General features: G+C 43.7%; 1 protein-coding gene across 1 annotated transcript; it reads right to left on the minus strand.

Annotated features, from left to right (window-relative positions):
* Positions 1-15,552: 15,552 nt before the first annotated feature.
* On the minus strand, positions 15,553-56,934 carry TRIM25 (tripartite motif containing 25). Its single transcript, XM_056552232.1, has 9 exons — positions 55,258-56,934; positions 53,041-53,136; positions 52,737-52,970; positions 50,727-50,865; positions 50,580-50,645; positions 42,882-42,941; positions 26,223-26,288; positions 24,323-24,382; positions 15,553-17,788 (listed from the first exon to the last, which is right to left on the minus strand). The coding sequence occupies exons 1-9, from the start codon at positions 55,858-55,860 to the stop codon at positions 17,250-17,252; spliced, it is 1,863 nt and encodes a 620-aa protein (XP_056408207.1). The 5' UTR covers positions 55,861-56,934; the 3' UTR covers positions 15,553-17,249.
* Positions 56,935-69,051: the final 12,117 nt, after the last annotated feature.

Genomic DNA, 69,051 nt, shown 5'->3' on the forward strand with positions numbered 1-69,051 from the left:
ATTGTGTGAGCGGCCATCTTTACACTATTATGTCATCCTATTGTGTCAGCGGCCATCTTTACACTATTATCTCATCCTATTGTGTGAGCGGCCATCTTTACACTATTATCTCATCCTATTGTGTGGCGGCCATCTTTACACTATTATCTCATCTTATTGTGTGAGCGGCCATCTTTACACTATTATCTCATCCTATTGTGTGGCGGCCATCTTTACACTATTATCTTATCCTATTGTGTGAGCGGCCATCTTTACACTATTATCTTATCCTATTGTGTGAGCAGCCATCTATACACTATTATCTCATCCTATTGTGTCAGCGGCCATCTTTACACTATCTCATCCTATTGTGTGAGCAGCCATCTTTACACTATTATCTCATCCTATTGTGTGAGCGGCCATCTTTACACTTATCTCATGCTATTGTGTGAGCAGCCATCTTTACACTCTTATCTCATCCTATTGTGTGAGCGCCCATCTTTACACTATTATCTCATCCTATTGTGTGAGCGGCCATCTTTACGCTATTATCTCATCCTATTGTGTGAGCGCCCATCTTTACACTATTATCTCATCCTATTGTGTGAGCGGCCATCTTTACACTATTATCTCATCCTATTGTGTGAGCGGCCATCTTTACACTATCTCATCTTATTGTGTCAGCGGCCATCTTTACACTATTATCTCATCCTATTGTGTGAGCAGCCATCTTTACACTATTATCTCATCCTATTGTGTAAGCGGCCATCTTTACACTATTATCTCATCCTATTGTGTGAGCGGCCATCTTTACACTATTATCTCATCCTATTGTGTGAGCGGCCATCTTTACACTATTATCTCATCTTATTGTGTGAGCAGCCATCTTTACACTATTATCTCATCTTATTGTGTGAGCGGCCATCTTTACACTATTATCTCATTGTGTGAGCGGCCATCTTTACACTATTATCTCATCCTATTGTGTGAGCGGCCATCTTTACACTATTATCTCATCCTATTGTGTGAGCGGCCATCTTTACACTATTATCTCATCTTATTGTGTGAGCAGCCATCTTTACACTATTATCTCATTGTGTGAGCGGCCATCTTTACACTATCTCATCCTATTGTGTGAGCGGCCATCTTTACACTATTATCTCAACCTATTGTGTGGCGGCCATCTTTACACTATTATCGCATCTTATTGTGTGAGCGGCCATCTTTACACTATTATCTCATCCTATTGTGTGAGCGGCCATATCTCATCCTATTGTGTGAGCGGCCATCTTTACACTATTATCTCATCCTATTGTGTGAGCGGCCATCTTTACACTATTATCTCATCCTATTGTGTGAGCGGCCATCTTTACACTATTATCTCATCCTATTGTGTGAGCGGCCATCTTTACACTATTATCTCATCCTATTGTGTGAGCGGCCATCTTTACACTATTATCTCATCCTATTGTGTGAGCGGCCATCTTTACACTATTATCTCATCCTATTGTGTGAGCGGCCATCTATACACTATTATCTCATCCTATTGTGTGAGCGCCCATCTTTACACTATTATCTCATCCTATTGTGTGAGCGGCCATCTTTACACTTATCTCATGCTATTGTGTGAGCAGCCATCTTTACACTCTTATCTCATCCTATTGTGTGAGCGCCCATCTTTACACTATTATCTCATCCTATTGTGTGAGCGGCCATCTTTACACTATTATCTCATCCTATTGTGTGAGCGGCCATCTTTACACTATCTCATCTTATTGTGTCAGCGGCCATCTTTACACTATTATCTCATCCTATTGTGTGAGCAGCCATCTTTACACTATTATCTCATCCTATTGTGTAAGCGGCCATCTTTACACTATTATCTCATCCTATTGTGTGAGCGGCCATCTTTACACTATTATCTCATCCTATTGTGTGAGCGGCCATCTTTACACTATTATCTCATCTTATTGTGTGAGCAGCCATCTTTACACTATTATCTCATCTTATTGTGTGAGCGGCCATCTTTACACTATTATCTCATTGTGTGAGCGGCCATCTTTACACTATTATCTCATCCTATTGTGTGAGCGGCCATCTTTACACTATTATCTCATCCTATTGTGTGAGCGGCCATCTTTACACTATTATCTCATCTTATTGTGTGAGCAGCCATCTTTACACTATTATCTCATTGTGTGAGCGGCCATCTTTACACTATCTCATCCTATTGTGTGAGCGGCCATCTTTACACTATTATCTCAACCTATTGTGTGGCGGCCATCTTTACACTATTATCGCATCTTATTGTGTGAGCGGCCATCTTTACACTATTATCTCATCCTATTGTGTGAGCGGCCATATCTCATCCTATTGTGTGAGCGGCCATCTTTACACTATTATCTCATCCTATTGTGTGAGCGGCCATCTTTACACTATTATCTCATCCTATTGTGTGAGCGGCCATCTTTACACTATTATCTCATCCTATTGTGTGAGCGGCCATCTTTACACTATTATCTCATCCTATTGTGTGAGCGGCCATCTTTACACTATTATCTCATCCTATTGTGTGAGCGGCCATCTTTACACTATTATCTCATCCTATTGTGTGAGCGGCCATCTATACACTATTATCTCATCCTATTGTGTGAGCGCCCATCTTTACACTCTTATCTCATCCTATTGTGTGAGCGCCCATCTTTACACTCTTATCTCATCCTATTGTGTGAGCGGCCATCTTTACACTATTATCTCATTGTGTGAGCGGCCATCTTTACACTATTATCTCATCCTATTGTGTGAGCGGCCATCTTTACACTATTATCTCATTGTGTGAGCGGCCATCTTTACACTATTATCTCATCCTATTGTGTGAGCGGCCATCTATACACTATTATCTCAACCTATTGTGTGAGCGGCCATCTTTACACTATTATCTCATCCTATTGTGTGAGCGCCCATCTTTACACTATTATCTCATCCTATTGTGTGAGCGGCCATCTTTACACTATTATCTCATCCTATTGTGTGGCGGCCATCTTTACACTATTATCTCATCTTATTGTGTGTGCAGCCATCTTTACACTATTATCTCATCTTATTGTGTGAGCGGCCATCTTTACACTATTATCTCATCCTATTGTGTGAGCGGCCATCTTTACACTATTATCTCATCCTATTGTGTGAGTGGCCATCTTTACACTATTATCTCATCCTATTGTGTGGCGGCCATCTTTACACTATTATCTCATTGTGTGAGCGGCCATCTTTACACTATTATCTCATCTTATTGTGTGAGCGGCCATCTTTACACTATTATCTCATCCTATTGTGTGAGTGGCCATCTTTACACTATTATCTCATTGTGTGAGCGGCCATCTTTACACTATTATCTCATCCTATTGTGTGAGCGGCCATCTTTACACTATTATCTCATCCTATTGTGTGGCGGCCATCTTTACACTATTATCTCATCTTATTGTGTGAGCGGCCATCTTTACACTATTATCTCATCCTATTGTGTGGCGGCCATCTTTACACTATTATCTTATCCTATTGTGTGAGCGGCCATCTTTACACTATTATCTTATCCTATTGTGTGAGCAGCCATCTTTACTCTATCTCATCCTATTGTGTGAGCAGCCATCTTTACACTATTATCTCATCCTATTGTGTGAGCGGCCATCTTTACACTTATCTCATGCTATTGTGTGAGCAGCCATCTTTACACTCTTATCTCATCCTATTGTGTGAGCGCCCATCTTTACACTATTATCTCATCCTATTGTGTGAGCGGCCATCTTTACGCTATTATCTCATCCTATTGTGTGAGCGCCCATCTTTACACTATTATCTCATCCTATTGTGTGAGCGGCCATCTTTACACTATTATCTCATCCTATTGTGTGAGCGGCCATCTTTACACTATCTCATCTTATTGTGTCAGCGGCCATCTTTACACTATTATCTCATCCTATTGTGTGAGCAGCCATCTTTACACTATTATCTCATCCTATTGTGTAAGCGGCCATCTTTACACTATTATCTCATCCTATTGTGTGAGCGGCCATCTTTACACTATTATCTCATCCTATTGTGTGAGCGGCCATCTTTACACTATTATCTCATCTTATTGTGTGAGCAGCCATCTTTACACTATTATCTCATCTTATTGTGTGAGCGGCCATCTTTACACTATTATCTCATTGTGTGAGCGGCCATCTTTACACTATTATCTCATCCTATTGTGTGAGCGGCCATCTTTACACTATTATCTCATCCTATTGTGTGAGCGGCCATCTTTACACTATTATCTCATCTTATTGTGTGAGCAGCCATCTTTACACTATTATCTCATTGTGTGAGCGGCCATCTTTACACTATCTCATCCTATTGTGTGAGCGGCCATCTTTACACTATTATCTCAACCTATTGTGTGGCGGCCATCTTTACACTATTATCTCATCCTATTGTGTGAGCGGCCATATCTCATCCTATTGTGTGAGCGGCCATCTTTACACTATTATCTCATCCTATTGTGTGAGCGGCCATCTTTACACTATTATCTCATCCTATTGTGTGAGCGGCCATCTTTACACTATTATCTCATCCTATTGTGTGAGCGGCCATCTTTACACTATTATCTCATCCTATTGTGTGAGCGGCCATCTTTACACTATTATCTCATCCTATTGTGTGAGCGGCCATCTTTACACTATTATCTCATCCTATTGTGTGAGCGGCCATCTATACACTATTATCTCATCCTATTGTGTGAGCGCCCATCTTTACACTCTTATCTCATCCTATTGTGTGAGCGCCCATCTTTACACTCTTATCTCATCCTATTGTGTGAGCGGCCATCTTTACACTATTATCTCATTGTGTGAGCGGCCATCTTTACACTATTATCTCATCCTATTGTGTGAGCGGCCATCTTTACACTATTATCTCATTGTGTGAGCGGCCATCTTTACACTATTATCTCATCCTATTGTGTGAGCGGCCATCTATACACTATTATCTCAACCTATTGTGTGAGCGGCCATCTTTACACTATTATCTCATCCTATTGTGTGAGCGCCCATCTTTACACTATTATCTCATCCTATTGTGTGAGCGGCCATCTTTACACTATTATCTCATCCTATTGTGTGGTGGCCATCTTTACACTATTATCTCATCTTATTGTGTGTGCAGCCATCTTTACACTATTATCTCATCTTATTGTGTGAGCGGCCATCTTTACACTATTATCTCATCCTATTGTGTGAGCGGCCATCTTTACACTATTATCTCATCCTATTGTGTGAGCGGCCATCTTTACACTATTATCTCATCCTATTGTGTGGCGGCCATCTTTACACTATTATCTCATTGTGTGAGCGGCCATCTTTACACTATTATCTCATCCTATTGTGTGAGTGGCCATCTTTACACTATTATCTCATTGTGTGAGCGGCCATCTTTACACTATTATCTCATCTTATTGTGTGAGCGGCCATCTTTACACTATTATCTCATCCTATTGTGTGAGCGGCCATCTTTACACTATTATCTCATCCTATTGTGTGAGCGGCCATCTTTACACTATTATCTCATCCTATTGTGTGGCGGCCATCTTTACACTATTATCTCATCCTATTGTGTGAGCGGCCATCTTTACACTATTATCTCATCCTATTGTGTGGCCGCCATCTTTACACTATTATCTCATCCTATTGTGTGAGCGGCCATCTTTACACTATTATCTTATCCTATTGTGTGAGCGGCCATCTTTACACTATCTCATCCTATTGTGTGAGCAGCCATCTTTACACTATTATCTCATGCTATTGTGTGAGCAGCCATCTTTACACTCTTATCTCATCCTATTGTGTGAGCGCCCATCTTTACACTATTATCTCATCCTATTGTGTGAGCGGCCATCTTTACGCTATTATCTCATCCTATTGTGTGAGCGGCCATCTTTACACTATTATCTCATCCTATTGTGTGAGCGGCCATCTTTACACTATCTCATCTTATTGTGTCAGTGGCCATCTTTACACTATTATCTCATCTTATTGTGTGAGCTGCCATCTTTACACTATTATCTCATCCTATTGTGTGGCGGCCATCTTTACACTATTATCTCATTGTGTGAGCGGCCATCTTTACACTATTATCTCATCCTATTGTGTGAGCGGCCATCTTTACACTATTATCTCATGCTATTGTGTGAGCGGCCATCTTTACACTATTATCTCATCCTATTGTGTGAGCAGCCATCTTTAAACTATTATCTCATCCTATTGTGTGAGCGGCCATCTTTACACTATTATCTCATCCTATTGTGTGAGCGGCCATCTTTACACTATTATCTCATCCTATTGTGTGAGCGGCCATCTTTACACTATTATCTCATCCTATTGTGTGAGCGGCCATCTTTACACTATTATCTCATCCTATTGTGTGAGCAGCCATCTTTACAATATTATCTCATCCTATTGTGTGAGCGGCCATCTTTACACTATTATCTCATCCTATTGTGTGAGCGGCCATCTTTACACTATTATCTCATTGTGTGAGCGGCCATCTTTACACTATTATCTCATCCTATTGTGTGAGCGGCCATCTTTACACTATTATCTCATCTTATTGTGTGAGCAGCCATCTTTACACTATTATCTCATCTTATTGTGTGAGCGGCCATCTTTACACTATTATCTCATTGTGTGAGCGGCCATCTTTACACTATTATCTCATCCTATTGTGTGAGCGGCCATCTTTACACTATTATCTCATCCTATTGTGTGAGCGGCCATCTTTACACTATTATCTCATCTTATTGTGTGAGCAGCCATCTTTACACTATTATCTCATTGTGTGAGCGGCCATCTTTACACTATCTCATCCTATTGTGTGAGCGGCCATCTTTACACTATTATCTCATCCTATTGTGTGAGCAGCCATCTTTACACTCTTATCTTATCCTATTGTGTGAGCGGCCATCTTTACACTATTATCTCAACCTATTGTGTGAGCAGCCATCTTTACACTATCTCATCCTATTGTGTGAGCGGCCATCTTTACACTATTATCTCAACCTATTGTGTGGCAGCCATCTTTACACTATTATCGCATCTTATTGTGTGAGCGGCCATCTTTACACTATTATCTCATCTTATTGTGTGAGCGGCCATCTTTACGCTATTATCTCATCCTATTGTGTGAGCGGCCATCTTTACACTATTATCTCATCTTATTGTGTGAGCGGCCATCTTTACGCTATTATCTCATCCTATTGTGTGAGCGGCCATCTTTACACTATTATCTCATCCTATTGTGTGAGCGGCCATCTTTACACTATTATCTCATCCTATTGTGTGAGCGGCCATATCTCATCCTATTGTGTGAGCGGCCATCTTTACACTATTATCTCATCCTATTGTGTGAGCGGCCATCTTTACACTATTATCTCATCCTATTGTGTGAGCGGCCATCTATACACTTATCTCATCCTATTGTGTGAGCGCCCATCTTTACACTCTTATCTCATCCTATTGTGTGAGCTGCCATCTTTACACTATTATCTCATCCTATTGTGTGAGCGGCCATCTTTACACTCTTATCTCATCCTATTGTGTGAGCGGCCATCTTTACACTATTATCTCATCCTATTGTGTGAGTGGCCATCTTTACACTATCTCATCCTATTGTGTGAGCGGCCATCTTTACACTATTATCTCATTGTGTGAGCGGCCATCTTTACACTATTATCTCATCCTATTGTGTGAGCAGCCATCTTTACACTATTATCTCATCCTATTGTGTGAGCGCCCATCTTTACACTCTTATCTCATCCTATTGTGTGAGCGGCCATCTTTACACTCTTATCTCATCCTATTGTGTGAGCGGCCATCTTTACACTCTTATCTCATCCTATTGTGTGAGCGGCCATCTTTACACTATTATCTCATCCTATTGTGTGAGCGGCCATTTTTACACTATTATCTCATCCTATTGTGTGAGCGGCCATCTTTACACTATTATCTCATCCTATTGTGTGAGCGGCCATCTTTACACTCTTATCTCATCCTATTGTGTGAGCGGCCATCTTTACACTATTATCTCATCCTATTGTGTGAGTGGCCATCTTTACACTATCTCATCCTATTGTGTGAGCGGCCATCTTTACACTATTATCTCATCTTATTGTGTGAGCGGCCATCTTCACACTATTATCTCAACCTATTGTATGAGCGGCCATCTTTTTTTTTTTTTCAAACTTTGTTTATTGAAAAGATTTTCAAAATTTTACAATTAAGGTAAGCAACAATCAGGATAATAAGGCAGGTATGCAATCAGAGAGAGGGTCACTCCGGACCCAACAGACATAAAAGCAAATATGATATATAAGTCCTCGTTCGAGGGCAAACAGATCGCCGGACAACAGGCAATCACAATCCAAAATACAGTGAAACAAATCAGTACGATTGTCAGCATGGTGCAAAACACTCACTCCCACACACAGGGGCCTCCTCCACATACCACACATGACATCCTTCCGAACACACATACCCACACACGCAGAGGTAAAAAAAAAAAAAAAAAGAATTGTGGGGGGGGGGGGGGGGGGGGGAGAAGAAGACCTGGAGAAGCGTGGAAGAGGTAATTGTGGGAGAAGAGTATAGAAGCACGAGAGAATCATCCCCTGTCATCAGAAAGGCGGAGTGGGCCCAAAGTGTTGCTGAGAGAAGCCAAAGAGTACCATTCCGTATGACGGAACGGCAGTACAATTTCGTCTATTTGTGGTTTAGTGAAGTGGGCAGCCAAGAAAGTCCGCCATTTAGCAAAGAATTTCCTAGCGTCCCTCTCACAATGCCTCTCTGTGTCCAGTCTATCGACCTCCAAAAAGTCCTTGAGATCTTCCACCACTGCCGCCAAAGACGGCATCGCGGGTTTGATCCATTCGCGTAAAATTATACGTTTAGCCACCAGGAGTATGACATGAATGAACCTGGGTAGTGACCGCAGGCCTATCCCTTCCGTAATGGATGTATCAACAGACTGGAACAGGAGAGCACACTGTGTCAATGGTAAGCTGACCTTCCAAAACTTGGAAATGTATTCCACTACCTCCCCTCCAAAATAGCTGAATTTTCTCACAGGACCAGATACCATGCAGAAAGTCAGTAGCAGGAGCGTTACATTTCGGGCATGACGTGATCCTGTCAGGAAATGCTGCCAAGGCCGGGATGTTAAAGCCCAGATAACCAAAGTGCATCATTTTAAAGTAAGATTCCCGCCACCTTTCATTTATGACATTCTGCCTAACCTTCGTCCATCCTCCCAGTATGTGTTCTCTAGTCTCGGGGTCCTGCAAGATTGCTTCCCACTTGTCAAAAAGAGTGTGTTTAGAGACTCTCAAAAAACGGTCATTGAAACATCTATATAAGGTAGAGATGGACAACTTTTTGGGCTGCGTCCCTATCAAATCCTCCAGGGGTGAGGGCCGTAATTCCGAAATCGGATCCCGGAGCCTAGAGGTACAGAAGGACATCAGTTGCGACACCTGGAGAAAGTGAGAGGCAGGCATGTCGAATTGCTGTAAGAGCTCGCTTGGGGTAAACCAGCGACCTACCTCAGGATGCATTAGTTGCCTAGCTGTGCTCAACCCTTTGCGCTTCCACTGAGTAAACAGTGCATTCTCCCTACCCAGGGGAAATTCCGGATGACCCCACAAATGTAGCCTCCCAGACAATAGAAAGGGTAGATTGTAGGCCTTGCGTAATGACCGCCATGTCACCACCGTGTCCCTAATTAAGACAGAGCGTTTTATATGTGCGGGCAGGCACGATAATTTAGAATGTAAGCAGGACACCAAATTCCAGGGGGATGCGTAATCCGCCTCCACCTCAAAATTGGAGTGAAAGCTGAATGTGTATATCCAGTGCAGAACATGTCTAAAGAGGCACGATAAATTGTAGCCTCGGAGATTGGGGAAACCCACTCCCCCATCCACTCGGTGAAGCATCAATTTTTGGAGGGAAATGGGAGGACGCCTGCCCGACCAGATAAAATGAGTAAAGGCTGAATTAAGAGTTTTGATGTCCTTGTGTTTCAAGAGAATAGGTAAAGTTTGCAGATGATATAGGAGTCTAGGAAAACTAATCATCTTTACCAGGTGACATTTGCCCAGGAAAGAGATTGGCAGGTGGCTCCATTTTTGTAGTTCGTTACAGATCTGTTGGAAAAGTGGGGGGTAATTCAAGGTATACAGGGAGGACGGGGAAGATTTAAGGAGCCCCTCTGGGATATTGAGTGCAGCCCAGTAGGAGGCGGATCCCGGGGTTCCCAAAGACAAAAGTTCACTTTTAGATTGGTTAATTTTATATCCTGAGAAAGTCTCAAAGTGAGTCAACGTTGACATCAGGGTTGAGTAGTGAGCCCTGGGATCTGCCATAAAGATAAGTATGTCATCTGCAAAGAGGGTCAATTTGACCTCCGTGCGTTGAATAGGGATACCACGATAAATCGAGGAATCTTCGAGATATCTGGCCAGAGGTTCAAGTGCTACATTAAATAATAGCGGAGAGAGTGGACATCCCTGTCTCGTCCCCTTAAAAAGGGGGAAGGAGGGGGAGAGGATACCGGACGTGAACACCCTAGCTTGTGGCGAGGAATACATACTGTTCAGAAAGGTCCGGAAGCTCCCGGTGATGCCCATCTTGTCCAGCACCATCCCGAGCCAGTCCCATTTGACGTTATCAAATGCCTTTTCAGCGTCCAGTGCCAGCAGCACTGGATGTTCACCCGGTCTGGGGTGGTGCTGCACCCTATCCGGGACCGCGAGGACCTTTAGAATGTTAGTCACAGCTGAGCAATTACGTACAAAGCCCACTTGTGAGGGACCAATCAATGAAGGGAGGGAGACACTGAGGCGATCTGCCATTATTTTAGACATTAATTTGAGGTCTTGATTGATTAGCGAGATGGGACGATAAGATTGGGGGAGTAGGGGGTCCTTACCCGGTTTCAGCAACAGTTTGATCCTGGCCGTGTTGGAATGAAGGGAGAGAGAGCCAGTGTGCAATACATGGTTGAAGTAGGATGTCAGAGGAGTCGCCACCTGTTCCACCAAGATCTTATAAAATTCACCCGTGAAACCATCCGGGCCAGGTGCCTTGGAGTTGTGAAGGTGTTTGATCGCATTGCGCACCTCCTCCTCTGTAAAGTCAGCGTTCAAAAGATCACGCTGATCAGTGGTCATGGTCGGGAGGGTGACCGACTCCAGAAATGCCCCGCCAGCAACCATGTCAGCAGGCGAAGAAGCGGTATAATATGAGCAGAAAAGGGAGTTTATAGTTTTGGGGTCAGAATGCGTCGTGCCCGATTCGTCCCTTAGGGAGGAAAAGTGTTGGGGAGAATGTCGTCCCTTGGCAAGGCGCGCCAAGAGGCGGCCCGATTTATTGCCAAATCGAAACAATTCCGCTCTAAAACGGGAGTAAGTCGCCAAACATTTTCACTCTGACCACAGATCAAAGGTTGTCTTTGCTGCCTTCCAAGCCTGGCACAACGCCGCCTTCTGTAGCGCCGTGCTAGCCTCTTGAAAGTGAAGAAGAGATTTCTTCTTCACCGTCGACATGTAGGCAATTAGGCGACCCCGTAAAATAGATTTAGCAGACTCCCAGAAAAGTGGTGCATTATTGGTATGAGTACCATTATCCCAAGTAAACTCTTGCCACCAGCTTCTCAACGAGTCGGCGAAATTGTCATCTTTATTCATGTAAGCAGGGAAGTGCCACTGGAAGTCGGACCCTTTCGGGAAAGAGTCCGCTAGGAGCAATGAGATGGGAGAGTGATCTGAAATCACCATGGTATGTATGTCCGTGTCCGCTACCCGGGGCACTAAATCGGGGGAAACCAGCAGGTAGTCTATACGGGACCATGATGAGTGACTGTGTGAAAAGTGGGAAAAGTCCCTACTATCTGGGTGCATTAACCGTCACATGGCCTTCAGACCTACCGAACCCAGAAAGGCCCCAAACACCCTGTCGCTCGTACGAGGAACCGTCCTGTCAGCCGTCCCTCCTTTCCTGTCCTCGTCTGTCGTAGCCACGGCATTCATATCTCCCCCTACAATCTTTTTTTGGAAGCGTGTCCGCCAAGAGCCTGTCCTCCAAAGCCTGAAAGTAAGGTCTATTATCCCCGTTAGGCGCATAGCAACAGTATAAACTAAAGTCACGGCCCTTGAATCTTAAGTGAGCCCACGTCCACCGCCCCTCTGAATCCGTTTCATGAGACACAATCGTCCCCCCAAAATTTTTGTGAATAAGCAGTAACGTACCCCCCTTACCTCCTACTGCCGGGGATCCTAGAACAGAACCCACCCATAGTTTGGACATGCGTGCAATATCGTCTGCGGCTAGGTGGGTTTCCTGCAGCATCACTACATCGGGATGAAGACGTTTCAGGTGTCTAAGTATCTGCATCCTTTTGTTAGGGGAACGGAGCCCCTTCACATTCCACGAGATGATCCGCATGTCTCTAAGAGCAAGGAGAGAAGAAAAGAGAGAAGAGAGGAGGAGAAGGGGAGAGAGAAAAAAAAACACACACACACACACACAATCAGGCAGGCCTCTTAAACACCTCACACACCACACACTCCTTCAATGTATACCGGCAACCCCACTACCGTTAGAGACTGCCGTCCGACCAACAATCCAGGGACTGGGCTAGAGGCGACTAAGCTCTAACGCGTCTAGTTAACACAAGAACTGAATTTGCACTATGTGCGTAAAGACCGTCAGTCGACCGTCAGCACCGTGCTCGGGTCTTCGCTTTTTTCTGCCAGAAAGTGTGCGAACCTCCCGACTAAACATGTAGGTGAAAACATAGCCAGGTGAACTTGGAATTTGACTTTCCTATTGAACAGGTCGGAACAAACGCCACTGAAGACCCTGCGCCTCTTAGCAACAGGTGCAGAAAAATCTTCAAAAATAAGAATGCGACAGTCCCGAACAATTAGCGGTGCAGTGCGTCTCCGAAAGGCTCTCAGGATGGATTGACGATCATTATAGTCCAACAGCTTGAAGATGACCTGGTGTGGTCTGCTCTGCTTGCCAGGTTGAGATGAACGAAGGGCGTCAGGTCGATTCCCCAGGTCAGGTCCCAGTCTATGAGCCCTTTCCACCCTACAGTAATGATCCAGGCCCAGAGCCTCGGTCAATTCAATCTCGCACAAGTGCTGGAGGTCTGGGGAGAGTATCTGTTCAGAAAGCCCCACAATACGTAGGTTATTTCGCCTCGAACGATTCTCCAGATCATCAAGCTTAGCCCAGAGGTTGGCGTTTTCCTGCGCTAGGTCAGCAACTTGATTAGATAAATCAGATTGGTGGGTCTGGAGATCAGTAACATCAGAGCGCACTGCAGCCACAGATATATTAGTTTGGGAAATGTCCCTTCTCAGTGAATCAAAGGACGCCTGCAGCGTTGCCTCCAAGGACTTCTGTATGTCTGGGACAATCTGCGCCATTTTCTGTTCAGCCAATGCTTTAAAGTTGACAGTCTGTGGTGTAAAGGCAGGCTGTGGGTGAGCAGGGACAGATGAGCTCCCAGGGCTGCCCAATAGGTTGGTAGGGATGGGCTGCATGGGTGAGGAGGTGGGGGGGGGAACCCACCTGCAACTCTGCTGGATACTGAGAGAGAGGAGGGCTAGAGTTAGAGGGCCTGTTGGACACCATGATGCCACTTGAGCCCCCTGAGGGGACCAGGGAGGGAGATGCAGGTCTCTTATGAGAGTTACAGTCCTGAGCAGGAGACAGAGCCATCAGTAAGGGATCAGCCGGCCCCACCGGGGAAACACTGACCGCTGGGGAAGCAGTACCTCCGATATGAGCGCTCTCCACTTGCAGGGTGCGAGGCTCAATGAGGACGTCCTCCGCTGCCGAGCCCGATGAGGGAGCACTGAGCTGCACTGACGAGGCCGCCACCGGAGAGGAGCAGAGCTGTCCAGCAGGTACCGGGCTCCGGCGGGTGGGAGACTGCCCGTAGGAGAAGCGGAACAGGCGCTTCTGCAGTGTTCGTGTTGCCGACACCGACCCACGTGGAGCTGCCGCCGTGCGCTTAGCTGAAGTCGGGCGGGAGATGCGGGAGGCCGGTGAATCTCGGGGTCGGCGGAGCAGGTAACGCTCCATACAGCAGGGCTGGAAAGTGTAGCGGGGATCCGTGGGTACCGGGGTCCCGGAGGGGTCACAAGGCTGGTAGAGAGACCGGATAAGAGTCGGGAGGTGCGGGAGCTCTGCTAGCCGCGTCCTCTCATGGCAGCGCCGGAACCGGAAGTTCGAGCGGCCATCTTTACACTATTATCTCATCTTATGGTATGAGCGGCCATCTTTACACTATTATCTCAACCTATTGTGTGAGCGGCCATCTTTACACTATTATCTCATCCTATTGTGTGAGCGGCCATCTTTACACTATTATCTCATTGTGTGAGCGGCCATCTTTACACTATTATCTCATCCTATTGTGTGAGCGGCCATCTTTAAACTATTATCTCATCCTATTGTGTGAGCGGCCATCTTTACACTATTATCTCATTGTGTGAGCGGCCATCTTTACACTATTATCTCATCCTATTGTGTGAGCAGCCATCTTTACACTATTATCTCATCCTATTGTGTGAGCGGCCATCTTTACACTATTATCTCATTGTGTGAGCGGCCATCTTTACACTATTATCTCATCCTATTGTGTGAGCGGCCATCTTTACACTATTATCTCATCCTATTGTGTGAGCGGCCATCTTTACACTATTAACTCATCCTATTGTGTGAGCGCCCATCTTTACACTATTATCTCATCCTATTGTGTGAGCGGCCATCTTTACACTATCTCATCTTATTGTGTGAGCGGCCATCTTTACACTATCTCATCCTATTGTGTGAGCGGCCATCTTTACACTATTATCTCATCCTATTGTGTGAGCGGCCATCTTTACACTATTATCTCATCCTATTGTGTGAGCGGCCATCTTTACACTATTATCTTATCCTATTGTGTGAGCGGCCATCTTTACACTATTATCTCATCTTATTGTGTGCGCACAGACCATCTATACACTATTATCTCATACTATTGTGTGAGCGGCCATCTTTACACTATTATCTCAACCTATTGTGTGAGCGGCCATCTTTACACTATTATCTTATCCTATTGTGTGAGCGGCCATCTTTACACTATCATCTCATCTTGTGTGAGCGGCCATCTATACACTATTATCTCATCCTATTGTGTGAGTGCCCATCTTTACACTATTATCTCATCCTATTGTGTGAGCAGCCATCTTTACACTATTATCTCATCTTATTGTGTGAGCGGCCATCTTTACACTATTATCTCATCCTATTGTGTGAGCGGCCATCTTTACACTATTATCTCATCCTATTGTGTGAGCAGCCATCTTTACACTATTATCTCATCCTATTGTGTGAGCAGCCATCTTTACACTATTATCTCATCTTATTGTGTGAGCGGCCATCTTTACACTATTATCTCATTGTGTGAGCGCCCATCTTTACACTATTATCTCATTGTGTGAGCGGCCATCTTTACACTATTATCTCATCCTATTGTGTGAGCGGCCATCTATACACTATTATCTCATCCTATTGTGTGAGCGGCCATCTTTACACTATCTCATCCTATTGTGTGAGCGGCCATCTTTACACGATTATCTCAACCTATTGTGTGGCGGCCATCTTTACACTATTATCTCATCTTATTGTGTGACGGCCATCTTTACACTATTATCTCATCCTATTGTGTGGCGGCCATCTTTACACTATTATCTCATCTTATTGTGTAAGCAGCCATCTTTACACTATTATTTCCTTTTATCAGGTGAGCGGCCATCATAAAAAGGTGTTTAGTAAATCAGTGGACCCTGATACTGCGTCTGAATAGGTCCCTTTCAATAGGGCAGTACCTGCTGTGTCACATGACAATGATATGAGATGGGTGGTCCCTGCTGTCACATGACAATGATATGACGTGGGCGGTCCCTGCTGTGTCACATGACGTGAACAGTCCCTGCTGTCACATGACAATGATATGACAGGGGCAGTCCTTTCTGTGTCACATGACAATATGACATGGGCAGTCCCTGCTGTGTCACATGACAATGAGATGGATGGTCCCTGCTGGGTCAAATGATTATTAAATGGGCGGTCCCTGCTGGTTCACATGACTATTAGATGGGCGGTTCCCACTGTATTAAATGCTACCACTTGCTACAATGATTAATTACTGCAGTCACCTGACCTCACAGCAGAACAGAGGATTGTGAGCAGACACCACAAGTGAGTAGTACCACACTGAACAGCGTGACAGGGCCACACCCCCACCTCAATTAGAGTGGGGCCCCCATCACGGTGATGTCACCAGCCCTCTCCAGGGTTGGGACGTGAGTGCAGCTCTGGAGGATGAGACGGGATGTGAGGGCAGCTCTGGAGGATGAGACGGGATGCGAGGGCAGCTCTGGAGGATGAGACGGGATGCGAGGGCAGCTCTGGAGGATGAGACTGGATGCGAGGGCAGCTCTGGAGGATGAGACGGGATGCGAGGGCAGCTCTGGAGGATGAGACGGGATGCGAGGGCAGCTCTGGAGGATGAGACGGGATGCGAGGGCAGCTCTGGAGGATGAGACGGGATGCGAGGGCAGCTCTGGAGGATGAGACGGGATGCGAGGGCAGCTCTGGAGGATGAGACGGGATGCGAGGGCAGCTCTGGAGGATGAGACGGGATGCGAGGGCAGCTCTGGAGGATGAGACGGGATGCGAGGGCAGCTCTGGAGGATGAGACGGGATGCGAGGGCAGCTCTGGAGGATGAGACGGGATGCGAGGGCAGCTCTGGAGGATGAGACGGGATGCGAGGGCAGCTCTGGAGGATGAGACGGGATGCGAGGGCAGCTCTGGAGGATGAGACGGGATGCGAGGGCAGCTCTGGAGGATGAGACGGGATGCGAGGGCAGCTCTGGAGGATGAGACGGGATGCGACGGCAGCTCTGGAGGATGAGACGGGATGCGAGGGCAGCTCTGGAGGATGAGACGGGATGCGAGGGCAGCTGTGGAGGATGAGACGGGATGCGAGGGCAGCTCTGGAGGATGAGACGGGATGCGAGGGCAGCTCTGGAGGTGACAGGAGGGTCAGCGAATGGTGGAATCATTATGGTTCCCTCAATAAGCTTAGTTCCCCCTCTACCTCCCCCTGCAGTGACCTCTTAGGGCTCCATGTTGAAGGCGTTAAGTGTCAGGGAGGTGTGGCTGGAGAACATCCAAAAGGCGGGGTACAGCGGCTCGGAGAACCGGGCCCGGAACTTATAGATCTCGCTGCACTTTTTACCGATGCAGTAGAAGGAGACGGTGCCCTGGTCGCAGTTGATGAGCACGCCGTACTTGTTGGTGTTGGGGCAGGTGAGATCGGTCTGCTTGTCGTCGTGCCAGGCCTGCAGCTTCCCGTTACACCACTCAATGCACCAGGACACCTTGTTGCGGCCGAGGCGGCTCTCCGGTCCAGTCCGGGCAATGCTCTGGTAAGCCACTCCCAACCCGCTGAAGTGCCCCCCCTCCTTCAGGATCTCCCAGTAATGGAGCCCCTGGGAGAAGCCCTGGGAGCAGAGGAACTGGGAACAGCTGACAAACCTCTTCCGGTCCTCGGGGTAGTTCTGGGGGTGGTCGCTGACCGACAACTTAGTGAGTAAATCCGATACCAGGATCTTCTTGTGCACAGTACGGGGGTCTGCAGAAAGCTTCTCCGCACCTGAGGGGAACAGGACAGAGAATAAATATAGCACCTCTATATACTGCCATATCATCCTTATATTATCTAACCTCTATATTCCGCCATATCCTTATATTATCTAACCTCTATATTCCGCCGTATCATCCTTATATTATCTAACCTCTATATACCGCCATATCATCCTTATATTATCTAACCTCTATATACCGCCATATCATCCTTATATTATCTAACCTCTATATACCGCCATATCATCCTTATATTATCTAACCTCTATATACTGCCATATCATCCTTATATTATCTAACCTCTATATACCGCCATATCATCCTTATATTATCTAACCTCTATATACCGCCATATCATCCTTATATTATCTAACCTCTATATACCGCCATATCACCGTAATTACCCAGCTCAACCCTCTAAAAATTATGTATCAAACATGTATTACATATCTGTCCTATAGAAAAGACCTATTTCCTTTCCCTTCTACACCGTTATTATCCTTCTCCCCTCTGCACCGTTATTATCCTTCTCCCCTCTGCACCGTTATTATCCTTCACCCCTCTGCACCGTTATTATCCTTCTCCCCTCTGCACCGTTATTATCCTTCTCCCCTCTGCACCGTTATTATCCTTCTCCCCTCTACACCGTTATTATCCTTCTCCCCTCTACACCGTTATTATCCTTCTCCCCTCTGCACCGTTATTATCCTTCACCCCTCTGCACCGTTATTATCCTTCTCCCCTCTGCACCGTTATTATCCTTCTCCCCTCTGCACCGTTATTATCCTTCTCCCCTCTACACCGTTATTATCCTTCACCCCTCTACACAGTTATTATCCTTCACCCCTCTACACCGTTATTATCCTTCTCCCCTCTACACAGTTATTATCTTTCTCCCCTCTACACAGTTATTATCCTTCTCCCCTCTGCACCGTTATTATCCTTCTCCCCTCTACACCGTTATTATCCTTCTCCCCTCTACACCGTTATTATCCTTCTCCCCTCTACACTGTTATTATCCTTCTCCCCTCTGCACCGTTATTATCCTTCTCCCCTCTACACAGTTATTATCCTTCTCCCCTCTACACAGTTATTATCCTTCACCCCTCTACACAGTTATTATCCTTTCCCTTCTACACAGTTATTATCCTTCTCCCCTCTACACTGTTATTATCCTTCACCCCTCTGCACCGTTATTATCCTTCTCCCCTCTACACCGTTATTATCCTTCACCCCTCTACACCGTTATTATCCTTCTCCCCTCTACACCGTTATTATCCTTCTCCCCTCTGCACCGTTATTATCCTTCACCCCTCTACACAGTTATTATCCTTCTCCCCTCTACACTGTTATTATCCTTCACCCCTCTGCACCGTTATTATCCTTCTACACCGTTATTATCCTTCTCCCCTCTACACCGTTATTATCCTTCTACACAGTTATTATCCTTCACCCCTCTACACCGTTATTATCCTTCTCCCCTCTGCACCGTTATTATCCTTCACCCCTCTGCACCGTTATTATCCTTCACCCCTCTGCACCGTTATTATCCTTCACCCCTCTGCACCGTTATTATCCTTCTACACCGTTATTATCCTTCACCCCTCTACACCGTTATTATCCTTCTCCCCTCTGCACCGTTATTATCCTTCTCCCCTCTACACCGTTATTATCCTTCTCCCCTCTACACAGTTATTATCCTTCTCCCCTCTACACCGTTATTATCCTTCTCCCCTCTACACCGTTATTATCCTTCACCCCTCTACACCGTTATTATCCTTCTCCCCTCTACACCGTTATTATCCTTCTCCCCTCTACACAGTTATTATCCTTCACCCCTCTACACCGTTATTATCCTTCTCCCCTCTACACCGTTATTATCCTTCACCCCTCTATACCGTTATTATCCTTCTCCCCTCTGCACCGTTATTATCCTTCTCCCCTCTGCACCGTTATTATCCTTCTCCCCTCTACACCGTTATTATCCTTCTCCCCTCTACACCGTTATTATCCTTCTCCCCTCTACACCGTTATTATCCTTCTACACCGTTATTATCCTTCTCCCCTCTACACCGTTATTATCCTTCACCCCTCTACACCGTTATTATCCTTCTCCCCTCTACACCGTTATTATCCTTCACCCCTCTACACCGTTATTATCCTTCTCCCCTCTACACCGTTATTATCCTTCACCCCTCTGCACCGTTATTATCCTTCACCCCTCTGCACCGTTATTATCCTTCACCCCTCTGCACCGTTATTATCCTTCACCCCTCTGCACCGTTATTATCCTTCTCCCCTCTGCACCGTTATTATCCTTCTCCCCTCTACACCGTTATTATCCTTCTACACCGTTATTATCCTTCTCCCCTCTACACCGTTATTATCCTTCTCCCCTCTGCACCGTTATTATCCTTCTACACAGTTATTATCCTTCACCCCTCTACACCGTTATTATCCTTCTCCCCTCTACACCGTTATTATCCTTCTCCCCTCTACACCGTTATTATCCTTCTCCCCTCTACACCGTTATTATCCTTCTCCCCTCTACACCGTTATTATCCTTCACCCCTCTGCACCGTTATTATCCTTCACCCCTCTGCACCGTTATTATCCTTTCCCTTCTACACCGTTATTATCCTTCTCCCCTCTGCACCGTTATTATCCTTCTCCCCTCTGCACCGTTATTATCCTTCTCCCCTCTACACCGTTATTATCCTTCTCCCCTCTGCACCGTTATTATCCTTCTCCCCTCTGCACCGTTATTATCCTTCACCCCTCTACACCGTTATTATCCTTCTCCCCTCTACACCGTTATTATCCTTCTCCCCTCTACACCGTTATTATCCTTCACCCCTCTGCACCGTTATTATCCTTCACCCCTCTGCACCGTTATTATCCTTTCCCTTCTACACCGTTATTATCCTTCTCCCCTCTGCACCGTTATTATCCTTCTCCCCTCTACACCGTTATTATCCTTCTCCCCTCTGCACCGTTATTATCCTTCACCCCTCTGCACCGTTATTATCCTTCACCCCTCTACACAGTTATTATCCTTCTCCCCTCTACACAGTTATTATCCTTCTCCCCTCTACACAGTTATTATCCTTCTCCCCTCTACACCGTTATTATCCTTCTCCCCTCTACACCGTTATTATCCTTCTCCCCTCTACACCGTTATTATCCTTCTACACCGTTATTATCCTTCTCCCCTCTACACCGTTATTATCCTTCACCCCTCTACACCGTTATTATCCTTCTCCCCTCTACACCGTTATTATCCTTCTACACAGTTATTATCCTTCACCCCTCTGCACCGTTATTATCCTTCTCCCCTCTGCACCGTTATTATCCTTCACCCCTCTACACCGTTATTATCCTTCTCCCCTCTGCACCGTTATTATCCTTCTCCCCTCTGCACCGTTATTATCCTTCTCCCCTCTGCACCGTTATTATCCTTCTCCCCTCTACACCGTTATTATCCTTCTCCCCTCTGCACCGTTATTATCCTTCTCCCCTCTGCACCGTTATTATCCTTCTCCCCTCTGCACCGTTATTATCCTTCTCCCCTCTGCACCGTTATTATCCTTCTCCCCTCTGCACCGTTATTATCCTTCTCCCCTCTACACCGTTATTATCCTTCACCCCTCTACACCGTTATTATCCTTCTCCCCTCTACACCGTTATTGTCCTTCTCCCCTCTGCACCGTTATTATCCTTCTCCCCTCTGCACCGTTATTATCCTTCACCCCTCTGCACCGTTATTATCCTTCTCCCCTCTGCACCGTTATTATCCTTCTCCCCTCTGCACCGTTATTATCCTTCTCCCCTCTACACCGTTATTATCCTTCTCCCCTCTACACCGTTATTATCCTTCTCCCCTCTACACCGTTATTATCCTTCACCCCTCTGCACCGTTATTATCCTTCTCCCCTCTGCACCGTTATTATCCTTCTCCCCTCTACACCGTTATTATCCTTCTCCCCTCTACACCGTTATTATCCTTCACCCCTCTGCACCGTTATTATCCTTCTCCCCTCTACACCGTTATTATCCTTCTCCCCTCTGCACCGTTATTATCCTTCTCCCCTCTGCACCGTTATTATCCTTCTCCCCTCTACACCGTTATTATCCTTCTCCCCTCTACACCGTTATTATCCTTCTCCCCTCTACACCGTTATTATCCTTCTCCCCTCTACACAGTTATTATCCTTCTCCCCTCTACACCGTTATTATCCTTCTCCCCTCTGCACCGTTATTATCCTTCTCCCCTCTACACAGTTATTATCCTTCTCCCCTCTACACCATTATTATCCTTCACCCCTCTGCACCGTTATTATCCTTCTCCCCTCTACACCGTTATTATCCTTCTCCCCTCTGCACCGTTATTATCCTTCTCCCCTCTACACCGTTATTATCCTTCTCCCCTCTGCACCGTTATTATCCTTCACCCCTCTGCACCGTTATTATCCTTCTCCCCTCTGCACCGTTATTATCCTTCTCCCCTCTGCACCGTTATTATCCTTCTCCCCTCTGCACCGTTATTATCCTTCTACACCGTTATTATTCGTCTCCCCTCTGCACCGTTATTATCCTTCACCCCTCTACACCGTTATTATCCTTCTCCCCTCTACACCGTTATTATCCTTCTCCCCTCTGCACCGTTATTATCCTTCACCCCTCTGCACCGTTATTATCCTTCTCCCCTCTGCACCGTTATTATCCTTCACCCCTCTGCACAGTTATTATCCTTCACCCCTCTACACAGTTATTATCCTTCACCCCTCTACACCGTTATTATCCTCCCCTCTACACCGTTATTATCCTTCTACACCGTTATTATCCTTCTACACCGTTATTATCCTTCACCCCTCTACACCGTTATTATCCTTCTCCCCTCTACACCGTTATTATCCTTCACCCCTCTACACCGTTATTATCCTTCTCCCCTCTACACCGTTATTATCCTTCTCCCCTCTGCACCGTTATTATCCTTCACCCCTCTGCACCGTTATTATCCTTCTCCCCTCTGCACCGTTATTATCCTTCACCCCTCTACACAGTTATTATCCTTCACCCCTCTACACCGTTATTATCCTTCACCCCTCTGCACAGTTATTATCCTTCTCCCCTCTGCACCGTTATTATCCTTCTCCCCTCTGCACCGTTATTATCCTTCTCCCCTCTGCACAGTTATTATCCTTCTCCCCTCTACACCGTTATTATCCTTCACCCCTCTGCACAGTTATTATCCTTCTCCCCTCTACACCGTTATTATCCTTCACCCCTCTGCACAGTTATTATCCTTCTCCCCTCTGCACCGTTATTATCCTTCACCCCTCTACACAGTTATTATCCTTCTCCCCTCTACACCGTTATTATCCTTCACCCCTCTGCACAGTTATTATCCTTCACCCCTCTGCACCGTTATTATCCTTCACCCCTCTACACCGTTATTATCCTTCTCCCCTCTACACCGTTATTATCCTTCTACACCGTTATTATCCTTCACCCCTCTACACCGTTATTATCCTTCACCCCTCTACACCGTTATTATCCTTCTCCCCTCTGCACCGTTATTATCCTTCTCCCCTCTGCACCGTTATTATCCTTCTCCCCTCTGCACCGTTATTATCCTTCACCCCTCTACACCGTTATTATCCTTCACCCCTCTGCACCGTTATTATCCTTCTCCCCTCTACACCGTTATTATCCTTCTCCCCTCTACACCGTTATTATCCTTCTCCCCTCTACACAGTTATTATCCTTCACCCCTCTGCACCGTTATTATCCTTCTCCCCTCTGCACCGTTATTATCCTTCTCCCCTCTTTACCGTTATTATCCTTCACCCCTCTACACAGTTATTATCCTTCACCCCTCTACACCGTTATTATCCTTCTCCCCTCTGCACCGTTATTATCCTTCTCCTCTCTACACCGTTATTATCCTTCTCCCCTCCACACCGTTATTATCCTTCTCCCCTCTACACCGTTATTATCCTTCTCCCCTCTACACCGTTATTATCCTTCTCCCCTCTTTACCGTTATTATCCTTCACCCCTCTACACAGTTATTATCCTTCTCCCCTCCACACCGTTATTATCCTTCTCCCCTCTACACCGTTATTATCCTTCTCCCCTCTACACCGTTATTATCCTTCTCCCCTCTTTACCGTTATTATCCTTCACCCCTCTACACAGTTATTATCCTTCACCCCTCTACACCGTTATTATCCTTCTCCCCTCTGCACCGTTATTATCCTTCTCTCTACACCGTTATTATCCTTCTCCCCTCCACACCGTTATTATCCTTCTCCCCTCTACACCGTTATTATCCTTCTCTCTACACCGTTATTATCCTTCTCCCCTCTGCACCGTTATTATCCTTCACCCCTCTACACCGTTATTATCCTTCACCCCTCTACACCGTTATTATCCCCTCTACACAGTTATTACTCCTGTCCCCGTAGTGCCCAATCCTCAGAGTGTAAGCTCCTTGGGGCAGAGTCGGGGGAGGTGACTATTACATTCATGCTTTTTCTTACTCATCATGAGCGTCTCCCTGGGGTCCGGGGCACGGGCACCTGAGGTAGATTGTGTCTTTTCTGCGAAATAAAAATATAAAAATAAACTTGACAGCATCTCTACAATAGATACCATATTTTCAAGACCTGCTGTCCTCCATCTATACCACCATCTGTACCACCTACTCCATCTATACCACCATCTGTACCGCTATCTATACCTCCATCTGTACCACCTACTCCATCTATACACCCTACTCCATCTGTACCTCCTATCTCCTCACTACCACCATCTGTACCTCCTATCTCCTCACTACCACCATCTGTACCTCCTATCTCTACACTACCACCATCTATACCTCCTATCTCCTCACTACCACCATCTGTACCTCCTATCTCCTCACTACCACCATCTGTGCCTCCTATCTCCTCACTACCACCATCTATACCTCCTATCTCTACACTACCACCATCTATACCTCCTATCTCCTCACTACCACCATCTGTACCTCCTATCTCCTCACTACCACCATCTGTGCCTCCTATCTCCTCACTACCACCATCTATACCTCCTATCTCCTCACTACCACCATCTATACCTCCTATCTCCTCACTACCACCATCTATACCTCCTATCTCCTCACTTCCTCCATCTGTACCTCCTATCTCCTCACTACCACCATATGTACCTCCTATCTCTACACTACCACCATCTGTACCTCCTATCTCTACACTACCACCATCTGTACCTCCTATCTCCTCACTACCACCATCTGTGCCTCCTATCTCCTCACTACCACCATCTGTGCCTCCTATCTCCTCACTACCACCATCTATACCTCCTATCTCCTCACTACCACCATCTATACCTCCTATCTCCTCACTACCTCCATCTGTACCTCCTATCTCTACACTACCACCATCTGTACCTCCTATCTCCTCACTACCACCATCTATACCTCCTATCTCCTCACTACCACCATCTATATCTCCTCACTACCACCATCTGTACCTCCTATCTCCTCACTACCACCATATGTACCTCCTATCTCTACACTACCACCATCTGTACCTCCTATCTCTACACTACCACCATCTGTACCTCCTATCTCCTCACTACCACCATCTGTGCCTCCTATCTCCTCACTACCACCATCTGTGCCTCCTATCTCCTCACTACCACCATCTATACCTCCTATCTCCTCACTACCACCATCTATACCTCCTATCTCCTCACTACCTCCATCTGTACCTCCTATCTCTACACTACCACCATCTGTACCTCCTATCTCCTCACTACCTCCATCTGTACCTCCTATCTCTACACTACCTCCATCTGTACCTCCTATCTCCTCACTACCACCATCTGTACCTCCTATCTCTACACTACCACCATCTATACCTCCTATCTCCTCACTACCACCATCTATACCTCCTATCTCCTCACTACCACCATCTGTACCTCCTATCTCCTCACTACCACCATCTGTACCTCCTATCTCCTCACTACCACCATCTATACCTCCTATCTCCTCACTACCACCATCTGTACCTCCTATCTCCTCACTACCACCATCTGTACCTCCTATCTCCTCACTACCACCATCTGTACCTCCTATCTCCTCACTACCACCATCTATACCTCCTATCTCCTCACTACCTCCATCTGTACCTCCTATCTCCTCACTACCTCCATCTGTACCTCCTATCTCCTCACTACCACCATCTATACCTCCTATCTCCTCACTACCTCCATCTGTACCTCCCATCTCTACACTACCACCATCTGTACCTCCTATCTCCTCACTACCTCCATCTGTACCTCCTATCTCCTCACTACCACCATCTATATCTCCTCACTACCACCATCTATACCTCCTGCATCTATACCTCCACCTAAACGTCACATCTCCCTACATACGTTGAGGTGTTGTCTCGCTGGCATCAGCTTCTGTTGATTTGGACCCTTTCTTAAACTTAGGTTTATCTGCAGAAAAATATGAACGTTCAGTAAATTATAAGGAGACGTCATGTGATATATTACATTATAAGGAGACGTTATCATATATTACATTATAAGGAGACGTCATGTGATATATTACATTATAAGGAGACGTCATGTGATATATTACATTATAAGGAGATGTCATATATTACATTATAAGGAGACGTGATATATTACATTATAAGGAGACGTCATATATTACATTATAAGGAGACGTGATATATTACATTATAAGGAGACGTTATCATATATTACATTATAAGGAGACGTCATGTGATATATTACATTATAAGGAGACGTCATATATTACATTATAAGGAGACGTCATATATTACATTATAAGGAGACGTTATCATATATTACATTATAAGGAGACGTCATGTGATATATTACATTATAAGGAGACGTCATGTCATATATTACATTATAAGTAGACGTCATATATTACATTATAAGGAGACGTCATATATTACATTATAAGGAGACGTCATGTCATATATTACATTATAAGTAGACGTCATGTGATATATTACATTATAAGGAGACGTCATGTGATATATTACATTATAAGGAGACGTCATGTCATATATTACATTATAAGGAGACGTCATATATTACATTATAAGGAGACGTCATATATTACATTATAAGGAGACGTCATATATTACATTATAAGTAGACGTCATGTCATATATTACATTATAAGGAGACGTCATATATTACATTATAAGGAGACGTCATATATTACATTATAAGGAGACGTCATATATTACATTATAAGGAGACGTTATCATATATTACATTATAAGGAGACGTCATGTGATATATTACATTATAAGGAGACGTCATATATTACATTATAAGGAGACGTGATATATTACATTATAAGGAGACGTCATGTGATATATTACATTATAAGGAGACGTCATGTGATATATTACATTATAAGGAGACGTTATCATATATTACATTATAAGGAGACGTCATGTGATATATTACATTATAAGGAGACTTCATGTGATATATTACATTATAAGGAGACGTCATGTCATATATTACATTATAAGGAGACGTCATGTCATATATTACATTATAAGGAGATGTCATATATTACATTATAAGGAGACGTCATATATTACATTATAAGGAGACGTCATGTCATATATTACATTATAAGGAGACGTCATGTCATATATTACATTATAAGGAGATGTCATGTGATATATTACATTATAAGGAGACGTCATGTCATATATTACATTATAAGGAGACGTCATGTCATATATTACATTATAAGGAGACGTCATATATTACATTATAAGGAGACGTCATATATTACATTATAAGGAGACGTCATATATTACATTATAAGGAGACGTTATCATATATTACATTATAAGGAGACTTCATGTGATATATTACATTATAAGGAGACTTCATGTGATATATTACATTATAAGGAGATGTCATGTCATATATTACATTATAAGGAGACGTCATATATTACATTATAAGGAGACGTCATATATTACATTATAAGGAGACGTCATGTCATATATTACATTATAAGGAGACGTCATATATTACATTATAAGGAGACGTTATCATATATTACATTATAAGGAGACGTCATGTGATATATTACATTATAAGGAGATGTCATGTCATATATTACATTATAAGGAGACGTCATATATTACATTATAAGGTGACGTCATGTCATATATTACATTATAAGGAGACGTCATGTGATATATTACATTATAAGGAGACGTCATATATTACATTATAAGGAGACGTCATATATTACATTATAAGGAGACGTCATGTCATATATTACATTATAAGCAGACGTTATCATATATTACATTATAAGGAGACGTCATGTGATATATTACATTATAAGGAGACGTCATATATTACATAATAAGGAGACGTCATGTCATATATTACATTATAAGGAGACGTCATGTCATATATTACATTATAAGGAGACGTCATGTCATATATTACATTATAAGGAGACGTCATGTCATATATTACATTATAAGGAGACGTCATGTTGTCACGATGCCGGCTGGCAGGTAGTGGATCCTCTGTGCCAGAGAGGGATTGGCGTGGACCGTGCTAGTGGATCGGTTCTAAGTCACTACTGGTTTTCACCAGAGCCCGCCGCAAAGCGGGATGGTCTTGCTGCGGCGGTAGTGACCAGGTCGTATCCACTAGCAACGGCTCAACCTCTCTGGCTGCTGAAGATAGGCGCGGTACAAGGGAGTAGACAGAAGCAAGGTCGGACGTAGCAGAAGGTCGGGGCAGGCAGCAAGGATCGTAGTCAGGGGCAACGGCAGGAGGTCTGGAACACAGGCTAGGAACATACAAGGAACGCTTTCACTGGCACAATGGCAACAAGATCCGGCAGGGAAGTGCAGGGGAAGTGAGGTGATATAGGGAAGTGCACAGGTGAAGACACTAATTGGAATCACTGCGCCAATCAGCGGCGCAGTGGCCCTTTAAATCGCAAAGACCCGGCGCGCGCGCGCCCTAGGGAGCGGGGCCGCGCGCGCCGGGACAGGACCGAGGGAGAGCGAGTCAGGTACGGGAGCCGGGGTGCGCATCGCGAGCGGGCGCTACCCGCATCGCGAATCGCATCCCGGCTGGAAGCAGAATCGCAGCGCCCCGGGTCAGTGGATCTGACCGGAGCGCTGCAGCGGAGAGAGTGTAGCGAGCGCTCCGGGGAGGAGCGGGGACCCGGAGCGCTCGGCGTAACAGTACCCCCCCCCCTTGGGTCTCCCCCTCTTTTTAGGGCCTGAGAACCTGAGGAGCAGACTTTTATCTAGGATGTTGTCCTCAGGTTCCCAGGATCTCTCTTCAGGACCACAACCCTCCCAGTCCACTAAAAAAAAAGTTTTCCCTCTGACCTTTTTAGAGGCTAAGATCTCTTTGACAGAGAAGATGTCCGAGGAGCCGGAAACAGGAGTGGGAGGAACAGATTTGGGAGAAAAACGGTTGAGGATGAGTGGTTTAAGAAGAGAGACGTGAAAGGCATTAGGGATACGAAGAGAAGGAGGAAGAAGAAGTTTGTAAGAGACAGGATTAATTTGACACAAAATTTTGAAAGGACCAAGATAGCGTGGTCCCAACTTGTAGCTAGGGACACGGAAGCGGACATATTTAGCGGAGAGCCATACCTTGTCTCCAGGGGAAAAAACGGGAGGAGCTCTTCTTTTCTTATCCGCGAACCTCTTCATGCGTGAAGAAGCCTGTAAGAGAGAATTTTGGGTCTCTCTCCATATAATGGAAAGGTCACGAGAAATTTCATCCACAGCGGGCAGACCAGAGGGCAAGGGGGTAGGGAGGGGGGGAAGAGGGTGACGGCCGTACACCACGAAAAATGGGGATTTGGAGGAAGATTCAGAGACTCTGAAGTTATACGAGAATTCGGCCCATGGAAGGAGATCTGCCCAGTCATCCTGGCGGGAGGAAACAAAATGTCGCAAATAATCACCCAAGACTTGGTTAATTCTTTCTACTTGTCCATTGGACTGGGGATGATATGCAGAAGAAAAATTTAATTTAATCTTGAGTTGTTTACAGAGAGCCCTCCAGAATTTAGACACGAATTGGACGCCTCTATCCGAGACGATCTGCGTAGGCAACCCGTGAAGACGAAAAATGTGTACAAAAAATTGTTTAGCCAACTGAGGCGCTGAAGGAAGACCAGGAAGAGGGATGAAATGTGCCATTTTGGAGAATCGATCAACGACCACCCAAATAACAGTGTTGCCACGGGAAGGGGGTAAATCAGTAATAAAATCCATACCAATCAGAGACCAAGGCTGTTCGGGGACAGGCAGGGGATGAAGAAAACCAGCGGGCTTCTGGCGAGGAGTCTTATCCCGGGCACAGATAGTGCAGGCTCGCACAAAGTCCACAACATCCGTCTCCAGAGTCGGCCACCAATAGAAGCGGGAGATGAGTTGCACAGATTTCTTGATGCCCACATGACCAGCGAGATGGGAGGAGTGACCCCATTTGAGGATTCCGAGGCGTTGGCGTGGAGAAACAAAGGTCTTTCCTGGAGGAGTTTGCCTGATGGAGGCTGGAGAAGTGGAGATCAGGCAGTCAGGTGGAATGATGTGTTGCGGAGAGAGTTCAACTTCTGAGGCATCCGAGGAACGAGAGAGAGCATCGGCCCTAATGTTCTTATCGGCAGGACGAAAGTGAATCTCAAAATTAAATCGGGCAAAGAACAGAGACCACCGGGCCTGGCGAGGATTCAGCCGTTGGGCAGACTGGAGGTAGGAGAGGTTCTTGTGGTCGGTGTAAATAATAACTGGAAATCTTGATCCCTCCAGCAGATGCCTCCATTCCTCAAGTGCTAATTTAATGGCTAGAAGCTCTCGATCCCCGATGGAGTAGTTCCTCTCCGCCGGAGAGAAGGTCCTAGAAAAAAACCCACAAGTGACAGCATGCCCGGAAGAATTTTTTTGTAAAAGAACAGCTCCAGCTCCCACTGAGGAGGCATCAACCTCCAATAGGAAGGGTTTGGAAGGGTCAGGTCTGGAGAGCACGGGAGCCGAAGAAAAGGCAGACTTGAGTCGTTTAAAGGCGTCTTCCGCTTGAGGAGGCCACGACTTGGGATCGGCATTTTTTTTGGTTAAAGCCACGATAGGAGCCACAACGGTAGAAAAATGTGGAATAAATTGCCTGTAATAATTGGCGAACCCCAAAAAGCGTTGGATAGCACGGAGTCCGGAGGGGCGTGGCCAATCTAAGACGGCAGAGAGTTTGTCTGGATCCATTTGTAGTCCCTGGCCAGAGACCAAATATCCTAGAAAAGGAAGAGATTGGCATTCAAACAGACATTTCTCAATTTTGGCATAGAGTTGATTGTCACGAAGTCTCTGAAGAACCATACGGACATGCTGGCGGTGTTCTTCTAGATTGGCAGAAAAAATTAGGATATCGTCCAGATATACAACAACACAGGAGTATAACAGATCACGAAAAATTTCATTGACAAAGTCTTGGAAGACAGCAGGGGCGTTGCACAGGCCAAAGGGCATGACCAGATACTCAAAGTGTCCATCTCTGGTGTTAAACGCCGTTTTCCACTCATCCCCCTCTCTGATGCGGATGAGGTTATAGGCGCCTCTTAAGTCCAATTTAGTAAAGATGTGGGCACCTTGGAGGCGATCAAAGAGTTCTGAGATAAGAGGTAGGGGGTAGCGGTTCTTTACCGTGATTTTATTAAGACCGCGGTAGTCAATGCAAGGACGTAGGGAGCCATCTTTTTTGGACACAAAGAAAAATCCAGCTCCGGCAGGAGAGGAGGATTTACGGATAAAGCCCTTTTTTAAATTTTCCTGGACATACTCAGACATGGCAAGAGTCTCTGGGGCAGAGAGAGGATAAATTCTGCCCCGGGGTGGAGTAGTACCCGGGAGGAGGTCGATAGGGCAATCATAAGGCCTGTGAGGAGGTAGAGTCTCAGCTTGTTTTTTGCAGAAAACATCCGCGAAGTCCATATAGGCCTTAGGGAGACCGGTTACTGAGGGAACCACAGAGTCACGGCAAGGGTTACTGGGAACCGGTCTTAGACAGTCCTTGGAACAAGAGGGCCCCCAACTCTTGATCTCCCCAGTGGACCAATCCAGGGTTGGGGAATGAAGTTGAAGCCAGGGAAGTCCAAGGAGAATTTCCGAGGTGCAATTGGGGAGGACCAAAAGTTCAATCCTCTCGTGATGAGATCCGATGCTCATTAGAAGGGGCTCCGTGCGGAAGCGTATGGTACAGTCCAATCTTTCATTGTTTACACAATTGATGTAAAGGGGTCTGGCGAGACTGGTCACTGGGATGTTGAACCTGTTGACGAGAGAGGCCAAAATAAAATTTCCTGCAGATCCAGAGTCCAAGAAGGCCACGGTAGAGAAGGAGAAGGCAGAGGCAGACATCCGCACAGGCACAGTAAGACGTGGAGAAGCAGAGTAGACATCAAGGACTGTCTCACCTTTGTGCGGAGTCCGCGGACGTCTTTCCAGGCGGGGAGGACGGATAGGACAATCCCTCAGGAAGTGTTCGGTACTAGCACAGTACAGGCAGAGGTTCTCCATGCGGCGTCGTGTCCTCTCTTGAGGTGTCAGGCGAGACCGGTCGGCCTGCATAGCCTCCACGGCGGGAGGCACAGGAACAGATTGCAGGGGACCAGAGGAGAGAGGAGCCGAGGAGAAGAAACGCCTCGTGCGAACAGAGTCCATATCTTGGCGGAGCTCCTGACGCCTTTCGGAAAAACGCATGTCAATGCGAGTGGCTAGGTGAATAAGTTCATGTAGATTAGCAGGAATTTCTCGTGCGGCCAGAACATCTTTAATGTTGCTGGATAGGCCTTTTTTAAAGGTCGCGCAGAGGGCCTCATTATTCCAGGACAATTCTGAAGCAAGAGTACGGAATTGTACGGCATACTCGCCAACGGAAGAATTACCCTGGACCAGGTTCAACAGGGCAGTCTCAGCAGAAGAGGCTCGGGCAGGTTCCTCAAAGACACTTCGGACTTCCGAGAAGAAGGAGTGTACAGAGGCAGTGACAGGGTCATTGCGGTCCCAGAGCGGTGTGGCCCATGACAGGGCTTTTCCGGACAGAAGGCTGACTACGAAAGCCACCTTAGACCTTTCAGTGGGAAACAGGTCCGACATCATCTCCAGATGCAGGGAACATTGGGAAAGAAAGCCACGGCAAAACTTAGAGTCCCCATCAAATTTATCCGGCAAGGATAGGCGTAGCCCAGGAGCGGCCACTCGCTGCGGAGGAGGTGCAGGAGCTGGCGGAGGAGATGACTGCTGAAGCTGTGGTAGTAACTGTTGTAGCATAACGGTCAGTTGAGACAGCTGTTGGCCTTGTTGCGCTATCTGTTGTGACTGCTGGGCGACCACCGTGGTGAGGTCAGCGACAACTGGCAGAGGAACTTCAGCGGGATCCATGGCCGGATCTACTGTCACGATGCCGGCTGGCAGGTAGTGGATCCTCTGTGCCAGAGAGGGATTGGCGTGGACCGTGCTAGTGGATCGGTTCTAAGTCACTACTGGTTTTCACCAGAGCCCGCCGCAAAGCGGGATGGTCTTGCTGCGGCGGTAGTGACCAGGTCGTATCCACTAGCAACGGCTCAACCTCTCTGGCTGCTGAAGATAGGCGCGGTACAAGGGAGTAGACAGAAGCAAGGTCGGACGTAGCAGAAGGTCGGGGCAGGCAGCAAGGATCGTAGTCAGGGGCAACGGCAGGAGGTCTGGAACACAGGCTAGGAACATACAAGGAACGCTTTCACTGGCACAATGGCAACAAGATCCGGCAGGGAAGTGCAGGGGAAGTGAGGTGATATAGGGAAGTGCACAGGTGAAGACACTAATTGGAATCACTGCGCCAATCAGCGGCGCAGTGGCCCTTTAAATCGCAAAGACCCGGCGTGCGCGCGCCCTAGGGAGCGGGGCCGCGCGCGCCGGGACAGGACCGAGGGAGAGCGAGTCAGGTACGGGAGCCGGGGTGCGCATCGCGAGCGGGCGCTACCCGCATCGCGAATCGCATCCCGGCTGGAAGCAGAATCGCAGCGCCCCGGGTCAGTGGATCTGACCGGAGCGCTGCAGCGGAGAGAGTGTAGCGAGCGCTCCGGGGAGGAGCGGGGACCCGGAGCGCTCGGCGTAACACATGTCATATATTACATTATAAGGAGACGTCATATATTACATTATAAGGAGACGTCATATATTACATTATAAGGAGACGTCATGTCATATATTACATTATAAGGAGACGTCATATATTACTTTATAAGGAGACGTCATATATTACATTATAAGGAGACGTCATATATTACATTATAAGGAGACGTCATATATTACATTATAAGGAGACGTCATGTCATATATTACATTATAAGGAGACGTCATATATTACATTATAAGGAGACGTCATATATTACATTATAAGGAGACGTCATATATTACATTATAAGGAGACGTCATATATTACTTTATAAGGAGACGTCATATATTACATTATAAGGAGACGTTATCATATATTACATTATAAGGAGACGTCATGTCATATATTACATTATAAGGAGACGTCATATATTACTTTATAAGGAGACGTCATATATTACATTATAAGGAGACGTTATCATATATTACATTATAAGGAGACGTCATGTCATATATTACATTATAAGGAGACGTCATATATTACATTATAAGGAGACGTCATATATTACATTATAAGGAGACGTCATATATTACATTATAAGGAGACGTCATATATTACTTTATAAGGAGACGTCATATATTACATTATAAGGAGACGTTATCATATATTACATTATAAGGAGACGTCATGTCATATATTACATTATAAGGAGACGTCATATATTACTTTATAAGGAGACGTCATATATTACATTATAAGGAGACGTTATCATATATTACATTATAAGGAGACGTCATGTCATATATTACATTATAAGGAGACGTCATATATTACTTTATAAGGAGACGTCATATATTACATTATAAGGAGACGTCATGTGATATATTACATTATAAGGAGACGTCATATATTACATTATAAGGAGACGTTATCATATATTACATTATAAGGAGACGTCATGTCATATATTACATTATAAGGAGACGTCATATATTACATTATAAGGAGACGTCATATATTACATTATAAGGAGACGTCATATATTACATTATAAGGAGACGTCATATATTACTTTATAAGGAGACGTCATATATTACATTATAAGGAGACGTTATCATATATTACATTATAAGGAGACGTCATGTCATATATTACATTATAAGGAGACGTCATATATTACTTTATAAGGAGACGTCATATATTACATTATAAGGAGACGTTATCATATATTACATTATAAGGAGACGTCATGTCATATATTACATTATAAGGAGACGTCATATATTACTTTATAAGGAGACGTCATATATTACATTATAAGGAGACGTCATATATTACATTATAAGGAGACGTCATGTGATATATTACATTATAAGGAGACGTCATGTGATATATTACATTATAAGGAGACGTCATGTCATATATTACATTATAAGGAGACGTCATATATTACATTATAAGGAGATGTCATGTGATATATTACATTATAAGGAGACGTCATATATTACATTATAAGGAGAAGTCATATATTACATTATAAGGAGACGTCATGTCATATATTACATTATAAGGAGACGTCATATATTACATTATAAGGAGACGTCATATATTACATTATAAGGAGACGTCATATATTACATTATAAGGAGACGTCATATATTACATTATAAGGAGACGTCATATATTACATTATAAGGAGACGTTATCATATATTACATTATAAGGAGACGTCATATATTACATTATAAGGAGATGTCATGTCATATATTACATTATAAGGAGATGTCATATATTACATTATAAGGAGACGTCATGTCATATATTACATTATAAGGAGATGTCATGTCATATATTACATTATAAGGAGACGTCATATATTACATTATAAGGAGACGTCATATATTACATTATAAGGAGACGTCATGTCATATATTACATTATAAGGAGACGTCATGTCATATATTACATTATAAGGAGACGTCATATATTACATTATAAGGAGACGTCATGTCATATATTACATTATAAGGAGACGTCATGTCATATATTACATTATAAGGAGACGTCATATATTACATTATAAGGAGACGTCATGTCATATATTACATTATAAGGAGACGTCATGTCATATATTACATTATAAGGAGACGTCATGTGATATATTACATTATAAGGAGACGTCATATATTACATTATAAGGAGACGTCATATATTACATTATAAGGAGACGTCATATATTACATTATAAGGAGACGTCATATATTACATTATAAGGAGACGTCATATATTACATTATAAGGAGACGTCATATATTACATTATAAGGAGACGTCATGTGATATATTACATTATAACGAGACGTCATGTCATATATTACATTATAAGGAGACGTCATGTCATATATTACATTATAAGGAGACATCATGTGATATATTACATTATAAGGAGACGTCATGTCATATATTACATTATAAGGAGACGTCATGTGATATATTACATTATAAGGTGACGCCATGTGATATATTACATTATAAGGAGACGTCATATATTACATTATAAGGAGACGTCATATATTACATTATAAGGAGACGTCATGTCATATATTACATTATAAGTAGACGTCATGTCATATATTACATTATAAGTAGACGTCATGTCATATATTACATTATAAGGAGACGTCATGTCATATATTACATTATAAGGAGACGTCATATATTACATTATAAGGAGACATCATGTGATATATTACATTATAAGGAGACGTCATGTCATATATTACATTATAAGGAGACGTCATGTGATATATTACATTATAAGGAGACGCCATGTGATATATTACATTATAAGGAGACGTCATATATTACATTATAAGGAGACGTCATATATTACATTATAAGGAGACGTTATCATATATTACATTATAAGGAGACGTCATATATTACATTATAAGGAGACGTCATGTCATATATTACATTATAAGTAGACGTCATGTCATATATTACATTATAAGGAGACGTCATGTCATATATTACATTATAAGGAGACGTCATGTGATATATTACATTATAAGGAGACGTCATGTGATATATTACATTATAAGGAGACGTCATGTGATATATTACATTATAAGGAGACGTCATATATTACATTATAAGGAGACGTCATGTCATATATTACATTATAAGGAGACGTCATGTCATATATTACATTATAAGGAGACGTCATATATTACATTATAAGGAGACGTCATGTGATATATTACATTATAAGGAGACGTCATGTCATATATTACATTATAAGGAGACGTCATGTCATATATTACATTATAAGGAGACGTCATGTGATATATTACATTATAAGGAGACGTCATGTGATATATTACATTATAAGGAGACGTCATATATTACATTATAAGGAGACGTCATATATTACATTATAAGGAGACGTCATGTCATATATTACATTATAAGGAGACGTCATGTCATATATTACATTATAAGGAGACGTCATGTGATATATTACATTATAAGGAGATGTCATGTCATATATTACATTATAAGGAGACGTCATATATTACATTATAAGGAGACGTCATGTCATATATTACATTATAAGGAGATGTCATGTCATATATTACATTATAAGGAGACGTCATGTCATATATTACATTATAAGGAGACGTCATATATTACATTATAAGGAGACATCATGTCATATATTACATTATAAGGAGACGTCATGTCATATATTACATTATAAGGAGACGTCATATATTACATTATAAGGAGACGTCATATATTACATTATAAGGAGACGTCATGTCATATATTACATTATAAGGAGACGTCATGTCATATATTACATTATAAGGAGACGTCATGTCATATATTACATTATAAGGAGACGTCATGTCATATATTACATTATAAGGAGACGTCATGTGATATATTACATTATAAGGAGACGTCATGTCATATATTACATTATAAGGAGACGTCATATATTACATTATAAGGAGACGTCATATATTACATTATAAGGAGACGTCATGTGATATATTACATTATAAGTAGACGTCATGTCATATATTACCTTATAAGGAGACGTCATGTCATATATTACATTATAAGGAGACGTCATGTCATATATTACATTATAAGGAGACGTCATGTCATATATTACATTATAAGGAGACATCATGTCATATATTACATTATAAGGAGACGTCATATATTACATTATAAGGAGACGTCATGTCATATATTACATTATAAGGAGACGTTATCATATATTACATTATAAGGAGACGTTATCATATATTACATTATAAGGAGACGTTATCATACATTACATTGTAAGGAGACGTCATGTCATATATTACATTATAAGGAGACGTCATATATTACATTATAAGGAGACGTCATGTGATATATTACATTATAAGTAGACGTCATGTCATATATTACCTTATAAGGTGACGTCATGTCATATATTACATTATAAGTAGACGTCATGTGATATATTACATTATAAGGAGACGTCATGTGATATATTACATTATAAGGAGACGTCATGTGATATATTACATTATAAGGAGACGTTATCATATATTACATTATAAGGAGACGTCATGTGATATATTACATTATAAGGAGACGCCATGTGATATATTACATTATAAGGAGACGTCATATATTACATTATAAGGAGACGTCATATATTACATTATAAGGAGACGTTATCATATATTACATTATAAGGAGACGTCATGTCATATATTACATTATAAGGAGACGTCATGTGATATATTACATTATAAGGAGACGTCATGTCATATATTACATTATAAGGAGACGTCATATATTACATTATAAGGAGACGTCATATATTACATTATAAGGAGACGTCATGTGATATATTACATTATAAGTAGACGTCATGTCATATATTACCTTATAAGGAGACGTCATGTCATATATTACATTATAAGGAGACGTCATGTCATATATTACATTATAAGGAGACGTCATGTCATATATTACATTATAAGGAGACGTTATCATATATTACATTATAAGGAGACGTTATCATATATTACATTATAAGGAGACGTTATCATATATTACATTGTAAGGAGACGTCATGTCATATATTACATTATAAGGAGACGTCATATATTACATTATAAGGAGACGTCATGTGATATATTACATTATAAGTAGACGTCATGTCATATATTACCTTATAAGGTGACGTCATGTCATATATTACATTATAAGTAGACGTCATGTGATATATTACATTATAAGGAGACGTCATGTGATATATTACATTATAAGGAGACGTCATGTGATATATTACATTATAAGGAGACGTTATCATATATTACATTATAAGGAGACGTCATGTGATATATTACATTATAAGGAGACGCCATGTGATATATTACATTATAAGGAGACGTCATATATTACATTATAAGGAGACGTCATATATTACATTATAAGGAGACGTTATCATATATTACATTATAAGGAGACGTCATGTCATATATTACATTATAAGGAGACGTCATGTCATATATTACATTATAAGGAGACGTCATATATTACATTATAAGAGACGTCATATATTACATTATAAGGAGACGTCATATATTACATTATAAGGAGACGTCATGTCATATATTACATTATAAGGAGACGTCATGTCATATATTACATTATAAGGAGACGTCATATATTACATTATAAGGAGACGTCATATATTACATTATAAGGAGACGTCATGTCATATATTACATATAAGGAGACGTCATATATTAGCATTATAAGGAGACGTCATATATTACATTATAAGGAGACGTCATGTCATATATTACATTATAAGGAGATGTCATGTCATATATTACATTATAAGGAGACGTCATGTCATATATTACATTATAAGGAGACGTCATGTGATATATTACATTATAAGGAGACGTCATGTCATATATTACATTATAAGGAGACGTCATATATTACATTATAAGGAGACGTCATATATTACATTATAAGGAGACGTCATATGTTACATTATAAGGAGACGTCATATATTACATTATAAGGAGACGTCATATATACATTATAAGGAGACGTCATGTCATATATTACATTATAAGGAGACGTCATGTCATATATTACATTATAAGGAGACGTCATGTCATATATTACATTATAAGGAGACGTCATGTGATATATTACATTATAAGGAGACGTCATGTGATATATTACATTATAAGGAGACGTCATGTCATATATTACATTATAAGGAGACGTCATGTGATATATTACATTATAAGGAGACGTCATATATTACATTATAAGGAGACGTCATATATTACATTATAAGGAGACGTCATATATTACATTATAAGGAGACGTCATGTCATATATTACATTATAAGGAGACGTCATGTCATATATTACATTATAAGGAGACGTCATATATTACATTATAAGGAGACGTCATATATTACATTATAAGGAGACGTCATGTCATATATTACATTATAAGGAGACGTCATGTGATATATTACATTATAAGGAGACGTCATGTCATATATTACATTATAAGGAGACGTCATATATTACATTATAAGGAGACGTCATGTCATATATTACATTATAAGGAGACGTCATATATTACATTATAAGGAGACGTCATATATTACATTATAAGGAGACGTCATGTGATATATTACATTATAAGGAGACGTCATGTCATATATTACATTATAAGGAGACGTCATATATTACATTATAAGGAGACGTCATATATTACATTATAAGGAGACGTCATGTGATATATTACATTATAAGTAGACGTCATGTCATATATTACCTTATAAGGAGACGTCATGTCATATATTACATTATAAGGAGACGTCATGTCATATATTACATTATAAGGAGACGTCATGTCATATATTACATTATAAGGAGACGTTATCATATATTACATTATAAGGAGACGTTATCATATATTACATTATAAGGAGACGTTATCATATATTACATTGTAAGGAGACGTCATGTCATATATTACATTATAAGGAGACGTCATATATTACATTATAAGGAGACGTCATGTGATATATTACATTATAAGTAGACGTCATGTCATATATTACCTTATAAGGTGACGTCATGTCATATATTACATTATAAGTAGACGTCATGTGATATATTACATTATAAGGAGACGTCATGTGATATATTACATTATAAGGAGACGTCATGTGATATATTACATTATAAGGAGACGTTATCATATATTACATTATAAGGAGACGTCATGTGATATATTACATTATAAGGAGACGCCATGTGATATATTACATTATAAGGAGACGCCATGTGATATATTACATTATAAGGAGACGTCATATATTACATTATAAGGAGACGTCATATATTACATTATAAGGAGACGTTATCATATATTACATTATAAGGAGACGTCATGTCATATATTACATTATAAGGAGACGTCATGTCATATATTACATTATAAGGAGACGTCATATATTACATTATAAGGAGACGTCATATATTACATTATAAGGAGACGTCATATATTACATTATAAGGAGACGTCATGTCATATATTACATTATAAGGAGACGTCATGTCATATATTACATTATAAGGAGACGTCATATATTACATTATAAGGAGACGTCATATATTACATTATAAGGAGACGTCATGTCATATATTACATTATAAGGAGACGTCATATATTACATTATAAGGAGACGTCATATATTACATTATAAGGAGACGTCATGTCATATATTACATTATAAGGAGATGTCATGTCATATATTACATTATAAGGAGACGTCATGTCATATATTACATTATAAGGAGACGTCATGTGATATATTACATTATAAGGAGACGTCATATATTACATTATAAGGAGACGTCATATATTACATTATAAGGAGACGTCATATGTTACATTATAAGGAGACGTCATATATTACATTATAAGGAGACGTCATATATTACATTATAAGGAGACGTCATGTCATATATTACATTATAAGGAGACGTCATGTGATATATTACATTATAAGGAGACGTCATGTGATATATTACATTATAAGGAGACGTCATGTGATATATTACATTATAAGGAGACGTCATGTCATATATTACATTATAAGGAGACGTCATGTCATATATTACATTATAAGGAGACGTCATATATTACATTATAAGGAGACGTCATATATTACATTATAAGGAGACGTCATATATTACATTATAAGGAGACGTCATATATTACATTATAAGGAGACGTCATGTCATATATTACATTATAAGGAGACGTCATGTCATATATTACATTATAAGGAGACGTCATATATTACATTATAAGGAGACGTCATGTGATATATTACATTATAAGGAGACGTCATATATTACATTATAAGGAGACGTCATATATTACATTATAAGGAGACGTCATGTCATATATTACATTATAAGGAGACGTCATGTGATATATTACATTATAAGGAGACGTCATGTCATATATTACATTATAAGGAGACGTCATATATTACATTATAAGGAGACGTCATATATTACATTATAAGGAGACGTCATGTCATATATTACATTATAAGGAGACGTCATGTGATATATTACATTATAAGGAGACGTCATGTCATATATTACATTATAAGGAGACGTCATATATTACATTATAAGGAGACGTCATATATTACATTATAAGGAGACGTCATATATTACATTATAAGGAGACGTCATGTGATATATTACATTATAAGTAGACGTCATGTCATACATGTCACATCACTTACTCTTGTTGGGTTTCTCTTCTTGTTTTGGGGTGGCAGGGTTCTTCCATCTGCCGGCCTCATCTGTAACATAGACAGATAACCATATCTCTGATATGATACACGATCAGTATTGTGTCTATCCTCTAGTAAGGGCCTCCGACCCCAATATACAGGATGCCCCAGAACTACAACTTCTAAAGAAAAGTTTGTGCAACTGAAAAAGCTGGCCATACAATCTCTATGTATTCCTGGATATGGGGTGTATACAGAAGGATATCCTCCCACATAATCTGTGTATTACTGGATATGGGGTGTATACAGAAGGATATCCTCCCACATAATCTGTGTATTACTGGATATGGGGTGTATACAGAAGGATATCCTCCCACATAATCTCTATGTATTCCTGGATATGGGGTGTATACAGAAGGATATCCTCCCACATAATCTCTATGTATTACTGGATATGGGGTGTATACAGAAGGATATCCTCCCACATAATCTCTATGTATTACTGGATATGGGGTGTATACAGAAGGATATCCTCCCACATAATCTCTATGTATTACTGGATATGGGGTGTATACAGAAGGATATCCTCCCACATAATCTGTGTATTACTGGATATGGGGTGTATACAGAAGGATATCCTCCCACATAATCTGTGTATTCCTGGATATGGGGTGTATACAGAAGGATATCCTCACACATAATCTCTATGTATTCCTGGATATGGGGTGTATACAGAAGGATATCCTCCCACATAATCTCTATGTATTCCTGGATATGGGGTGTATGCAGAAGGATATCCTCCCACATAATCTCTATGTATTCCTGGATATGGGGTGTATACAGAAGGATATCCTCCCACATAATCTCTATGTATTCCTGGATATGGGGTGTATACAGAAGGATATCCTCCCACATAATCTGTGTATTACTGGATATGGGGTGTATACAGAAGGATATCCTCCCACATAATCTGTGTATTACTGGATATGGGGTGTATACAGAAGGATATCCTCCCACATAATCTCTATGTATTCCTAGATATGGGGTGTATACAGAAGGATATCCTCCCACATAATCTGTGTATTACTGGATATGGGGTGTATACAGAAGGATATCCTCCCACATAATCTGTGTATTACTGGATATGGGGTGTATACAGAAGGATATCCTCCCACATAATCTCTATGTATTCCTGGATATGGGGTGTATACAGAAGGATATCCTCCCACATAATCTCTATGTATTCCTGGATATGGGGTGTATACAGAAGGATATCCTCCCACATAATCTCTATGTATAACTGGATATGGGGTGTATACAGAAGGATATCCTTCCACATAATCTGCGTATTACTGGATATGGGGTGTATACAGAAGGATATCCTCCCACATAATCTCTATGTATTCCTGGATATGGGGTGTATACAGAAGGATATCCTCCCACATAATCTGTGTATTACTGGATATGGGGTGTATACAGAAGGATATCCTCCCACATAATCTCTATGTATTCCTGGATATGGGGTGTATACAGAAGGATATCCTCCCACATAATCTCTATGTATTCCTTGATATGGGGTGTATACAGAAGGATATCCTCCCACATAATCTGTGTATTACTGGATATGGGGTGTATACAAAAGGATATCCTCCCACATAATCTCTATGTATTCCTGGATATGGGGTGTATACAGAAGGATATCCTCCCACATAATTTCTATGTATTCCTGGATATAGGGTGTATACAGAAGTATATCCTCCCACATAATTTCTATGTATTCCTGGATATGGGGTGTATACAGAAGGATATCCTCCCACATAATCTCTATGTATTCCTGGATATGGGGTGTATACAGAAGGATATCCTCCCACATAATGTCTATGTATTCCTGGATATGGGGTGTATACAGAAGGATATCCTCCCACATAATCTGTGTATTACTGGATATGGGGTGTATACAAAAGGATATTACAGAAGGATATCCTCCCACATAATCTCTATGTATTACTGGATATGGGGTGTATACAGAAGGATATCCTCCCACATAATCTCTATGTATTACTGGATATGGGGTGTATACAGAAGGATATCCTCCCACATAATCTGTGTATTACTGGATATGGGGTGTATACAGAAGGATATCCTCCCACATAATCTGTGTATTACTGGATATGGGGTGTATACAGAAGGATATCCTCACACATAATCTCTATGTATTCCTGGATATGGGGTGTATACAGAAGGATATCCTCCCACATAATCTCTATGTATTCCTGGATATGGGGTGTATGCAGAAGGATATCCTCCCACATAATCTCTATGTATTCCTGGATATGGGGTGTATACAGAAGGATATCCTCCCACATAATCTCTATGTATAACTGGATATGGGGTGTATACAGAAGGATATCCTTCCACATAATCTGCGTATTACTGGATATGGGGTGTATACAGAAGGATATCCTCCCACATAATCTCTATGTATTACTGGATATGGGGTGTATACAGAAGGATATCCTCCCACATAATCTCTATGTATTACTGGATATGGGGTGTATACAGAAAGATATCCTCCCACATAATCTCTATGTATCACTGGATATGGGGTGTATACAGAAGGATATCCTCCCACATAATCTGTGTATTCCTGGATATGGGGTGTATACAGAAGGATATCCTCCCACATAATCTGTGTATTACTGGATATGGGGTGTATACAGAAGGATATCCTCCCACATAATCTCTATGTATTCCTGGATATGGGGTGTATACAGAAGGATATCCTCCCACATAATCTCTATGTATTACTGGATATGGGGTGTATACAGAAGGATATCCTCCCACATAATCTCTATGTATTCCTGGATATGGGGTGTATACAGAAGGATATCCTCCCACATAATCTCTATGTATTCCTGGATATGGGGTGTATGCAGAAGGATATCCTCCCACATAATCTGTGTATTACTGGATATGGGGTGTATACAGAAGGATATCCTCCCACATAATCTCTATGTATTCCTGGATATGGGGTGTATACAGAAGGATATCCTCCCACATAATCTGTGTATTACTGGATATGGGGTGTATACAGAAGGATATCCTCCCACATAATCTCTATGTATTCCTGGATATGGGGTGTATACAGAAGGATATCCTCCCACATAATCTCTATGTATTCCTGGATATGGGGTGTATGCAGAAGGATATCCTCCCACATAATCTCTATGTATTCCTGGATATGGGGTGTATACAGAAGGATATCCTCCCACATAATCTCTATGTATTACTGGATATGGGGTGTATACAGAAGGATATCCTCCCACATAATCTCTATGTATAACTGGATATGGGGTGTATACAGAAGGATATCCTCCCACATAATCTGTGTATTACTGGATATGGGGTGTATACAGAAGGATATCCTCCCACATAATCTGTGTATTACTGGATATGGGGTGTATACAAAAGGATATCCTCCCACATAATCTCTATGTATTCCTGGATATGGGGTGTATACAGAAGGATATCCTCCCACATAATTTCTATGTATTCCTGGATATAGGGTGTATACAGAAGGATATCCTCCCACATAATTTCTATGTATTCCTGGATATGGGGTGTATACAGAAGGATATCCTCCCACATAATCTCTATGTATTCCTGGATATGGGGTGTATACAGAAGGATATCCTCCCACATAATTTCTATGTATTCCTGGATATGGGGTGTATGCAGAAGGATATCCTCCCACATAATCTCTATGTATTCCTGGATATGGGGTGTATGCAGAAGGATATCCTCCCACATAATCTCTATGTATTACTGGATATCCTCCCACATAATCTGTGTATTACTGGATATGGGGTGTATACAGAAGGATATCCTCCCACATAATCTGTGTATTACTGGATATGGGGTGTATACAGAAGGATATCCTCCCACATAATCTGTGTATTACTGGATATGGGGTGTATACAGAAGGATATCCTCCCACATAATCTCTATGTATTCCTGGATATGGGGTGTATACAGAAGGATATCCTCCCACATAATCTCTATGTATTCCTGGATATGGGGTGTATACAGAAGGATATCCTCCCACATAATCTGTGTATTACTGGATATGGGGTGTATACAGAAGGATATCCTCCCACATAATCTGTGTATTACTGGATATGGGGTGTATACAGAAGGATATCCTCCCACATAATCTGTGTATTACTGGATATGGGGTGTATACAGAAGGATATCCTCCCACATAATCTGTGTATTACTGGATATGGGGTGTATACAGAAGGATATCCTCCCACATAATCTGTGTATTACTGGATATGGGGTGTATACAGAAGGATATCCTCCCACATAATCTGTGTATTACTGGATATGGGGTGTATACAGAAGGATATCCTCCCACATAATCTGTGTATTACTGGATATGGGGTGTATACAGAAGGATATCCTCCCACATAATCTCTATGTATTCCTGGATATGGGGTGTATACAGAAGGATATCCTCCCACATAATCTGTGTATTACTGGATATGGGGTGTATACAGAAGGATATCCTCCCACATAATCTCTATGTATTCCTGGATATGGGGTGTATACAGAAGGATATCCTCCCACATAATCTCTATGTATTCCTGGATATGGGGTGTATACAGAAGGATATCCTCCCACATAATCTCTATGTATTCCTGGATATGGGGTGTATACAGAAGGATATATATATGTGTGTTGGCAGATATGGGGGTGTATACAGGAGGATATATATATATGTGCTGGCAGATATGAGGGTGTATACAGGAGGATATATATATATGGGGGTGTATACAGGAGGATATATATATATATATGGGGGTGTATACAGGAGGATATATATATATATGGGGGTGTATACAGGAGGATATATATATGGGGGTGTATACAGGAGGATATATATATATATGGGGGTGTATACAGGAGGATATATATATATATGGGGGTGTATACAGGAGGATATATATATATATGGGGGTGTATACAGGAGGATATATATATGGGGGTGTATACAGGAGGATATATATATGGGGGTGTATACAGGCGGATATATATATATGGGGGTGTATACAGGAGGATATATATATGGGAGTGTATACAGGAGGATATATATATGGGGGTGTATACAGGAGGATATATACATATATATATATATATATGGGGGTGTATACAGGAGGATATAAATGGGAGTGTATACAGGAGGATATATATATATATGGGGGTGTATACAGGAGGATGTATATATATATATATGGGAGCGTATACAGGAGGATATATATATATATATGGGGGTGTATACAGGAGGATATATATATGGGGGTGTATACAGGAGGATATATATATGGGGGTGTATACAGGAGGATATATATATATATGGGGGTGTATACAGGAGGATATATATATATATATGGGGGTGTATACAGGAGGATATATATACATATATATATATATGGGGGTGTATACAGGAGGATATATATATATGGGGGTGTATACAGGAGGATATATATATGGGAGTGTATACAGGAGGATGTATATATATATATATATATATGGGAGTGTATACAGGAGGATGTATATATATATATATATATATATATATATATGGGAGTGTATACAGGAGGATATATATATATATATATAGATGGGGGTGTATACAGGAGGATATATATATATATATGGGGGGTGTACAGAAGGATATATATATATATATATATATATATGGGAGTGTATACAGGAGTATATATATATATATAGGAGTGTATACAGGAGGATATATATATATATATATATATATATATATATATATATGTGGGAGTGTATACAGGAGGATATATATGGGGGTGTATACAGGAGGATATATATATATATATGGAGGTGTATACAGGAGGATATATATATATGGAGGTGTATACAGGAGGATATATATATATATATATATGGGAGTGTATACAGGAGGATGTATATATATATATGGGAGTGTATACAGGAGGATGTATATATATATATGGGAGTGTATACAGGAGGATATATATATATGGGGGTGTATAAAGGAGGATATATATATATATATATATGGGAGCGTATACAGGAGGATATATATATATATGGGGGTGTACACAGGAGGATATATATATATATGGAGGTGTATACAGGAGGATATATATATATGGAGGTGTTTACAGGAGGATATATATATGGGAGTGTATACAGGAGGATATATATATATATGGGAGTGTATACAGGAGGATGTATATATATATATATGGGAGTGTATACAGGAGGATGTATATATATATGGGAGTGTATACAGGAGGATATATATATATATGGGAGTGTATACAGGAGGATGTATATATATATATATGGGAGTGTATACAGGAGGATGTATATATATATATATGGGAGTGTATACAGGAGGATATATATATAGATGGGGGTGTATAAAGGAGGATATATATATATATATGGGAGCGTATACAGGAGGATGTATATATATATATATGGGAGCGTATACAGGAGGATATATATATATATGGGGGTGTATACAGGAGGATATATATATATGGGGGTGTATACAGGAGGATATATATATATATATATATGGGGGTGTATACAGGAGGATATATATATATATATGGGAGTGTATACAGGAGGATATATATATATATGGGGGTGTATACAGGAGGATATATATATATGGGGGTGTATACAGGAGGATATATATATATGGAGGTGTATACAGGAGGATATATATATATATATATATGGGGGTGTATACAGGAGGATATATATATGGTAGTGTATACAGGAGGATATATATGGGGGTGTATACAGGAGGATTTATATATGGGAGTGTATACATGAGGATATATATATATATATATATATATGGGGGTGTATACAGGAGGATATATATATTGGAGTGTATACAGGAGGATATATATGGGGGTGTATACAGGAGGATTTATATATGGGAGTGTATACATGAGGATATATATATATATATATATATATATATATATGGGAGTGTATACAGGAGGATATATATGGGGGTGTATACAGGAGGATTTATATATGGGAGTGTATACATGAGGATATATATATATATATATGGGGGTGTATACAGGAGGATATATATATGGGGGTGTATACAGGAGGATATATATATGGGAGTGTATACAGGAGAATATATATGGGGGTGTATACAGGAGGATATATATATATATATATATATATATATGGGGGTGTATACAGGAGGATATATATGGGGGTGTATACAGGAGGATATATATATATGGGGGTGTATACAGGAGGATATATATATATATATGGGAGTGTATACATGAGGATATATATATATATATGGGAGTGTATACAGGAGGATATATATATGGGAGTGTATACAGGAGGATATATATGGGGGTGTATACAGGAGGATATATATATATATGGGGGTGTATACAGGAGGATATATATATATATGGGAGTGTGTACAGGAGGATATATATGGGGGTGTATACAGGAGGATATATATATATGGGGGTGTATACAGGAGGATATATATATATGGGGGTGTATACAGGAGGATATATATATATGGGGGTGTATACAGGAGGATATATATGTTGGTGGATATGAGGGTATATAGTGCACAGCTCTTGGTACCTCCTCCTGACATTGGCTCCGCCCCCGAGGTTCTTGCTGTGGGTTGGCACTTGTATACTGAAGTTTCTGTTTGGAGAAGTGAAAAGTATAAGCTGAGGATTTAATCTGTAGGGACTACAGAGCCCAGCAGAGCAGAGGAGTCCGTACCGGTCTGGCAGAAGCTGGATCTGATGATTTCCTTCAGGGACACGGTCTTCTTATAGATGCTCTGCAGCAACTTCTCATCAAACTCCGTCTTTGGTTTATACGGCTCCTTAGATGTCGTGTCCTTCAGTTTAGAGGCCCTCTGAGGAAACATGGAGGATGATGGGAAAGATCTCTAAATAATGTCATACAGTACATCACTAGTCCTATATTATACCCCAGAGCTGTACTCACTATTCTGCTGGTGAGGTCACTGTGTACATACATTACATTACTTATCCTGTACTGATCCTGAGTTATATCCTGTATTATACTCCAGAGCTGTACTCACTATTCTGCTGGTGAGGTCACTGTGTACATACATTACTGATCCTGTACTGACCCTGAGTTATATCCTGTATTATACTCCAGAGCTGTACTCACTATTCTGCTGGTGAGGTCACTGTGTACATACATTACATTACTTATCCTGTACTGATCCTGAGTTATATCCTGTATTATACTCCAGAGCTGTACTCACTATTCTGCTGGTGAGGTCACTGTGTACATACATTACATTACTTATCCTGTACTGATCCTGAGTTATATCCTGTATTATACTCCAGAGCTGTACTCACTATTCTGCTGGTGAGGTCACTGTGTACATACATTACTTATCCTGTACTGATCCTGAGTTATATCCTGTATTATACTCCAGAGCTGTACTCACTATTCTGCTGGTGAGGTCTCTGTGTACATACATTACTTATCCTGTACTGATCCTGAGTTATATCCTGTATTATACTCCAGAGCTGTACTCACTATTCTGCTGGTGAGGTCACTGTGTACATACATTACATTACTTATCCTGTACTGATCCTGTATAACACTCACTATTCTGCTGGTGAGGTCTCTGTGTACATACATTACTTATCCTGTACTGATCCTGAGTTATATCCTGTATTATACTCCAGAGCTGTACTCACTATTCTGCTGGTGAGGTCACTGTGTACATACATTACATTACTTATCCTGTACTGATCCTGTATAACACTCACTATTCTGCTGGTGAGGTCACTGTGTACATACATTACATTACTTATCCTGTACTGATCCTGTACTCACCTCTTGTACTCACTATTCTGCTGGTGAGGTCACTGTGTACATACATTACATTACTTATCCTGTACTGATCCTGAGTTATATCCTGTATTATACTCCAGAGCTGTACTCACTATTTTGCTGGTGAGATCACTGTGTACATACATTACATTACTTATCCTGTACTGATCCTGAGTTATATCCTGTATTATACTCCAGAGCTGTACTCACTATTCTGCTGGTGAGATCACTGTGTACATACATTACATTACTTATCCTGTACTGATCCTGAGTTATATCCTGTATAACACTCACTATTCTGCTGGTGAGGTCTCTGTGTACATACATCACATTACTTATCCTGTACTGATCCTGTATAACACTCACTATTCTGCTGGTGAGGTCACTGTGTACATACATTACATTACTTATCCTGTACTGATCCTGTATAACACTCACTATTCTGCTGGTGAGGTCTCTGTGTACATACATTACATTACTTATCCTGTACTGATCCTGTATAACACTCACTATTCTGCTGGTGAGGTCTCTGTGTACATACATTACATTACTTATCCTGTACTGATCCTGAGTTATATCCTGTATAACACTCACTATTCTGCTGGTGAGGTCTCTGTGTACATACATTACATTACTTATCCTGTACTGATCCTGTATAACACTCACTATTTTGCTGGTGAGGTCACTGTGTACATACATTACATTACTTATCCTGTACTGATCCTGTATAACACTCACTATTCTGCTGGTGAGGTCACTGTGTACATACATTACATTACTTATCCTGTACTGATCCTGTATAACACTCACTATTCTGCTGGTGAGGTCTCTGTGTACATACATTACATTACTTCTAGAACTCGGGTGTTAAGCCATATATGGTGCAGTATACTCCGGAGCTGCGCTCCTCACCTTGAGGAATTGGAGGTCGTCCTGCTCTTGGAGGAGGCTGTGCACTCGGCTGCTCATCCTCTCATACTCCTGCCTCTTCTTGGCCAGGACGTTCTGTGTGTAGGAGAACTTGGAGGTGACTTTCCTCTCCTCCTCCTCGATCTTGGCCATGGCCGCACGACGCTCCTCCTCGATCAGACTCTTCATCTCCTCAAACTCCGCCTCTATTAGTTCCTTCTTCTTCTTGGTATTTTCCTGTATAGACGGAGAGGATTAATCGTGGACATCCATAGGGGGCCCCATTTCCCGGGGTCCACACACTCACCAGCAGGCGTCTCTGCTCACTCTTCACCTCCTCCGCTGTGTTTGCCGCCTTCTCAATTTTCTGGTTCACGCTTCTTAACATATTCGTGTAATGGAGCTGAAAAGAAGAAAATGATATCACTGGAAACCAACCTAGCCGACATAATATTCTCTACAGGCTACATACGGTGCGCTCTCCTCCTCTACAGGCTACATACGATGCGCTCTCCTCCTCTACAGGTTACATACGATGCGCTCTCCTCCTCTACAGGTTACATACGCTGCGCTCTCCTCCTCTACAGGTTACATACACTGCGCTCTCCTCCTCTACAGGCTACATACGCTGTGCTCTCCTCCTCTACAGGCTACATACGATGCGCTCTCCTCCTCTACAGGTTACATACGATGCGCTCTCCTCTACAGGTTACATACGCTGTGCTCTCCTCCTCTACAGGTTACATACGCTGCGCTCTCCTCCTCTACAGGTTACATACGATGCGCTCTCCTCCTCTACAGGCTACATACGATGCGCTCTCCTCCTCTACAGGTTACATACGCTGTGCTATCCTCCTCTACAGGTTACATACGCTGCGCTCTCCTCCTCTACAGGCTACATACGATGCGCTCTCCTCCTCTACAGGTTACATACGATGCGCTCTCCTCCTCTACAGGTTACATACGCTGTGCTCTCCTCATCTACAGGTTACATACGCTGTGCTCTCCTCCTCTACAGGCTACATACGATGCGCTCTCCTCCTCTACAGGTTACATACGATGTGCTCTCCTCCTCTACAGGCTACATACGCTGTGCTCTCCTCCTCTACAGGTTACATACGCTGCGCTCTCCTCCTCTACAGGTTACATACGCTGCGCTCTCCTCCTCTACAGGTTACATACGCTGCGCTCTCTTCCTCTACAGGTTACACACTATGTGCTCTCCTCCTCTACAGGTTACATAACAGGTAACACACCACACAGGTAACATAACAAACAGGTAATTCACCACACAGGTAACGTAACACACCACACAGGTAACGTAACAAACAGGTAATTCACCACACAGGTAACGTAACACACCACACAGGTAACGTAACAAACAGGTAATTCACCACACAGGTAACGTAACACACCACACAGGTAACGTAACAAACAGGTAACACACCACACAGGTAACGTAACAAACAGGTAACACACCACACAGGTAACGTAACAAACAGGTAATTCACCACACAGGTAACGTAACACACCACACAGGTAACATAACAAACAGGTAACGTAACAAACAGGTAACACACCACACAGGTAACGTAACAAACAGGTAACACACCACACAGGTAACGTAACAAACAGGTAACACACCACACAGGTAACGTAACAAACAGGTAACACACCACACAGGTAACGTAACAAACAGGTAACACACCACACAGGTAACACACCACACAGGTAACGTAACAAACAGGTAATTCACCACACAGGTAACGTAACACACCACACAGGTAACGTAACAAACAGGTAACACACCACACAGGTAATGTAACAAACAGGTAATACACCACACAAAGGTAACACATCACACAGGTAACGTAACAAACAGGTAACACACCACACAGGTAACGTAACAAACAGGTAACACACCACACAGGTAACGTAACAAACAGGTAATTCACCACACAGGTAACGTAACAAACAGGAAACACACCACACAGGTAACGTAACAAACAGGTAACACACCACACAGGTAACACACCACACAGGTAACGTAACAAACAGGTAACACACCACACAGGTAACGTAACAAACAGGTAACACACCACACAGGTAACACACCACACAGGTAACGTAACAAACAGGTAATTCACCACACAGGTAACGTAACACACCACACAGGTAACGTAACAAACAGGTAACACACCACACAGGTAATGTAACAAACAGGTAACACACCACACAAAGGTAACACATCACACAGGTATAACACAAGTGACACATAACACTGAGGAGAAAGGTGAGGGGGATCCTGAGAGGACTTAAGTAGGGAAAAGTTAAAGGGATGCATGGGGGAGGGGAAGAAGGTAAAGGGACGTAATGGGGAAGGGGGGAAAGGTAAAGGGGATGGGAATGTTGAGGGTAAGCAAGGGGGGGGGGGAAGGTAAAGGGATGGAAGGGGGGGGGTGAGAGTGAGGTGGATGAGGGAAAGGTGTAGTATACACAGAGGTCCCGTAGGGGGCCCACTCACCTCCTTCTGGTGCTTGGCCTCCCGCAGGGTGTAGGTCCTGCAGGTCTTGTGGCCCAGGGCACAGTACGCACACAGGCACTGGCCATGCTCCCAGCAGTAGTGGTCCATCAGCTTGTTGTGCTCCGTGCACTTTCTCTCCTTCAGGTCCCGCAGGGGCTGGCTCAGCAGGTGGTCCAGGAAGGCAGGGCTCTGCAGGTGAGGCATCAGGTGCTCCTGGCAGAAGGAGGCCATGCAGGTGAGGCAGGTTTTGGAGGCAGCCTCCTTCCTGCAGCTGTCACACAGCACAGCTTCCTTGTTGGGAGCACTGTCAGGGGTCTCGTCCTCTAACTCTTCTTCCTGGTGGTCAGGGTCCTCCCTGCGAGCGGCCATCACCTGACTCACCAGGTTGCTGAGCAGGGTGTTCTTCCTGAGCTCCGGCTTACTGGAGAAGACATAGCGGCACTGTGGGCAGTTGTACTGGGCATCCTGCACCCCCTTCCAGCTTAAGTCCAGACACTGGGAGCAGAAGTTGTGACCGCATGGGAGAGTCACCGGGGTGGTGAAGAGACTCAGGCAGATCGAGCAGGTCAGCTCCTCAGCCATCTCCTCCAGAGACTGTGCCATGGTGGACACTAGAAGGGACCCGGCCCCTGTGTATGGACAGATGAGAAGGGAACGAGAACTGTCACCCGTCCCCGGCCCCTGTGTATGGACAGATGAGAAGGGAACGAGAACTGTCACCCGGCCCCAGACCCTGTGTATGGACAGATGAGAAGGGAACGAGAACTGTCACCCGGCCTTAGACCCTGTGTATGGACAGATTAGAAGGGAACGAGAACTGTCACCCGGCCCCTGTGTATGGACAGATGAGAAGGGAACGAGAACTGTCACCCGTCCCCAGACCCTGTGTATGGACAGATTAGAAGGGAACGAGAACTGTCACCCGGCCCCTGTGTATGGACAGATGAGAAGGGAACGAGAACTGTCACCCGGCCCCTGTGTATGGACAGATGAGAAGGGAACGAGAACTGTCACCCGGCCCCAGACCCTGTGTATGGACAGATGAGAAGGGAACGAGAACTGTCACCCGTCCCCTGTGTATGGACAGATGAGAAGGGAACGAGAACTGTCACCCGTCCCCAGACCCTGTGTATGGACAGATGAGAAGGGAACGAGAACTGTCACCCGGCCCCAGACCCTGTGTATGGACAGATGAGAAGGGAACGAGAACTGTCACCCGGCCCCAGACCCTGTGTATGGACAGATGAGAAGGGAACGAGAACTGTCACCCGTCCCCAGACCCTGTGTATGGACAGATGAGAAGGGAACGAGAACTGTCACCCGTCCCCTGTGTATGGACAGATGAGAAGGGAACGAGAACTGTCACCCGTCCCCTGTGTATGGACAGATGAGAAGGGAACGAGAACTGTCACCCGTCCCCTGTGTATGGACAGATGAGAAGGGAACGAGAACTGTCACCCGGCCCCTGTGTATGGACAGATGAGAAGGGAACGAGAACTGTCACCCGGCCCCGGTGTATGGACAGATGAGAAGGGAACGAGAACTGTCACCCGGCCCCTGTGTATGGACAGATGAGAAGGGAACGAGAACTGTCACCCGTCCCCTGTGTATGGACAGATGAGAAGGGAACGAGAACTGTCACCCGGCCCCGGTGTAGATAGACAGAGAAGGAATAGAAACGACCTGCAGCCACGGACACTGCGGAAAGAGTTTCTAGTTTCGTTTCTTACTTTGTGACTCACAAGGGGGAGGGAAGTAGGGAAAGATCGACAGAGAGGAGGGGAGGAGAGAGGAGGGGAGGAGGAAGAGGGAAGTAGGGAAAGATCATCAGAGTAGGGAGGAGAGAGGAGGGGAGGAGGAAGAGGGAAGTAGGGAAAGATCAGAGGAGGAGGAGGAGGGAGGTAGGGAAAGATCATTAGAGAGGAGAGAAATATCATCAAAGAGAGGAGGAGATGAGGACCCTTGTAGACACCTTAGTAGTGTCTCTATCTTTTCCCTCCTCTCCATGTTCCCCCATTAATGTGTCTATTCTTAGGACATTTCTAGTCCCTGTGGTTTATCCTTCTATTAGCAAGGTAAGAGAGAAAGGCAGCCTGGCACTGCTGCTGCATACACCTGTAGGATGGTACGTGTAATGGACAATAGTCTGCAGTGTGATATTTCGGCAGTGGGCGGTGGTGCAAACTTATGCATGCAAGAGCTTCAAGTTCATGTAATCCAACAAATAGAGATAATAAGTGCACTCACCGTAATAGCTGCTTTATCCATGAAGTTTATTCAAGGTCCACATCAAAAATTGACAGTGCAGGGAGACGACATAGGGAGGAGGGTGAGCATGGGCTACGGACCCGTCTCGCGCTACAAGTGCTTTGTGAGGCCGCTCTATTACTTCTCATTGTCATCAATCAAAAGTATCAGCCATTGGCTCCAGTTCTGACTATAGCTCAGTGGTCTGAGGAGTCTACATGTGTTGTATGTGGGAGACCAGGGTTCTAATCCTACTTCCCTTAATTCTTACACAGCACTCTGTATTTTGGGAGAATAATATGACTAACCTTCAGATGCTTCTCAGTCTTGCAGGTAGTCTGGGGGGGGGGGTGTAAAGAGCTCAGAGATCATATTGGGGTCCTTGGTTCCAGTGCCGGCTGTAGGAAATGCTGCCATGGTTGGAGCTCTCAACCCACTGTCCACAAAGCGTGACTATCCTGTGAGACATGTGGCTTTTACCTTCACCTGGATCTATTTATGATACTGTTATGTTACATCACAACTGATATATCACCACTGAAGTCTGTGGTGTGGTGTAGGACCTCACACAGGATCTAGTCCCCGGTCTCTTCTCAGAAGTTTCCCACAGTAATTCTTTATCATCTTACCATATTAACCACTAAGCCACGGCTTCTCTCCATGTTCCCCCATTAATGTGTCTATTCTTAGAAGGATAAACCACAGGCACTAGAAATGTCCTATTACTTTTGATTGATGACAATGAGAAGTATCAGCCATGGGCTCCAGTTCTGACTATAGCTCAGTGGTCTGAGGAGTCTACATGTGTTGTATGTGGGAGACCAGGGTTCTAATCCCTCTTCCCAATGTTATTACACAATCATTTATTTATATCACTACCTGTTCTCCTGAATAATGACACTGAGAAACCTTCTCTTGTACTTCAGACCAGGAGGTGGCTCAGAGGGTAAAGAGCCAGGAGAACCACTAAGACCAGTAGAGATGCTGAAGACCCTGGTTCAAATCCTGGCTACTCTGATTCAATTCCTGGTACTGTGATATAGGAGCTGAAAGTCCCTGTTGTGGTTGGGGGACATTTAATATCATAGGTTATGTTAAGATTGCCTAAGTGGTGACACTTAGGCAAATTTTTGAGAAAAGTACCTACCTCTTACCCATCATCACTCCTAAAGGCATCTCCATCCTCAAGAGCTTCTAAGGCCATTTACCTGCACAATCTGTTCATGTGGAGATGATATAGTCAGGGAATGTTACAGGACTTGAACCCAGGTCTCCTCCATGAGCAGCAGAGCCCCTATCCTCTGAGCTGTCATGCTGCTCATGGAATAGCTGCTTATTTCGGTAAACATGACATTTAGATTCTGGAAGAACAGTTCCACCATAACCTAAATGTCATGTTTACTACAATGTACAGATTGGTACTAGGCAGTATGATAGCTCAGGGGATAGCAGTGCTGCCTGTCATGGTGGTAGACCTGGGTTCAAACCCTCCTGACTACCAGTTGTACAACAAATCCCACAGGTGAGGAGCTGTCTGGTGGGTAACTGGTGTCCTAAGTGGAGATCAGAAATCTTCCATGGAGATCTCAAGCAACATTTTTAAAAACTCATATATATATATAATCTTTCCAATAGCCTCTCTCAGCCCTTCTAGATTTTAAGCTTCTTTACAGATGATAGGGAATGTTACAGGACTTGAACCCAGGTCTCCTCCATGAGAGGCAAAGCCCCTATCCTCTGAGCTGTCATGGTGCTCATGAAATAGCTGCTTATTTCGGTAAACATGACATTTAGATTCTGGAAGAACAGTTCCACTATAACCTAAATGTCATGTTTACTACAATGTACAGATTGGTACTAGGCAGTATGATAGCTCAGGGGATAGCAGTGCTGCCTGTCATGGTGGTAGACCTGGGTTCAAACCCTCCTGACTACCAGTTGTACAACAAATCCCACAGGTGAGGAGCTGTCTGGTGGGTAACTGGTGTCCTAAGTGGAGATCAGAAATCTTCCATGGAGATCACAAGCAACATTTTTAAAAACTCATATATATATATATATATATATATATATATATATATATATATATATATATATATATATATATATATATATATAATCTTTCCAATAGCCTCTCTCAGCCCTTTTAGATGTTAAGCTGCTTTACAGCTGATAGGGGATGTTACAGGACTTGAACCCAGGTCTCCTCCATGAGCGGCACAGCCCCTATCCTCTGAGCTGTCATGGTGCTCATGAAATAGCTGCTTATTTCGGTAAACATGACATTTAGATTCTGGAAGAACAGTTCCACTATAACCTAAATGTCATGTTTACTACAATGTACAGACCAGTACAGACCAGTACAGACCAGTACAGACCAGTACAGACCATTACAGACCATTACAGACCATTACAGACCATTCCAGACCATTACAGACCATTACAGACCAGTATGATAGATCAGAGGATAGCAGCACTGCCTGTCATGGTGGAGACCTGGGTTCAAATCCTCCAAGATATCCATTATGCCAGTTGTAGAACAGTCTGAGGATACAAATGGTCTGATCCTTCTAGAGGCAGACGTTATGTGGTGAGGAAAATAGTGTCTTCATAAAAAAATAAAAATTAATATGGGGGAACTGTTGGTTATAAAACCTTGCCTAAGTGTAAACACTTAGGCCCACATTTATCATTGTCTTTAGACAGTTTTTTGCGCCCCTTTTTGTTTACACATTTCTGCTGCTTTTGAGTTTGGCAATAGACATGATATGGAAGGGATTTATCATTGTGCCTTTTTATAAAAAGGAGCAAAAAAAAAAAAAGGCACAAAGCCACTGAAAAGTCTCTAAAACTACACTAGTCCAGACATGATGTCGCTTTTTGGTGTATGTGTAGACCGAAATTTCAGAAAATGTGACCTGCACAAAATTTATTAAAGCTCTTTTACCTTTTAATAAATTTGGTTCCCTACACATTATCAGCACACAAAAAAAAGGTGAAAAAAATGCTTCACTTGCACTGCAATGATAAATGTGGGCCTTAATCTTTAACCTCTTCAGGACGTATACATATGCCCTGAGTCCTCAAGGACGTAGGGCATATGTATACACCTGTGGGAATTCCAGTCCCTGCCGCTCACCAGGCGGGGACCGGGATGCCTGTTGATATAATTCAGCAGGCATCCCAGCATATCACCCAGGGGGCCCTGAGACCCCGCCCCCATGTCGGTGATCACTTCAGATCTGCGATTTGTCGCTATTCCGGGCTGATCGTGTCTCTGGTGACCCGATCGCCCGCAAAATAGGGATGATCGGAGCTGTCAGTGACAGCCCTGATCATCATAAGGGATAGAAGCAAGGTTGCAGTGGTGCCACCCCCTCCTATCCCCTGCCATTAGTCAGCAATGAGTACTGACCAATGGCAGTTGAAAAGGGGGGGGGTTACCATGGAAACCACCTGCTCTGCCCACCCCTGGATGTCAGGCAGAATGTGGGGAGAAGATGCGGTGGGGACCGGCGATCATCGGAGATCAGCGGTGCAGGTAGGGAGGCGACGGCGTGGAGCATCAAGGAAGGTGGCAGTAAAGCGATATTTACTGCTGCCTTCCTAGTGGTTGCCAAACTGCAACTCCCAGCATGCCCAGACAGCCAAAGGCTGTCTGGGCATGCTGGAAGTTGTAGTTTTGCAACATCTGGAGGGTCACAGTTTGGAGACCATCATATACAGTGGTGCCCAAACGGAAGCCCTCCAGATGTTGCAAAACTGCAACTCTCAGCATGCCTAGACTGCCCAGGCATGCTGGGAGTTGTAGTTCTGTAACATCTGTCTCTTCAGATTGTGAAATTTTCATGACAACTTTGAAAATCGCTGCTCTACTTTGAAGCCCTCTAATATCTTCAAAAAGTAAAAATAGGTAAATTTTATGAGGCAACATAAAGTGGACAGATTGAAGCGCTCTGCTTCTAAAGGAAAATGGATATTCCAAATAAATGACACATTGATTCACATATACAAAGTTAGAAAAATGCTACATTTTTAGGAAATTTGGGGATTTTTCACTCAGAAATTATGCAAGTAACGACGAAAATTTACCACTAAAATAAAGTAGAATATGTCACGAAAAAACGATCTCAGAATAATCGGTAAAAGCAGTGACGGTGGTCAGAATTGCAAAAAATGGCTCCGTCCTTAAGGTGCAAAGGAGCTGCGTCCTTAAGGTGCAAAGGAGCTGCGTCCTTAAGGGGTTAAGGAGCTGCGTCCTTAAGGGGTTAAGGAGCTGCGTCCTTAAGGGGTTAAGGAGCTGCGTCCTTAAGGGGTTAAGGAGCTGCGTCCTTAAGGGGTTAAGGAGCTGCGTCCTTAAGGGGTTAAGGAGCTGCGTCCTTAAGGGGTTAAGGAGCTGCGTCCTTAAGGGGTTAAGGAGCTGCGTCCTTAAGGGGTTAAGGAGCTGCGTCCTTAAGGGGTTAAGGAGCAGGTCATTTTTGCACTTTTATTATTTCCTCCTCACCTTCTAGAAATCATAGCCCTTCCAGTTTTGCGCCTCCAGACCCATACGGGGGCTTTTTTTGTTTTGCGTCACCAATATCACTTTGTAATGACATCAATCGTTTCACTACAAAATCTACAGCAAAACCAGAAAAATTATTACCGGATTTTTCACCGTATAAGACGCACTTTTTGGAGTTGATGCGTCTCATACGGTAAATACACATTATTGGCCGGGACCCGCGCCTAATACAGGACATCGCTGATCGCGGTGATGCCCTGTATTAACCCTTCAGACGCAGTGATCACAGCTGACCGCCTCGTCTGAAGCGAAAGTGACACTAAACCGGCTGCTCAGTCGGGCTGTTCTGGATCGGCACGGTGAAATCACGGCGTCTTGAACAGATTACAGGACACTGGGAGGGACCTTACCTGCCTCCTCGCTGACTGCTCCGTGCCGGGATCCCCTGCATGGCCGGCGCTCTCCATCGTCATCACGCACGCTGTCCCGTCATCCAATAGGAGCGGCGTGTGTAGCAAAGTGATGGCGGCAACAGAGAGCGAGGATCCCGGGCAGTAGAGACGTTCCGGAGTGACGGGGACACCACGGGGACAGTGATGGAGGGCGACATCCAGGGCAGAGGTGACGGTCCGGAGCGGCGGGAACATGCGAGCATAACCTCCTATACCAGTGGTCTTCAACCTGCGGACCTCCAGATGTTGCAAAACTACAACTCTCAGCATGCCCGGACAGCCAACGGCAACATCTGGAGGTCCGCAGGTTGAAGGTTCAGAATCTTTTTTTTCTAGATTTTCATCCAAATTGGGTGCGTCTTATATGGCGAAAAATAGTGTTTGTGAGGCAAAAACAACTTTTGGGGGTTTGGGATTCTACGCGGTGCAGATCTTTATCCTGTAGGTCCATACGGTTACAAGGACCCCTCATTTATGTAGATTTTAGTTTACACCCTAAAGCACCGAATTGTATATGTGGAAGAAAGTCATCTTTTCCAGGGCGGTGTGAGGGTCATCTTTTCCAGGGCGGCGTGAGGGCCATCTTTTCCAGGGCGGCGTGAGGGCCATCTTTTCCAGGGCGGCGTGAGGGCCATCTTTTCCAGGGCGGCGTGAGGGTCATCTTTTCCAGGGCGGCGTGAGGGCCATCTTTTCCAGGGCGGCGTGAGGGCCATCTTTTCCAGGGCGGCGTGAGGGCCATCTTTTCCAGGGCGGCGTGAGGGTCATCTTTTCCAGGGCGGCGTGAGGGTCATCTTTTCCAGGGCGGCGTGAGGGCCATCTTTTCCAGGGCGGCGTGAGGGTCATCTTTTCCAGGGCGGCGTGAGGGCCATCTTTTCCAGGGCGGCGTGAGGGTCATCTTTTCCAGGGCGGCGTGAGGGTCATCTTTTCCAGGGCGGCGTGAGGGTCATCTTTTCCAGGGCGGCGTGAGGGTCATCTTTTCCAGGGCGGCGTGAGGGTCATCTTTTCCAGGGCGGCGTGAGGGTCATCTTTTCCAGGGCGGCGTGAGGGCCATCTTTTCCAGGGCGGCGTGAGGGTCATCTTTTCCAGGGCGGCGTGAGGGTCATCTTTTCCAGGGCGGCGTGAGGGTCATCTTTTCCAGGGCGGCGTGAGGGTCATCTTTTCCAAGCGGCGTGAGGGTCATCTTTTCCAAGCGGCGTGAGGGTCATCTTTTCCAGGGCGGCGTGAGGGTCATCTTTTCCAGGGCGGCGTGAGGGTCATCTTTTCCAGGGCGGCGTGAGGGTCATCTTTTCCAGGGCGGCGTGAGGGCCATCTTTTCCAGGGCGGCGTGAGGGCCATCTTTTCCAGGGCGGCGTGAGGGCCACCTTTTCCAGGGCGGCGTGAGGGTCATCTTTTCCAGGGCGGCGTGAGGGTCATCTTTTCCAGGGCGGCGTGAGGGTCATCTTTTCCAGGGCGGCGTGAGGGTCATCTTTTCCAGGGCGGCGTGAGGGTCATCTTTTCCAGGGCGGCGTGAGGGCCATCTTTTCCAGGGCGGCGTGAGGGTCATCTTTTCCAGGGCGGCGTGAGGGTCATCTTTTCCAAGCGGCGTGAGGGTCATCTTTTCCAGGGCGGCGTGAGGGTCATCTTTTCCAGGGCGGCGTGAGGGTCATCTTTTCCAGGGCGGCGTGAGGGTCATCTTTTCCAAGCGGCGTGAGGGTCATCTTTTCCAGGGCGGCGTGAGGGTCATCTTTTCCAGGGCGGCGTGAGGGTCATCTTTTCCAGGGCGGCGTGAGGGTCATCTTTTCCAGGGCGGCGTGAGGGTCATCTTTTCCAGGGCGGCGTGAGGGCCATCTTTTCCAGGGCGGCGTGAGGGTCATCTTTTCCAGGGCGGCGTGAGGGTCATCTTTTCCAGGGCGGCGTGAGGGTCATCTTTTCCAAGCGGCGTGAGGGTCATCTTTTCCAGGGCGGCGTGAGGGTCATCTTTTCCAGGGCGGTGTGAGGGCCATCTTTTCCAGGGCGGTATGAGGGTCATCTTTTCCAGGGCGGCGTGAGGGCCATCTTTTCCAAGCGGCGTGAGGGTCATCTTTTCCAGGGCGGCGTGAGGGTCATCTTTTCCAGGGCGGCGTGAGGGTCATCTTTTCCAGGGCGGCGTGAGGGTCATCTTTTCCAGGGCGGCGTGAGGGTCATCTTTTCCAGGGCGGCGTGAGGGCCATCTTTTCCAGGGCGGCGTGAGGGTCATCTTTTCCAGGGCGGCGTGAGGGTCATCTTTTCCAGGGCGGCGTGAGGGCCATCTTTTCCAGGGCGGTATGAGGGTCATCTTTTGCGCCATGGTCTGAAGTTTTTATCGGTGCCATTTTTGTTTTCACTTTTTTTTTTTTTTTTTTTTACAATTCAACAAAAAAGTTTATTAACCCCTTAAGGACCAGGCCATTTTATACCTTAAGGACCGGAGTGTTTTTTGCACATCTGACCACTGTCACTTTAAACATTAATAACTCTGATGCTTTTAGTTATCATTCTGATTCCGAGATTGTTTTTTCGTGACATATTCTACTTTAACTTAGTGGTAAAATTTTATGGTAACTTGCATCCTTTCTTGGTGAAAAATCCCAAAATTTGATGAAAAAAATGAAAATTTAGCATTTTTCTAACTTTGAAGCTCTCTGCTTGTAAGGAAAATGGATATTCAAAATATATTTTTTTGGGGTTCACATATACAATATGTCCACTTTATGTTTGCATCATAAAATTTATGAGTTTTTACTTTTGGAAGACACCAGAGGGCTTCAAAGTTCAGCAGCAATTTTGAAATTTTTCACAAAATTTTCAAACTCACTATTTTTCAGGGACCAGTTCAGTTTTGAAGTGGATTTGAAGGGTCTTCATATTAGAAATACCCCATAAAAGACCCCATTATAAAAACTACACCCCCTAAAGTATTCAAAAAAACATTCAGTAAGTGTATTAACCCTTTAGGTGTTTCACAGGAATAGCAGCAAAGTGAAGGAGAAAATTCAAAATCTTCATTTTTTACACTCGCATGTTCTTGTAGACCCAATTTTTGAATTTTTGCAAGGGGTAAAAAGGCGAAAATTTTTACTTGTATTTGAAACCCAATTTCTCTCAAGTAAGCACATACCTCATATGTCTATGTAAAGTGTTCGGCGGGCGCAGTAGAGGGCTCAGAAGGGAAGGAGCGACAAATGGTTTTTGGGGGGCATGCCGCATTTAGGAAGCCCCTATGGTGCCAGGACAGCAAAAAAAAAAAAACACATGGCATACCATTTTGGAAACTAGACCCCTCGGGGAACGTAACAAGGGGTTAAGTGAACCTTTATACCCCACAGGTGTTTCACGACTTTTGCATATGTAAAAAAATATATATTTTTTTTACCTAAAATGCTTGTTTTCCCAAAAATTTTACATTTTTTAAAAGGGTAATAGCAGAAAATACCCCCCAAAATTTGAAGCCCAATTTCTCCCGAGTACGGCCATGCCCCATATGTGACCCTAAACTGTTGCCTTGAAATACGACAGGGCTCCAAAGTGAGAGCGCCATGCGCATTTGATGCCTAAATTAGGGACTTGCATAGGGGTGGATATAGGGGTATTCTACGCCAGTGATTCCCAAACAGGGTGCCTCCAGCTGTTGTAAAACTCCCAGCATGCCTGGACAGTCAACGGCTATCTGGCAATACTGGGAGTAGTTGTTTTGCAACAGCTGGAGGCTCCGTTTTGGAAACAGTGGCGTACCAGACGTTTTTTCATTTTTATTGGGGAGGGGAGGGGGGCTGTGTAGGGGTATGTGTATATGTAGTGTTTTTTACTTTTTATTTTATTTTTTGTTAGTGTAGTGTAGTGTTTTTAGGGTACAGTCGCACGGGCGGGGGGTTCACAGTAGTTTCTCGCTGGCAGTTTGAGCTACGGCAGAAAATTTGACGCAGCTCAAACTTGCAGCCGGATACTTACTGTAATCCTCCGCCCATGTGAGTGTACCCTGTACGTTCACATTGGGGGGGGGGGGGGAACATCTAGCTGTTGCAAAACTACAACTCCCAGCATGTACGGTCTATCAGTGCATGCTGGGAGTTGTAGTTTTGCAACAGCTGGAGGCACACTGATTGTGAAACACCGAGTTTGGAAACAAACTCAGTGTTTTGCAACCAGTGTGCCTTCAGCTGTTGCAAAAGCTACAACCCCCAGCATGTACGGACAGCGGAAGGGCATGCTGGGTGTTGTAGTTATGCAACAGCTGGAGGCATACTACTTTGGCTGGGGATGCTGGGGATTGTAGTTATGCAACAGCTGGAGACACACTGGTTTGCTACTTAACTCAGTGTGCCTTCAGCTGTTGCAAAACTACAACTCTCAGCAGTCACCGACAGCCAACGGGCATGCTGGGAGTTGTAGTTATGCAACCACCAGATGCACCACTACAACTCCCAGCATGCACTTTAGCTGATTGTGCAAGCTGGGAGTTGTAGTTACACAACAGCTGAAGGTACACTTTTCCATAGAAAGAATGTGCCTCCAGCTGTTGCAAAACTACAAGTCCCAGCATGCCCATAAGGGCATGCTGGGAGTTGTGGTGGTCTGCCTCCTGCTGTTGCATAACTACAGCTCCCAGCATGCCCTTGTTGCATGCTGGGAGCTGTTGCTAAGCAACAGCAGGAGGCTGTCACTCACCTCCAACGATCCAGCAGCACAGGTCAGTCCCTCGTCGTCTCCGCCGCCGCCGCTGCTTCTGGGGCCCCGATCCCAACAGGGACGCCGGGGATCGGGGTCCCCAGCACCCGGGGTGCACGTCCCGCACCCGCTCACGTCCTCCGGAAGAGGAGCGGAGCGGGTTGCGGGAGTGACACCCGCAGCAGGCGCCCTGATTGGTCGGCCGGTAATCCGGCCGACGAATCAGGGCGATCGTGAGGTGGCACCAGTGCACTCACCCCTGCTGACTCTGGTCTCTGACGGCCCCGATCAGCCAATAATTCCGGGTCACTGGAGACCCGATTGATCCGGAATCCGCCGCAGATCGCTAGACTGAATTGTCCAGCGATCTGCGGCAATCGCCGACATGGGGGGTCATAATGACCCCCCTGGGCGATATGCCCCGATGCCTGCTGAACGATTTCAGCAGGCATCGGGGACCGGCTCCGCTCCAGATGGTTGCGGGGGGCCGGTAAAACACATGACGTTCTCATACGTCATGTGTCCTTAAGGGGTTAAGGTAGATGTAGTGGGCGCTACAGGAAATACTTCACACAATACGGTCTTGTGGACCGAAATATCAGACAAAGGGAATGAAAAATAACGGGTAACAAAACAAGACAAATCCGTTCCAGTCAACGAAAGAATAGGAGAGGTTCTCACTTTTTGGATACTTTTTATAATTTTTTTTTAATGTATACAAAGTGACCAAAAATATGGAATTTTGGACTTTTGGACTTTTTGCGCATGCGGCGATACCACATATGTTTATTTTCATCATGTTTACATATTTTTTATATGGAGTTTGGAAAAAGGGGGCGATTCAAACTTTTAATAGGGAAGGGGGTTAATGTGCGTTTTTTTAAACACGCCCCCTCCTCCCCCCCCACACAGTAAACACGCCCCCTCCTCCCCCCCCACACAGTAAACACGCCCCCTCCTCCCCCCCCCACAGTAAACACGCCCCCTCCTCCCCCCCCCCACAGTAAACACGCCCCCTCCTCCCCCCCCACACAGTAAACACGCCCCCTCCTCCCCCCCCACACAGTAAACATGCCCCCCTCCTCCCCCCCCACACTAAGCACGCCTCCCTCCTCCCCCCCCACACAGTAAACACGCCCCCTCCTCCCCCCCCACACAGTAAACACGCCCCCTCCTCCCCCCCACACAGTAAACACGCCCCCTCCTCCCCCCCCACAGTAAACACGCCCCCCTCCTCCCCCCCCCCCACAGTAAACACGCCCCCTCCTCCCCCCCCACACAGTAAACACGCCCCCTCCTCCCCCCCACACAGTAAACACGCCCCCTCCTCCCCCCATACAGTAAACACGCCCCCTCTCCCTCCATACAGTAAACACGCCCCCTCTCCCCCCCCATACAGTAAACACGCCCCCTCTCCCCCCCAAACAGTAAACACGCCCCCTCGTCCCCCCATACAGTAAACACGCCCCCTCGTCCCCCCATACAGTAAACACGCCCCCTCTCCCCCCATACAGTAAACACGCCCCCTCTCCCCCCATACAGTAAACACGCCCCCTCTCCCCCCATACAGTAAACACGCCCCCTCCTCCCCCCCCATACAGTAAACACGCCCCCTCTCCCCCCATACAGTAAACACGCCCCCTCTCCCCCCCATACAGTAAACACGCCCCCTCTCTCCCCCCATACAGTAAACACGCCCCCTCCTCCCCCCCCATACAGTAAACACGCCCCCTCCTCCCCCCCCATACAGTAAACACGCCCCCTCTCCCCCCATACAGTAAACACGCCCCCTCTCCCCCCATACAGTAAACACGCCCCCTCCTCCCCCCCCATACAGTAAACACGCCCCCTCCTCCCCCCCATACAGTAAACACGCCCCCTCCTCCCCCCCCATACAGTAAACACGTCCCCCTCCTCCCCCCCCATACA

The sequence above is a fragment of the Hyla sarda genome, unplaced genomic scaffold (assembly GCF_029499605.1).
Source record: "Hyla sarda isolate aHylSar1 unplaced genomic scaffold, aHylSar1.hap1 scaffold_1460, whole genome shotgun sequence".
In the NCBI taxonomy this organism is placed as follows: domain Eukaryota; kingdom Metazoa; phylum Chordata; class Amphibia; order Anura; family Hylidae; genus Hyla; species Hyla sarda.

Bases quoted from the DNA above. Each gene is read 5' to 3' on its own strand.
- TRIM25 (XM_056552232.1), bottom strand. From the start codon at position 55,860: ATGGCACAGTCTCTGGAGGAGATGGCTGAGGAGCTGACCTGCTCGATC. The intron at 53,137-55,257 runs GTGAGTGGGCCC...TCTTCTTTTCAG, and splicing joins AGGCCAAGCACCAGAAGGAG to CTCCATTACACGAATATGTT. The intron at 50,646-50,726 runs GTACGGACTCCT...TTCTCCAAACAG, and splicing joins ATCCAGCTTCTGCCAGACCG to AAACTTCAGTATACAAGTGC.